At 46.4% G+C, this 69,883-nt stretch overlaps 6 pseudogenes; 2 read left to right on the top strand and 4 right to left on the bottom strand.

Annotated features, from left to right (window-relative positions):
* Positions 1 to 14,995: 14,995 nt before the first annotated feature.
* Positions 14,996 to 15,856, top strand: LOC136505675 (protein JINGUBANG-like; annotated as a pseudogene).
* Positions 15,857 to 23,425: 7,569 nt separating this feature from the next.
* Positions 23,426 to 24,588, bottom strand: LOC136505672 (uncharacterized; annotated as a pseudogene).
* A 105-nt stretch (positions 24,589 to 24,693) lies between these two features.
* Positions 24,694 to 26,520, bottom strand: LOC136505671 (uncharacterized; annotated as a pseudogene).
* Positions 26,521 to 37,701: 11,181 nt separating this feature from the next.
* Positions 37,702 to 38,562, top strand: LOC136505670 (protein JINGUBANG-like; annotated as a pseudogene).
* Positions 38,563 to 46,131: 7,569 nt separating this feature from the next.
* On the bottom strand, positions 46,132 to 47,294 carry LOC136505669 (uncharacterized; annotated as a pseudogene).
* A 105-nt stretch (positions 47,295 to 47,399) lies between these two features.
* Positions 47,400 to 49,226, bottom strand: LOC136505664 (uncharacterized; annotated as a pseudogene).
* Positions 49,227 to 69,883: the final 20,657 nt, after the last annotated feature.

The raw sequence follows: 69,883 nt of genomic DNA, 5'->3' as shown, positions 1-69,883 counted from the left end.
GTACTACAAATTCTCACCTCATGCAATTCAACAACGGACGTGCCTTAATCGACACAGGCAGAAAGAACCCGCTCACAAGACCTCCATGTCTTGTGGCTCACACACCCCGAGTCCGCCCGGTCTAGATTTATTACTCCACATTCCCATATCACATGCTAACATAATTAACCAATGTTCCATTTAAAACTTGCAGGTGGCAGGTAATCACCCGACTTTCATCGTTCTACGCATAGCTAAGCAAAACTAGGCATATACGAGTTTAAAAACTGGTAATATGGTAAATATGGAATAACAAGGATGGTAATGCACCAATTAGGCTCTTACTTAACTCCTACTCACTTAATGCAGTAACGAAAAGCAAAAGCAAAATTAATTTGTAAAACACAAGGTAGGGTTGTATGCATCCGGGGCTTGCCTTCGTTGATGGAAAAGTCCGATTCCTGCGACGTCACACAAGTATTCGATCCGATCTCAACAGACGGATTAAGCTCCTCAACAGCTTGATTAACTACCGCGTGTTCACCTTCGTTCACTACACGTAATAACAATGCCCTGTTTAACATGATGCGGAATACGAAACATGATGCTTGATGATGGATACAAAAATTAAGAATTGGAATACAACTTTCCTTCGCGGTACAGTTGCAAGTCAAACAAACTAATTTTTTTTTTGTAACACGTACATCAACTGCCAAGGATCATTATCAACAAATGACCCAAGGTCATCACTCAATCCAAAAGTCCAAACAAAAACCTAAATCATTAAAGGTTACTATTTGTTTTTATGAATTAATTATTTAATTAAAATTATGAAATAAATCAACTTATTCTAATTGAGCTCAAACTTTTAGTAAATGTTCATTACATGATAACTAAGTGGCAAAACAAATTTCATAATTTTTGGACAAGTAAATAAGCCTAGAAAAATCATGGAAAGTCATTTATTAATTAATTGAGCAATTTTTATCATACCCCAAAAATACTTAAAATCAATATTTCAAATTTTTGTCATATAATATACATCATAGAGAATTCACACAAAAATTTTCATAATTTTTGGAGCTCTAAATAATTCTACACAAAAATAACAAATTACAGCACTATTCATTCAAATCTGAAAATAGAAAAATCCATTTGAACGCTGAGTCACTGACAACCGACCCCACCTGTCATCTCCTACCTCCCACGCGTTGACTACGACGACGACGGCGCTGACCGGCGCAAACTCGCCGACGGCGAGTTCACCGGCGATGGCGATTGTACCAACATGCTCCCCACGACTAGGCGCACCTACTGACCTACTTAGCTACACCGATTACGACTCAATACAAGCTCAACGTCGGCCATGGCGGACACGGTGCCTCGGCGGTACTACGCCGGCGACTACAGACCAGTAGCGGTTAAACAAAGGACACAGGAAGCATCAAGAGCTTACCCTGAACACAACTGAGCAGATAACAAGGCCGGAGAAGCAACGGTGAAGCGGGACGGCGTCCACGGTGATCACGGCGGAACAAAGTTCGTCGGTGATGGTGTACCGGCGACTGCAGTGGACAAAACGGCCAAGAAACAATGAAATGAGCACTACAGCATCGAGACGAAGCCAAAGGTACACCAATCAAGGGCAATGGCTCACCGACGGGCTCTGGCCACGGAGAAACGGAATCTCGGGTGAGTTCACCGGCCGCGAGGAAGAAGGCAATGAAACTCGAGTTTCCAGTGAAGACAAACGGAATTGGTGGGTCGACCGAACGCGCAAGAAGTAGGCGGAGCTGGAGCTAGCTTATCAGCGATGGTGGAGCACTACAACAACGGCACGGGCTCACCGGAGATGAAGCAGTGGCGACGGAAAAACAGAGCAAGGGGACGGGGTCAAACGGCGACGGTTCAGGCTATAAAGGATGGCCAGGAAGCTCAAGGAAGCTGCGCCGTGTCCTTCACCGCGCCAGCGCGACGCCAAAACGGCCACGACCGCGCCTGGAACGCCGAAGAAGGAAACGCCGGCAATGTAGCTTCGGCGGTGGACACTGTTCACTCAATTTACAGAAATGCCATTCGCCAAAATTCACAAATTACTCTCAAATTTTTATAACAACTCAAAAATCTCCAAAAACAAAAGTTGTTCAAAATCAAAAGTTCTACAACTTTGCTTTTATAACCATCTTCTAATTCGGTCTAGATTTTGAAATGATCTTTTAAATTCAAATAGGGGATATTTAACGAATTACGCCTTTTTGAATTACTCAAAATTTTTCTAAACAACTTGAAAAACTCCAAAAATAAACTTTGCTTAACTTGCCAAGCTCTACACTTTTGCTTTTGGGATCAACCCCAAAATATGCTTAGATTTTGAAATGGATTTTCAGGGTAGGATTTAAATGCTGAAAATCGGGGTTTTCTCGAAAAATTCAAAATCCAAACAAACTTTGAACTTGAGCCAAACAATACAATTCAACACATACCACATGAATATAAACTTGTTTTAGTGTATGCATCTCAAAGTTTTTACCAAATGCCAAATGCCTTGCAATGCATATGATGATATGACAGTTTTAGTATTTTAAACACCCGGGGTGTTACACCAGTACTATCCGAAGATATTGGGCATGCTCTTCCTTGTTCTTGGAATATATCAGGATATCATCAATGAATACCACTACAAACTTGTCCAGCTCTGGCATAAAAACTAAAATCATCAGGTACATGAAGAATGCAAGAGCGTTGGTGAGATCAAAAGACATGACTAGGTATTCATACAGCCCATACCTAGTAGAAAAAGTTGGTATATCTTGTGGTCTAATTTTGATATGATGATAGCCTGAACGAAGGTCAATCTTGGAGAACACCTTGGCACCAGCTAGCTGGTCGAACAAAGTATCTATACGAGGTAAATGATACTTGTTCTTAATGGTTACCGCATTGAGAGGGTAGTAATCCACACACATCTGAAGAGTGCCATCCTTCTTCTTCACAAAAATGGCTGGACAACCCCATGGTGAAGAGCTAGGACGGATGAAGCCTTTTTCCAACAACTCCTCAAACTACTTCTTCATTTTAGCCAATTCCTTTAGGGCCATGCGGTACGGGCATCGGGAGGTAGGAGCAGTACCAGGCTCTAACTCAATAGAGAATTCCACATCTCCGTCTGGTGGCAAGCCAGGCAAATCTTCAGGAAAAACATCTAGGAACTCACATAACACAAGAATAGAGGTAAGATCAGGAGAGGCTTCAGCATGAGCAGCAACAGGTAAGACTGGATCTGAGGGTACAAGAAGAGGCATCCTATCCTCAGAAGCAGGAAGCCGTAACTCAACAACTCTCTACTTCAGATCCAAGACTACCCCATATACCCGTAACCGGTTCATTCCTAGAATTGCATCAATGCCTTGCCCAGGCAGTACCATGAACTGGAGACGGTAAGTGTGAGTATCTAATACCAAGCTCACTATGTCCGTCCGAGTATTAACGCACATCTGTGCACCCGGAGTACTGATTCTATAGGCAAAAGGTATAGCCATAAGAGGTATATTGTGCCGGTGTGCAAATCCCATGCTCATGAACAAATGTGATGCACTAGAATCAAACAACACATAAGCTGGATGGAAATTAATGGTGAACATACCAGCCATCACTGGTTCATTTTGCAATATTTCCTTAGCCTCCGCAAAATTAACCTGTCCAAATCAGCTGACTGGCACTTTCTTCTTGATCATTGTCCACTTTATTAGCCTAGAGTTAGCTAATGGCTGAGCAGATTGGGTTGGCTGGTTTTGTGAACACTTTCGAGCATAGTGGCCTTCCTTGCCAGATTTGAAACAAGAACCCGACTTGTTTCCCTGTCCCAGATGAGGTGGGACCTAATGTCCCTAGGGCTGCTGATGTTGCACCTGCTGAGTGGGTGCACGATGCTGAGTGGAAGGAGCCTAGAAAGTCTGCTGAGACTATCAAAATGAATGCCCACCCGAAGATTAATAGGGCACCCATCTGACAACCTGTACTTTCTAGGCATGGGGGTGACTAGATGACCCAGTAGCCACCCGCTTGCGCTTCCATTCTGCCTGAGAGTCCTGCTGCAAGCCCTCCATGGCGATAGCAACATTCATCATTGCCCCAAAGGTCTAATAGTTCCCAGTATATAGCTCCTTTTGTAGGTTGCAAGAGAGGCCACAATAGAAGCGATCCCTCTTCTTCTCATCTGTATCAACATGAGTCTCAGCATACTATGATAAGTGGTTGAACTTATTGATGTAGTTGATCACGGACATACTCCCTTGCCGAAGGTCCAGAAACTCTGTCAACTTTCTGTTGAGAACACCAGCAGGAATATAATACTCTCTGAAGACTACCGTGAACTTCTGCCAGGTCACCCGATGATCTGCCTACTGCATGGCATTGAATGTATCCCACCATGCACTCGTGAACCCCAACAACTGTGGCGCTGTAAAGCACACCTTCTGCTCATCGGTCATAGTGAGCAATAGAAACTTTTGCTCCAGAATGCGAAGCCAATGCTCCGCATCCAGGGGCTTAGTCGTTAGTGTGAACGTGGGTGGGTGTGTCTTTAAGAAATCCTGATAAGAGCAGGGTCCCTTAGGACAATGGGCACCACCCCCGTTCCCTCCATTGCCCCCGTGGCCTCCACGGGCAAAGCCACCGATAGCCTATGCCAGCAGTTCCATGGCATGGGCTGACTCATGATGAGCAGCCAACATCTCCGCCATCATCTCCGCATGAGTCATCGGAGGCGGCGGTGGCAGAGGAGGAGCAGCCAAAAGTGGAGCCTCATGGCTCTCCCCATTGCCGTGCTCATTGCCCCGGCCACTTTCACCTTGGCCTTCACCAAGACCGTGGCCCGCCCTGGCACTGGTGCTCCCGCGACCGGACCTCAGGTTCATCTGTAACAGATAGGAACCATCCATTTAGAACAACTCTCCAGATAAAAAACAAGGGATTAGAGAAATGACAAGACATTTATTAAAGCATTCTTTTAGTTTATCCTATCAATTTACTAATCTAATTTATACGTGTAGGGGAAATTTAGTTTTAGCAAGATTCTCTTAACATGATGCATGCATTGGCCTATATGCTCACTCAAGCCGGAATATAGCGGCATTCGCAAAATTTTGGCACATCGCACACTCACTTTCCGTATGCTAAGTGATTTCTTACGCAACGTAAGTTAGGGTACCAGTAGAAAACTTATTAGATAAAACCAGTGCCGCTATCCGAGATAGACCATATTGCTAGGGCTTATACTTATTTACATAATTTTAACGCATCATGCTTTTTGCAAAACTTTTGTTGGTCAAATTTTAAGTTTTGGAAAAGAGTGATGAAACTCGTAGACTCATTATTGGCTCTAGTACCAACCGTGGCAGAACCGTCCAAAATAATGCACTTACAGAGGCGCTTGTCTTCCACCAGACACTAAGCACCCCGAAAGCAAGCCACAGTGGGCGGGTTCCATCGGGCACACCCTAAGGGAGAGCCCAAAAAGTCTACATTTTTCCCAAGGATCCAATAATAAGAACGAGTTACAATACTTAATCCATTTCATACATCCAGAGTTCTTAGAAATATATTATTACAGTACCAAATTCAGAGTGCGGAATATTAAACAGCGGAATGATAATAAACATCTATCGATAATGAACAAGGATATGTCTGTGCCCACCAGAAGAATCCTTCACACAGCGGGTACTCCTCAAGTTGAACCTACAATAGGGGTAAATAAACCCTGAGTACACAATGTACTCGCAAGACTTATCCGACTAGTGGGAATAATTTTCCGACTCTAAGAAATATGATAAGCTTTATGTTTTGCTAGGTTTCTTTTTGCAGAAAGCAATACTAATAGTGAATCCTTATTTATGTTATTATTAGCAGTCATGATTTATTTATTATCTAGCCTTTCTATGTAAGCACCTGTTCTACTTTCAAGCAAGGGTTGAGCAATCAGTTCCATTTCATCACCTTTTATCTTTTAGTTCTTACTACGGTGCTAGACTATAGACAAGTCGTACTGGATTGCCTGGCAATTCGCAAATCAATGCCCCTAGCTGGGTACCCCAAAAACACATGCCTCACTTGTACCCCAGGCATAAGCTGGACCAACCCATCACTCTCCTGTCACGGGGTCCAGGTACCCATCCAAACTTAAACTCCAAGTCCTCGCTCCTAAGTCCCGGACTCAGTGCAATGCTTAGACCTCCACCATTCCCGCCTCCAATCAGTCGGTCCAGAAAGAGCCAGAACCCACGACAAGAGAGCAACAAGTCTTCCCTACGTCCATACCCAAGTATGTGCTCAGGATAATAAGTCTGTGACTTGCCTAGAACCCAATGCAACGGTTGGTCCTTAACCGACACAGATAGGGAAAAAAGTGTAACCAAGCTATGCCCTATTGGCCGCAGGATATAACCTCTTATACCCACCAATACCCAAACCATATCCCTTCCCGGTCTCCATTTTTCCTTTCCACCACTTTATCATGAGTGATCATAATTATCACCTATTGTGAGTAACGACAGGTTACTCACGCTACCGAAACCCTAAGCATAGCAGCTACTCGACCTATACTAGTAGGACTCATAGGTAAGTATATCTATGCATGTAGTTTCCATAAAATGCCTATAACGTAAATGCATATCACATATATATATATTCCATGATGATTCAAAAATAGGGGTTATGCACCGGGGCTTGCCTTGGACAGGCGGTGTGTCAACAAAGTCAACAACAAATGGCTCTGAGGCTCCCTCCTGTATGAGAACCTCCTCCTCGTACTCCTCAATAATCTCCTCGTAGTCCTATTCGTCCACAGGCACGAACTCTACCCACTCGTGATCTACATGCATGAAATGATGATGCAACACTTAGTAATAGGGCAACAACAACTTTTAAAATATGAATACACCTATCTAGCTACTAAGCTAGTTCAACTGGCTAAGGTGCTAAGTTACCTATTGTTATCACTAACAAGTATGAAACATGACATGTACTATCTTAGCAACTAAAGGTATTCTTACTCTTAATACCGATTTACTTTATATATGATAAAACATGGAGTACAAGTGACTCTATTTATCAATCTACTCTAGGGCAACAAAAATTATAGTGAGTACATAATAATCCAATGAACCTACTATAAAAATTTCATGGCTAAAGCTATCACCAATTTACAACAAAAATTACTATAAATATTAAGCTAAATAATACTAAGCTCTCCTAAATGAATTAATGAGTCTATCATTATCATAGATAACTGTAAACTAACTACACCAACAGATAGATAGCATTTTTGTGAACCTAGCAAATTTTGTTTCACTATTTTTGGACATCTATAGAATTTACTATAATTTTTCAAAGTTTAGCTCAAAACTAAATTGAATAATCCTTTATTAATTCTCTAGAAAAAGGAAACTAGAATCCATCGCGTGGCCCACTACACGCAGCGCAGCCCACGTCCACTCGGCGCACGCGCGCGCTCGGGCGCCACCGGTGCGGCCCACGCGGGGGGTGGCCCTATCGAGCGACGACGGCCCATGACGGGAAGGCCCGCGCGTGCCGGTATATTTGCTGAAATGCCCTTTCTCTAATACTGAATCCAACCAAGGTCCACATCACTATTCTATCAGTCAGCTATCTTACAATTCCACCCCTCCCCCTTTCCTTCTTTACCACGGCCATACCCTTGAGCCCCCCACGCGCGCACCGGTGCGGCGGCGTAGGCACCAGGCGAATACGCTAGCCAGACCAACCCTTCCCCGCCCTATCTAAGGAGCCGATACCTACCTAGGCGCAAATGCGAAGCACTGGGTGAAGAAAGGGTGAGCCGGGACGCTGTAGTAAAGCTGATCCATGGCGGCGGAGCTCCTGCAACAAGGAGGTGGCGTTCCAGTGAGTTACAACAATGTCGGGACAGTAGGGGTAGCGCACGAGCTCAAGGTACTCACCATGGACCCAGACGAGGTGGTGGTTCGATAGGAGGCGACTCGAGCCAAGCTAGCCACGTGCGCACGAACGCTACGGTGGTACACCATGGTGGCAAGGCTGTGTTTGGGGTGCCTAGAGGGTTGTAGGGACTTGGCAAGGGTGCGCCAGGTGATGGGTAGGTGGAGGCAAAGCTAGCGGTGCAACCAAACGAACACGAGCAGCTCTGGATTGGGGGTCTTGCCGTCGACGCGTGTCGAGATGGACTTAATGACCCGGTGAGAGGAAAGCTCCAAATTGGAGCATGGCTCAGCGAGGATCACTGCACAATGGGGTCGGGTGGCTAGCTGACTACACCGTGAAGCCGTGGACAAAGCTAATTGGACCGAGGTGGCTCCACCAAGCTGAATTGAAAGGCACGGGTCTGGCGACCACAGCGACAGAGGAACAGGGGAAGAGCCAACATGGCTTGGCTCGTCGCTGCCGTGGCAGAACATGGTGGAACTCGGGGCACAATCACGCACGTGCTATAGGCCATTGGGGAAACGTTCAAATGCAGTCAGGGACGGTTGGCCACATTGCCATAACTCGCAAGCCGACGGCGGCTCGGCCCTATGCGTCGTAGTGGACGGCGCTAGCCAGGGGAGAGGCAGCAGTGTAGCGTCGCATCGAGCGTGGATGTGATGACAAGGCAGGTGGGGCAAGCCCACGCGCGACAAGGCGATGGTGCGGGCAAGGCCATGTGCCAGCCGCAACAGGCCAAGTGCGGCCACATGCACACGGTCCCGTGCAGGCGAGCACGAGGCGGCAGAGCAACTAGGCGGAGGCAACTGCAGTGGCAGATCGAGCGCACGCGGTGACTCAGCACACACAGGTGCGGCTAGTAGCAGCGTGGTGACGCGATGCACACAGGCAGCAACACGACGAAGCGGGCGGCAGCAGACTGGCCAGGGTAGCAGGCCCACGACGACGGTGGTGGTGGCAGAGCGGCCAGGCCCGCTAGGCGCGGTGTGCATGAATCACGTACCCGGGGAGCGGCAACGATGGTGCGGCCTGTGCGGCGGTGTGCGTGTGCGCGCTTGGGCAAGCCAGTGCTACGGTGCTGAGCCGACCCGAGGTCTGGTGACCATGTCCAAATGCTGAAGCCGGCCGAGAACGTGCCTTGCATGCTTTTTAAAGCGTCCCAAAAATACATCTCAATGATCCAGTTGCTAAACCACATATTTTACACTCGAGATGGCATGTCAAGCTACTAAAACAAACCCTAAGACCCTACCACTACTTAACCCGATTCTTCTACAAAAATTACTGAACTTAGCTTCGTCAAAATACTTTCCGACTTAGGAAATTCGACTAAGTCTCGATCGGTTTCATGTCAAATTTGATTTCCAAGCTATTAAGCATGCTAGCTAGTGAATTCCATTCTCGACCGCAAGTATTTCACCGTCACCTATGAAGCTTATGCTACAAACTTTATTAAAGTGTCGTATATGCATTCTATAGTATTTTCATTCAATAAAAATTCGTTTAAACTCTAAGTGATACCATTAGTTTCATGTTTTTGATGAATGTTTCAAGTTACATACATTGCTTTGCACCCTATATTACACACATTTACACATAAATATGATGCTCATGCAGTGTTTTAGCAAAAGACTGTACAGTGTAACACCGAGGGTGTTATAGTAACACGCCACACAGGACATAGGGTATTACGCTATTCAACGGTCTGAACATGTATAAATCGTTGTCTTTGCGTTAACCATCGAGTTAAGTTTACGCCGAAGCCCAACCAATCCTCGCTCTGGGTAACCCTGTAGCAAGGTTGCCGGTCATCAGGCACCAACAGAAACCAAGATCAAAACCTCCTCCCTTGAAAAATAGATTTTCATGAGAAATAGATTTGTTTACCCCGTCCAAATAAATGGGTGAGCTCATGGGAGAAAGATGGGGTGGTTGGGCTGGTTTTATAGCTTTTCATCCACAAAGGCAAGCATCCTAAGGGGACGAACTCTATTAATAGTTAATGGAGGCGAAATACCTAAAGGGACTATCTTTGTTAATTCTATCTTAACGAAGGTGGCTAGCTTAAGGCAGTCGTCTCAGTTAATGGAGTATATTAACGGAGTTGGCCGCCTTAAGATACCTACCTCCGTTAATACTTAGACGGAGACAAGACGTCCGCCTCCGTTTATATCATTAATGGAGGTGGTTATCTTAAGATGCCTGCCTCCGTTAAGGATTAACAGAGGAAGGCGTTTCTTGGTGGACGCCCCCTCCATTAACAAAGAACCCTTTTGTGTCCACCTCTATTAATGGGGGTGCATGTCATGTCTATCAAAACCTTTTTTGTGGTAGTGCTATCGTCTATTACATATCTTTACCATCCATCAGTGTTTTGGTACTTTTACCGATCCACGTCCGATGCTATTTTTGGGTCGTGGTATATATAGCGACGCTGAATTGTTTGGGTCCTTGATAGTTTTGTCATCGGCCAGCTTCTCGCTGATATTAGTGTGAAGAGCGCCATTCTTGCTGGTCACACAGCCTCCTATGCGTGCACTACAAATGGTCGTGATGACCTCTTAGGCCATCTTTTTAGAAACTTGGATCCCTAAGAGAATTCTACATACCTGAGTTAGAGCGGTTGCAATCTAATAATGGGAAGAGGTAGCTCTAATTCCATGTGAGAAATCAGAGGTGGAAGCCTTCTCACTCCAAGATATGCGCGAGCAGCAGTGGCTACAGGGTGGAGCGGTGCCGGCTTGTAGCAGCAAGGCATGAACAACGGCAACCTGCTCCGGCTCTACTCCCACTATCGCTTCCTCTAGAGGTGTGACGTGTTGTCAGTGCCGCTGAACGGGCGAGGAATGGAGAAGATCTGGAGGACACAGCTGTCTCGCCATTAGTGTACGACGGCGTGGTTAATTAGGAACATGGGGGGATAGTACAAAACGCCTGACATGCTGGTGTGCCACATCAATAAAAAATCATTGACCAAGCGGCGTATAGATCTGCGATGCTGCACCAGTCAACGAGTTAAGTGACCTGCACGTAGCAATGGCATTGGAGCAGCCTACAGTGGCGTGCTCGGGTTCTAACACAGTAACCGTCTCTACAAATAGCACAGTAAGGATGGCTGACAATACGAGCCAGCCCTACAAATATGTTGATTTGTAGGGGCAGCTGGTATATAGAGGCCCAGCCCAGCTCCCCGATGATGGTTAATGCAGAAGCAATGTGAGCCATTGGATTGGACTGAAGGGCCAGGATTTCTCCAAAGCTTGTATAAAATATGGTCCAAACCCTAAACCCCGTCTACACTGCCTCACTCTCTCTTCCACCGGTCGGCCACCACTCCCCTTGCGTGCGAAAAAAAGACAACATGGCGGCGGCCGGCGGCGGTTATGCGCGGAGGCGCAAGCGGTGGGCGGCCTTCATGCGCACATGGCGCAGCCGGCAAGGCGCCCGCCCTTTTGCGCACCGTGGCGGCGGACGCTCTGGCGCACGCGCCCCAAGCCGCCCCTCTGCGAGATTAGCCTGTCGGTCCGACCTGCGACAGGACGCCGCCGGTCCGGTCCTCGGCGGCTTGCTGCCACCTTTCCTGCCGTTGGATCCGACAGCGCCCGCTCTGAGCCCTGCCCCGGACGTCGGCACCGGAGCGGCCGGAGGTGAGGGCGGGAGGAGGAGCCCCACCCACGCCCACTAAGCCCTGCCCCCACGCAGACTCGGCCAATGAGGACGAGGACGAGGAGGACGATGATTGGGGCCGGCTGAGAAAGAAGGCCGGCGGCGGGGTGCGAGGATTCTTCGACGAGGAGGCCAAGGTCGCCCTATTTTACTGTGTCGTGATGCTCTGTCTAGGATTTGTGTGGTATTTTTGTTGTTTGTTGAGATCTGGACCAAATTTAGTCGATTTCCAGAACTGATTTAGGGATATAGTGAGAAATTAAAAATTTCTATGACACTTTATGCTCTCGATCTAGATGGAATGCACCTCTTCCTTTTTGTTTTCATGACTAGGTAGCTGGTGTAGGTTGCAAGAAATTTAGCTTCATAGCAGTTGTGTAGCTAAAGCAACTAATTTTGATATTTGCCTTTGCTCCAGATCTTAAAATGGACCTTAGTCATGCTGTTTTTTTCTTTGCATAATGTTCAATAGATGAATAGAAAGAAATATGGCGGGCTGAATTAAAGTCCCTAGTATTTCTTCCATGTGTGTCAAGTACAGATTGTTCTGAAAGCTGATTTACTTCGATTTGAACTTATCTTCTCGGCACGCCTTTAACTATTGATATGAATGCTTTTGTGCAGGTCTCTGCTAATGTGCACGTCAAAGGCACCTACCATGATCGAGATTCTGACTTAGGTAGAAATCCTCAGTACCAATATCTTCGTGAGACTGAAAGGCTAGCTCAAGACCGTTGATAACAATGTGTATGGAATTTGACATTGGTTTTACCTTGTGGGACGGTTTAGACTTGTGGAACAAATTAGACTTGTGAATTATGTCTATTTAACAATGGATTATATATATTCCTGTGAATTGGACTTGTAATGGTAGTTTATATAATGCTTTTGTGCTTGTGGTCATATTTGAATTATATATGTTCTGGTTAGATTTGAATTTTATATATATTCAAATTTACAATTCAAATTCGACAAAAACACAATATATATATATGTTCTGGTCGAATTTGAATTGTAAATTTAAATTTTTTTGGCGGAAAAATGTACTGTAGGGGCGGTTCAGAGGACGGTTCTAGACTGAACCGCCCCTACAAACAAGTATTATAGGGGCGGCTGGTACTACGGCCGCCCCTACAAATCGATTTGTAGGAACGGCTGATAACAACAGCCGCCTCTACAAATCGATTTGTAAGGGCAGTCGGGGAACCACCTCTACAGATACATGATTTATAGAGACGATATGGTAGGGATGGTTGGCCGAGCCGTCTCTACAAAGCCTCACCAGCCGCCCCTACTAATCCTGTCTGTGGGAGTGCTGCAAAATATTATTATAGTTTATTTATCTAAATATATTAGCTAGCATATACTGACAAATTCAGTGTTTAACTTTTACAAATATATTTAACTGCATCCGCCGTGGATCCATCGCATCTATGCTAGCTTAACCAACATGCTATGGCAGGTGTTAGCCATCCACTAGGAAAATCGTGCTATATATAATCAACTATATGCCTTCGTATGTGCACTCTTCTATTAAAAATGAGCCGGCCAGTTCATTGACAGGTACTCGGGCAGTAACATGGCACCATGTGGAGTAACATGGCACCATGTGGAGTATAAGCAGGCAGTAACAAGCATGGGCACAGGGCAACGTGTAGAATCTAAAGTCAAATCAAGGATCCCCGCTACTTGATTCATAACATATTATTATTTTTACACCAATAGTCATGTTTGGGACATGGCGCAAAGTGTTCAAAATGGTGGACCGGAAAGGAGAAGTACAAGAAGCAACACTACTGCATTAATTAAGAGTTTTATAGAAGCAGTCAAATAAGTTTGTTAGAGCAAGGCTAATAATAATATAGTACAACCGTTTGGTGGCTGTAAGGTTTCTCTCAGCACACCCATATAATAACACCCATATAATAGTTAGCTTTTCACTATTAATACATGGTTCACCACACAACTTACTTAGATAAGATATGCTTTCCTTTTAAATTTACTCTGTAGGCACCTTTAGTCCGGAATTGAGGTACAAACCAGGACTAAAGGTACCTTTAGTTCGCGTTCATGTGTCAAGCTGAGACTAAAAGTTACACATTTAGTCCGGTTAGTGTCTCAAACCAGGACTAAAGCTTCTCCCACTGACACACGTCTTGGTAACCATTACAATCGGAACTAAAGGGTGGAATAAGTCCCAATTTGTATTACAAACCGAGACTAAAGGTTCAGTCCTCCCTTCAGTTATGATTGTAATTTTTAAACCGGGACTAAATACTTTTTGGCCATCGATGAAAGATTGTTTCTCTACTAGTGATTTGTCTCTGTCACATAGTCTCTAGGTTCTTGTGCCTAAGCTGGCTGTAAGCTTATAACCCGATTCTCCTCTCTCTCCTCTCCTCTTTCCTCCACTTCAGTATTTAGCCAGCTTACAGCCTCTTATTATACTTGCTCTTAGAGGCGGGTGGCTCACCCGCCTCTAGGAAGTCGTCTATGTTATTGGAGAACAGTATAGGTGGGGCATTTGCCAACCACAGAAAACTAAATAAAGAACCAAAAAAAAAATCCTACCAAGCCCACTGAGATGCAGTAGATCCCACCACGCCACTGTCGATGCCACCATGCCGCCTTCGTACGTCGCCGGAGCAACCCCTCCCCTATCATACGCCACAGGAGCAGCCGCTCCACTGGATTTGCAACTAAGGGAGAGGGAGATGATAGTAGAGCGTGGAGACGAATTGGAATGTCTAGGTCAAGAGAAGTATCAAAAACCACCTAGATCTATTGGAGTACGTCCGTTGTGGTCACCATCCTCCTCGGCGGATCCGGCAATGGCCCTTGTCCTCCTCAACAGATTCAGCCATGGTTGCCTGATGCTGCACACTCCTCGATGGATCCAATCGTGGGTGCCACTAGAGTAACACCCAGCCATGGGCTACCACTGGGGCTTTTACATTTTTACCATTATTAAGATTGACGCTCATTCGATTATCACTCTTAGAATGACACTTACAACTTTACCAGATGAGAGAAGTTTGAGTTTTTAATTTACCACATTTGCGCATGTGGCAGGCCACGCCAGCCCGACATGCTAGAGCCCAGTCAGCATAGACACGTGAAATGTCCTTGCTGCCCCTACCTGGCTCCTCTCTCCCCCTCTCCGACAACCATGTCCCGCAACTCCTATCACTGTCAGGTGGGCCCCACTCATCGGCTTCATCTTCCAACCACCGTGAGCTGAGGCAGCTAGCTGCGCGATCCAGCTAGCACGCCATTAAAGAGACCTCTTTCCCCCTCGACCGGCCGCGACAAGCGTAGAGAGCAGCACACACAAGTACCACACGTCTCCACGAACCGACCCACCATTCCATCCATGGGCAAGCGCAGGAAGCTCATGCGCTTCCTCCGCGTCTCCTCCCCTCGGTCTTTCTCGTCCAACTCCTCCTTCTCCGACGACGATGGCTACAGCTCCTCCTCCTTCCAAGGCTCCGTGTCGTCCTCGCCGTCGCGGTCGTACAACCCGCCCAAGTCGCCGTGGGCGCGTCTCCCGGGCCTCGGCGGCGCCGGCGCCGATGACGCTAGCTCCGACGATGCGACCGCGACCGGGCTCATCGCGTCGCTCGTCAAGGAGGACGGCACGGACTCGAAGACCGTGTGGGTGTGGCGGGACCGGCGCGAGCTCGCGGGGTTCTGGACCGAGAGCGGGCTCATCAAGGCCATCGTCGTGGCCGCCTACGGCCACATCTTCATGGGCCACCAGGACAGCAAGGTCCGGGTGTGGCGCGCCGACGGCGACGCCGGTGGCTACCCCGCCATCGTGCACCGCCGCGTGGGGTCGCTCCCGCCGCTCGGGGACCTCCTGATCAGCTCCGTGAACCCCTCCAGCTACGTCCTCTCGCCGCGCGGCGAGGGTGAGAGGGGCCGGGGCTGCTAGCGCCGCGTGGTGTGGCTCTACCACTCGGACACCGTGTCGTCGTTGCTCAGCCTCGACGAGGGCGCCGGCATGCTCTACTCGGCCTCCTGGGACCACACCTTCAAGGTGTGGCGCGTCTCCTACTACCGGTGCCTCAAGTTCGTGCCCGCGCACGACGACGTCGTCAACACCGTCATCGCGGCTGGGTTCGGCGGCCTCGTGCTCACCGGCTCCGGGTCCATCCCGCCGCAGCTCGGCAAGCTCAGCAACCTCAAGAACCTGCTCATGTGCAATGTCCGGACACCGTTGCTGGAGGTGTAAGACGAAGCTGACGAGTGGGGCCCACCTGGCAGCGATAGGAGCTGCGGGACCTGGTTGTCGGAGAGGGGGAGAGAGGAGCAAGGCAGGGGCAACAAGGACATTTCATGTGTCTATGCTGACTGGGCGCCAGCATGTCGGGCTGTCGTGGCTTGCCACATGCGTAAATGTGGTAAATTAGAAACTCAAACTTCTCTCATCTGGTAAAGTTGTAAGTGATATTCTAAGAGTGATAATCGAATGAGCATCAATCTTAATAATGGTAAAAATGTAAAAGCCCCGCTGCCACCAGAGGAGTTCCCAAGCCGTGTGTCACCACCAAAGGAGAGCCTAGGCCATGTGTCACATTTAGAGCGGCGGCCAGGTTGGGGTGGGTAGGGAGTATAGCAGGGTTTGGAATGAATGGGGCGACGGGACCGAGGGAGCGTGAGAGAGAAGAGAAGAGGAGGTAGCGGCTGATGATGGAAGAAATGAGATAGGCCGAATGTTAGGGTTATCAGAGGGCATTTTATATGTAGGTAGGTGTTGAGTTGGGCAGATTTTTGGAGATGCCGGACCTTTGGTTTCTAGAAGCGGGCTGTTTGGGTGCCCTATCTGTAAACGCTGATAGGCTAGGCTAAACTCTGGAAATGTTGAACCTTCATTTTTCAGAGGTGGGCTGGTTAGCCGCCCGCGTCTGAAAAGTTTAAGAGCATTTATAGAGGTGATGGTCTGTATGCCCACCTTTGAAAATAAATTTGGTTATTTCCTAAATAATTTTTTGTAGTAGTGCAAAAATAAGAATATTCACAAAGAATTAAACCCTGTATTTCAAAATTTTCCAATACAACTATATATGTTGTTGCAAGGGTTGCCAGTTGGGTCCGTGAACTTTGAAAATGCATTTTGGAGTCACTAAACTTGTTAAGTGGTGCACTGAAAGGATCAAGATGCTCAAGAAATGATGAGGAGTTGAATTGGGCTAATCTAAAATTTCTCGCAACAATTAAATTCTATCGCTTAGCCCATTTGACCCCTTGTGCCTAGATTGTGTTTCTATCATACGCATAAATTTTTGTGTTCTAGGTTCCAACCCTATTATAGCATAGCAACTCTAGTAATGTAAAAACATGAAAATAAATTGCACAAATGTAAATGAGAAGGGTTAGGAATACAACAATGTTTTCTCGAGGTATCGGAGAGTCAACACTCCCCAATAGTCGTCGTTGGAGCACCCGCACATATCTTCGCCCCGATCCGCGCAAGTACCGAGCGCTCTCTACAGATTGATTCTTCGCCACTCCGGCACAGTGAATCACCTATAACCGTTTACACCATGAGTTGGGCCACCCACAAGCTCCATCGTGTGATCATCAAACCCTCGATCGTCACCAAGCCGTCTAGGTGATGCCAATCACTAAGAGTAACAAGCACAAACTCTCACCTTGACCTAAACAATCCTAATGAGGAAGGTGGATGCACACTTGCTGCTCCTATACACTAATGAGGTCCTTAATCTTGTGATTATCATATCTCAATTACCCCACTGTGAACTCCCTCTTGCCCTCCAACGGCTACTTCCCATTTGACCGATAATACGGTCGTCCAATCCTATGCGAGGCGAATGCAGAACTGCCCCGGCCGAGGTAGCCACCTATGGTGGGCCTATAAAAGGAAACCACAAACTCCACTTTCCATTATGACCGCAAGGGCGCAATAATCACCCGATTTCCGTAGCGCGCTACATCTATCCTCCTGTCTTCTCCTCCGGCGAAGCACCGTCACGCATAGGCACACAGACACGCTCAGGTAAGCTGTCTCCCCAGCCTCTCTGTGTCGCCATGTGCGCCTCACCTCCACAAAATTAAGCTAAGTAGCTAACCATGGCATCGTTTTGACCTACTTGCAGGGAAGCCAGCCGGAAAGCCTAGCTGGGATCGATCTGGGGGCAAACCATACCGACGGCCGCAAGCTTCTGTGCTGTGTCCTTCCAGAACTGGTGAGAAATTGAGCATCGTTGGGGTCCTACCATGCTGCATGCTTCAGTTCATAGTAGACTGTAGACAGTACCACACCATGGGAACTTGCCGCCGCCATACGTCTCGCCTTCGGCGGTTTGGCCGACCTCCGGTGGCCAGAGCTTCAAGCGCGGAAACTCCATGGCCGTCCGCTTGTCTTCCTCCGCGTCGGGTAGCTCGTTCGTTAGGCTCACCACAAGTACGCGAAGCTAAGACGTAGCCACGGCGGCACGCACCTCGGCGCGTCCTACCCCTTCGTCGGTTCGTCCCTTCCGCTTTAATTTCCCACTGGCAGTCTACCTTGTCTGTCTTATACGGTCTCCAACAACCACGATCCAAAATAAAAGATTCATTCGTCTTTTATATAGTGTTACAGACAAAGGGTTCAATAACTATTTTTGGTCTTCTCCAACAACAAGACCTAAAAGGTCTTCAGGAGAAAGGATACTCAGATTTAGGTTATGTCTCTCCCGACACCTAAAATGGATCTTTCATATAGATACTCTGTTAGAAACTATAAGTATTATGTTAAAAATCCATTTTAAGTTTAGGTTCAGCGATGGGTCTTCCGTTGGATCCCGATCGGCTGCGATCGTCATTCTCATGGAGCCCACAACCACAACCTCGGCCATCGCACTACTGGAAACCGGCGCTTTGCCGAGTGCCTGCGGCACTCGGCAAAGCCCGAAACACACTCGGCAAAGGCTTTACCGAGTGCCGCACTCGGCAAAGAATTAATCGGCAAAAAAGCCTTTGCCGAGTGCCGAAAAAGCACTCGGCAAAGATTTACACTCGGCAAAATGAAAATGCGAAAAAAACCTAAAAATAATAGCAAAAATTTTTTTTGGGGGGGAGGCCGCCACCCGCCAGTGCCCTTCCATCCAGCGCCACCGGCCATCGAAGTCGCTGTATTTTTTGCGCAAAATTCGCGGCTAACGTAGCCGGCAGGATTCGAACTCACGACCTCTACCTCGTGTGTCTACTACTCTACCACTGCACTACACCGTCACTTGTGTCTAGATTCCGTTATCTATCCTCATATATTATACTAAACCGAGAGTAAATTGCTTGTTTGAGGCCCTAAACGAATTCAAATCAAAAAGTGGTCAACTACAAAGTTTCATAACTTTTGGAGATCTACAATTTTCATTTAAGAAGTTTTTCCATCCGAGGTCGTTTGAAAAATTCGAATTTTAAATTTGAGAGATTCAAACGTAGTTTTGCAAGACAAGATGATTTCAAATCAAAAAGTTGTCAACTACATAGTTTCATAACTTTTGGAGATCTACAATTTTCATTTAGGAAGTTTTTCCATCCGAGGTCGTTTGAAAAATTCGAATTTTAAATTTGAGAGATTCAAACGTAGTTTTGCATGATAAGATGATTTCAAATCAAAAGGTTGTCAACTACATAGTTTCATAACTTTTGGAGATCTACAATTTTCATTTAGGAAGTTTTTCCATCCGAGGTCTTTTGAAAAATTCAAATTTTAAAATTTTCAAATTCAAACGTCATTTTTTGCGTGACAAGATGATTTCAAATCAAAATGTTGTCAACTACAAAATTTCATAACTTCTCAAGATCTACAAAGTTTATTTTGGTCATTTGTTCATCCGACATAGTGGTAGTAACATTATTCACAAATCTTATATATCTCTCTTCTACTTTCATGAAACTAATATGAGAGATATGGAGAGATGTAGATTTTATGAACAACGTTATTGTCGCTTTGTCAAATGAAGAAATAATTAAAATAAACTTTGTAGATCTTGAGAAGTTATACAACTTTGTAGTTGAAAAGTTTTTCATTTGAATTCATTTACGGCCTCAAAAATTGCTTTGAAAAAATAATTTGTCGAGGGCAAAAAAAATGCACACGGCAAAATGCCTCTTTGCCGAGTGCAAAAAAAAAGGCACTCGACAAAGACGCATTTTGCCGAGTGCCGAAAAATGGCACTCGGCAAAATACATCTTTGCCGAGGGCAAAAAAAAAAGGCACTCGGCAAAGATGCATTTTGCCGAGTGCCGAAAAATGGCACTCGGCAAAATACATCTTTGCCGAGTGCCAAAAAAAGGCACTCGGCAAAATACATCTTTGCCGAGTGCCGAAAAAAAACACTCGGCAAAGCCATCTTTGCCGAGTGCCGAAAAAAACACTCGGCAAACCTGTCTTTGCCTAGTGCCCGATAAAATACACTCGGCAAAGCTTCCGGCACTCGGCAAAGTGCCGGTTTCCGGTAGTGTCGTGGCCAATGCAGAACTGCCTCGTCATTCCATCTCTCCTCTTTTCTCTTTCCTCCAGTAGAATTTGCATGTATTATACTTGCTCTAATAAAATCTTATCTATAAACCAAGTCAAGTCATCAATAGATAAATTTAGAGCCCACACGTATAATAACTAGTCTTTTTTCAGTCTAAATACTTTTTTTATTCAATACTCTCTATAATTAAAATTCAAGTTGCTTTGCAATTAGAGTGCCTTTTCCTATCACTAGCTAGTGGCTATTTTTTTTCGCGGTGCGTGAATATATAGATCTATGCCATGGGATTGAGCCACGAGGCATGCGTGTTCAATGACCTCTGACCTCCTCGGCAATATTTTAAATAGGGGGCTAAGCCTCGTAGCGGTAGGCTTTCTTAAAGGTTAAGAAAGGCTATAGGCGGCTAAGCCATTTAGCGGCTAAGAAAAAAATATGTCAAGCAAGTATATTAGGTAATTTTACACATATATTAATATTAAACATTGAAGATGAAGACATTAACACATCAGAGCTTCATAGTTCGTACATGTCCAGCCGTCCAGGCATTACAATTTGCAAGTACTGCTGCATGTTGCAAAAAAAAAAAGGTAAAGAATAGAGAACTATGACAAGAAGGGGAGGGAAACTTGTTACTTGTCTGTATGTTTCGTTGTTTCCACGTCGGTCACAGCAGCTGGACTGGATCCTTGCGATTTTGTGCCAAGGGAGTTCGCACGTGCTGATTTGGCCCAATAGGGGCGCTAAACAGAGGCCAGTTTAGCAGATTTAACGCGCTATTAGCCGCTATTAGCGGCTGCAAGATTATAGCCCTAGAAGCGCGAAAGCCTAGCGCCTGCCCTGCTCAAACGCTAAATTCCGTTAAATCGGGCGCTAAATCCCGCTATTTAGAACTATCCTCGGGACTGAGGTACTTTTTTGGTTCCCTTTTATCGCAGTGCATGAATTTTATATAGACCTATGCCCATGGTGCGTGCATCTTTAATAATGGCCTCCTCGGGACTGAGGCACGGGAGACGATAGATCAGGGACATCTCCGTCGAAAACGTTGTTAAATATGTAAAGCGACTTCTGTGAACAACATACTCATACTCTAAAACGACTTTATGGAGGGAGTACTTAATCTGATGAAGTTTCTCTTACATGCTTCTTTTGTTTCCAAATATATGATATAGTTCTTTTCATTAGTTTAAAGTATTTTTCATTACAAGTCTAGGGTTACACATTCAAGTTAATTAACTAAGTACTACCTCCGGATCATATCCACCCTAGAAATAATGTAATTTTAAGCTTGGCAAATGCAATTCTAGGTTTGGTCTAAATTAAGCTATCTTAAATTTGGGTAAGTTAGAAAATATTATCCATGTCTGTGACTCCAAATAAGTATACTATGACAGTATACTCCATACCGATTGAATCTAATAATAATTATTTGATAAGATAAATATTAGTATATTTTTGTATGAATTCGATGAAATTCAAGATGCTTTGAATTAAAACAAATGTAAAATTGTATTTTTTTTTTACCTTTGAGGTTGTGGCAGCATTTTAATAAATAATATCGGCCATAAAGCCTAAGAGAAAAGGCAATGGTACTTCATTTGTCCTCAAATAAATCAATTCCTAAAATCCGTGCAAGTCAAACTATCTTAAGTTTTACTAACTTTGTAGGAAAAAGGAATAGCATCTGCGATACAAGATGAGCATATTATGAAAATATTTCAATGGTATATCTGATAATAATAATTTGTTGTTATAAATCTTGAAGGTTTTTTTTACAAATTTAGTCAAAGTTTAAAAGGTTTGACTTAAGACAGTTCTAGGAATCTATGTATTCAGGGTAAGCAAGAACTGTATTATATTTGCCTTTATTTAGGAAAGAAACTAATTAATCTTAATCAATGTCTGTCCTAAAATATACTCCCTCCGGTTCTCTAAAACAAGTCGTTTTGGACATCGACACAGTCTTTAAGAAATGACTTTGACTGCAACTTTTTGCTATAAAATATTTATAAAATATAGTCAATATATACTTTTATGAAACTACATTTCGAGATGAATCTACTTACATCACTTTTATATTTTCAAACTAAACCTAAAAGAAGTTATTTGTAGTCAAAGTTTAAAATGTTTGACTTAAGACAACCTCAAAACGACTTGCTTTAGAGAACCAGAGGGAGTACTACACAGCACAGGTCAGCGATACATTATCCATAATGCCGTTTCATTAGCTTTTTCATTGGTACTGATCGAATTTGGCTGCAGGACATTGAAGAGACCGAGCTGCGTGACTATTCAGCATGTCTGGTGCGCAACCACCTGTTGGAGCTAGCAGCGGTTCGTCGGCAGCTGTCCCGTCGCAGCAGCAGCAGCACCAGCAGCAGCAAGAGATCACCGCTGGCCAATTGTCTGAAGGAATCCGCGAAATTATAAGACAGCAGCAGCAGCAGCAAGAGATCACCGCTGCCCAATTGTCTGATGCAATCCGCGAAATTATAAGACAGCAGCAGCAGCAGCAAGAGATCACCGCTGCCCAATTGTCTGATGCAATCAGCGAAATTATAAGACAGCAGCAGCAGCAGCAACAAGAGATCACAGCAGCGGCTCGTTCACAGAGCGATGAGCTTCGCGGTTGGCTGATGTTTGTTGTAACTCTAACGGCGTCCATAACCTACAGTACGGCGCTCAACCCTCCTGGAGGCGTCTGGCATGCCGATGATGCTGCCAAAGGTTATATCGCGGGCACACCAGTCCTCCTTGACAAATTCCGCTCTCAGTACCTCCTATTCTTCGTCTGCAACTTCGCGTCCTTCCTGATGTCCTTGTGCATCATCTTACTGCTTTCCACCCCCTCGTTCTACAACAGAATTCGAAGGTCAACTTTCAGCATCCTTGTAGCCTTAGACATAGCTGCCTGGGCCGGGGCGTTCATTGCAGGCTCACCGACAATGTTTTAAATCGCCGGCTATGCCTCTTAGCTGCTGGCCTTCTGAGCAGCTAAGCGCAGCTATAGCGGGAGATAGCTGCAGCTATACCATTTAGCTGTTTTTACAAAAAAAATAGAAAAAAAGACATGACCATGACATAACTTCATAATCATTACTGATTAATACGTAACCAGTTCAAAGGAGTACATTACAGGTTTATAGGAGTACATTACATCACAGGCTAAGTGGAACAGAATACTGAAACATCAGTTTCACAAAAGTACAGCATTTTGGAATAAAGACAACAAGAGTTCTGGTCTTCTGGATAGTGGATACTAAATTACTAATATGACTATGAGGCAATATTGCAATCTCCATTTCTTCTAGTCATCACTCATCAGACTCAGAGATATAGGGTGAGGGAGAGGGAGACTTATCAGAGTCAGTAGTCTGCATTGGAATACCATCATCACAATCTTCTGAGTCGGATGATGAAGCTTCAGGCTGCACTGGACCATTTCTCATCAAAGACTGCAGGCTCCTGACTTTCCTCTTCTTAGGGCGCACATGCCTTTTCCTTTTAGCTTGTGTTTGTGCTTCTGCTTCTGCTTCTGCTTGTTGTGGTGTGTGTTGCTGTGATTCTTGTGCACATTGTTGTTCTATTTCACTTGGCAAAAGCATAATATCAGTAATGAATTCGTTATCACCATCTGCCACAACATCATCTACTTCCTTCTCTAAGGGATCTCTATCCTTCTTCTGTCTCTTATTCCTTAACTTAGAGTTAAATTTAACAAACACAAGATCTCTCATCCTTTCAAGAAGTAGCCTATTGCGCTTTTTTGTATCAACCTATGAGTCAAGTAGTGAACACAAGGCTACAGGTCAGATTTAAATTCCATGAAGAAACATTATAATTAAAAAAAAGATAGCATGCACACAAGGCTGCATGTCACAAATTTCTTTTTACCTGTTCAAATACTGACCAGTTCCTCTCACAAGCTGAGGAGCTGCAGGTCAGACTCAGAATCCTTGCTGCCAATTTCCTAAGATTTGGTGTGCTTGTGCCATGGTTCAGCCACCATTTTGCTGCATAAACATTAAACAAGTTACAACAAAAATATGATATTCAACAATCAAATTAAGTTCACATGTTCAGTTGTTCACCTGGATTGAAATTCCTGTTCTTTCGCTGCCTTGTGGCAATTTCAGATCCAAAATTATCTTGCTAAATTTGATACATGTCGAGTTCTTCAAATATCTTGTCTTGGGTTTCTTCATCATCAACCATCTTTAAAATACAGGAAATCACACCTATTCTAAATGATACATTTTTCTCGATCTCTGACTTATTTGGGTAATAGTAGTGGGGGTTCAAATAGTAACCAGCCAGGTGTAGTGGAGTTTTGAGCTTGTTGTCCCCATCTTTTATCAATGATTTCCCAAACCTCTTTGAAGCAGCTATTATCATTGTCAAACCTCCCAGAAATTTCTTTCTTTGCCCCAAGCATTAATCCATGGAAGAATCACATTGATGGTACATCGCTGTCCATTCTTCTCAACACGTTAGCCAATGGCTCAAAGAAATTAACTGTAGTGTCAACATTTTTCCAAAAGGTTTGAGACCTGACCACTTTGTTGGCTTTGTTTCCCTTGGCCTACTTCAAGTAACCCAATTCTTTCATCTCATCTGATTTAAACAGTTGCATCAACTCTTTTTTGCTGTCTAGCAAGCTTTTGAGATTCAAATAAGTAGTGGCAAATCGTGTAACCCCAGAGCGAACCAAGTCTTTCTTAAGAAATTTTCTCATCAAATCCAATACCCTAGTATGAGCATACAAGAACACAGTCACTTGTCTTGCACAAGCAATTGTTTCCTCAACTGGTCTAAGCTTCCCAATATGTTCCAGCATGAGATCCAAGCAATGAGCAGCACATCCATTCCAAAATATTGAAGGTCTTTTTCCTGTCAATAGACTTGCTGCAGTTGTATTGACACTAGCATTATTAGTCACCACTTGGACAACATGTTGTTCCCCTATCTCTTCTATGTATCTGTCCACAAGGTCAAAGATATATTTGCCATCTTTCCTATCACCTGAGCAGTCCACGGAATCTAAGAAGAGTACCCCATGAGCACTATGCACAATTAAATTCATCACTCCCCTACCCTTCCTATCTGTTCATGCATCTATCATGATTGAACAACCTGTGAGCTCCCATGCCTCCTTATGCTCCTTGAATCCGTCCAACACCTTTTCCTTCCTTTTCTGCAAGAATGGTCCACTCATCTCATAGGGACTGTGTAACACCTCGGTGTTAAGCATGCATTACCATTTCATCCCATGAGCATAATCATCATCACCTCATGCATAAGCATCATTCATGCATTTCATTTCGAAAGAAATGAAGTATCATTTCATGTGGTGCTTAAAGAGATTGAAATTCATTTATGTTCAAACAATGTGAAATGTCAGGCTCATGGATGCCATGATTTCTTGTTTTAATAACTAAGATAGCTTATAAATATTTAGGATACAATTTGGAGCAAAGTTCATATTTAAATTTTTACCAAATTTTGCCTTTAAAAATAATTCTTCAAAATTAGGGTTTTGAATTAATATTGATTTTTATTTTGTAATTCAAAATCTATTTGGAATTTGACTTTGGTTATAAAAGCAAAGTTGTAGATCTTGAAAAATGGAACAACTTTCATTTTTACACCAACTTTTGAAACTGCTTTGAAATAGTTCAAAATTTCATTTGAATGAAAAAGGAATTGAAAAGAATTTGAAAAAGATCAATTCACCTAAGTTGGGCCTCGCGCCTCACTTACGGCCCAGCCACGCAGACCGGCCTGGCCTACCCCGCGCCTCGCCCGCTCGCCAGTGCGCCGCGCCCGACCAGCATCAGGCCGCAGCCGCCACGTGGCCGCCGAACGTCGGCGACGGCGTACGGGTATCACCCCGGTGGGCCCAGCCACTCCACGCGCTCGCCTTCACCTGCCCGACCGCACCACGCTCCTCCCCACTCCTCCACTTCGCTCTCTCATCCGCCAGCGCAAGCAGCAGCCACAGTGCTCGCCTCCACCACCGCCCACACCAGCAGCTCGCCGGAGTTGGCCATTCCGGCTGCTCCAGTTCGCCTGAGCTATCTCCATCTTGCCATGAGCATCGCCTCCTCCTCACGCACCTCGTGCTCACCTCGGTAAGCCATGGGAAGCTCCCCTTCCCTAGGAATCCCTCGCCGGAGTCATGGCCGAGCTCGCCGAAGTGCTCCGCTCCGTGGACCTCGCCCCTCCGTCCTCCTTCTCACTCTCCCTTCACGCGCACGAGCTCGGTGAAGCTCCCACGCCACATCTCATGCCCCTTCTCGGCCGGAGATGGCCGGCCGACGGTGAGCCGCACCACCACGCCGCCATGGCCGCTGGCCAGCTCGCTCTCGAGCTCCTCCAGCCCTGCCGCTTGCACTAACGTGTCCGCCATGTCAAGGTGGTCACGTTGGTGGTGACCTCGTCGCCGGCCACCTCGTCGACGGCGAGCTCACGCCGGTCAGCACAGCCTCCTCTGCCTCAGGGGCTGGCAGGTGGGGCCGGCTGACCCGCGGGGGCCACTGTCAGCCGTAGGGGTGCACGCCTGGGTAGAAAGCTGGGTGGATCTAGTAGTTTTGAACATGGATTTTCAGAAAGAATTTAAGAAATGATTTCAGATTTCTATTTAAATGCTTTGGGAATTTATAACTTGCTCAAAATGGCTCCAAATTTGTTGAAACAAATTTTGTTGTGTTCCTTGTCACTAGATCTACATGATAAAAATATTGCATGTCATTTTTGAGATACTTTAATGTAGAGCTTTATTTAATTCTTGATATTGCTGATATCTTGTGAAATGTGTAGTAAATTCTATATGTATCAGAAAAATATGATCCCAAATTGGTTAGCCTATTCTTGAGATGTACTTTCTGTGAAAAATATATGTCATGCAGGTTATGTGGAAAAATATGGCTAGGTAGGTTATGTGTATTAATTGCTGATTTCTTGTAAAATTGCTAGGGCTAAAAATATGAATAGTACATATAGGTGAAACTTTTTGTACAGTAATTGTATGCTCTGTATATCATAGGAAAAATATCAAATCTGTTGTTTGACACTTTTCGTAGTACAAAGTATTTTCATGCTCAATTATCTACCATAGCTTGTCATTTTTGTGTAGGCTGTTATACTTATCTAAATGCAATGAAAATTTTATGGTAGTCTACTTAGAGTAGTACTATGCTACTGTAATTTTCTCAGATTTTTATGAGCACCAGAAATATATGTTGCTATTGTAGCCCTAGTTTAACATGAAATAAACAAATATTCTTTAAACACATGATTAGTTACTAATGGTTGCTTTGGTGTATCTTTGAAGCATCTTAGATTGCTGTGTGACTTGGCATGTTAGTACCATGGTTGTAGTAGTAATATAGTAGTACATGTTCTTGGATGATGTTGGCTACCTTATAGAAGTGCTTTACTTCTGCTATGCCCAGTACAGTTGAACATATTCATCTACATTTCATGTATCATGATCATTACATGTCATCTCTTCGATGCACCTATGCATTAGCACTCATACATCTACATCATACAGGATCGCAGGAGGAGTTGCTAGCAGTAGTTTAGGAAGAGCAGACCGAGACAAATCCACAAGAAGTCCAGGCACAGGAGGTGCCAGAGGAAGAGGAGTCGGGAGAGGACTTGCCCGAGTGCGTGGATCATCAACCTAGTTCGTTCGAACGAGGCAAGCCCCAGAGCATTCTAAGTCTCCTACTTTATAAAAGCAATTCTTTCTATATATATGAGTTTATATATTGTTGCATTAAGTGGTAGGAGTTGATTGAAACCGTTGATGCATTTATTACTATCCTTGCCTACCTTACTACCTTGTTACCCTGTTAGGTCAGGATTGTCGACGAAATACGATCGGCAGTCTACCTAGGGGTATGCCCAAGGTAGTAGATTGTCGGCAGACAGATGCGCAAGTCACAAACAAGATGGTGATGCAAGACAGACACGAGGTTTTATCTAGGTTCGGCCGCCAAGAAGGCGTAATACCTACGTCCTGCGTCTGATTGGTATTGCTGTATGTCAATGAGAGATGTTTTTTAGAGGGATCCCCTACCCGCCTTATATAGTCCGGGGGGCAGGGTTACAGATCTGGAAACTAATCCTAGTCAGTTACAATTGCCATATGTGGCCGGACAAGGATTCCTATTCTAACCGACCAGGATCCTGCTTGATCGCCAAATCCGCCTTGACTCCCTACGCGGGACTCCAACCAGGTTGGCTAGGCCGCACGTCGTCTTTCGGATGGACAGGACCCATCGATCCGGGCCAGTCCAAGCTTAGCCGTAAGGGTATAGGGGTTAATACCCCCACAGCTAGTCCCCGAGCACCATGTATTATGCTGCGACACGCCATTTCGACCTTCTCCGACGAGTTATGCCCGAGTCCTTGACATCTTTCGACCACCGTCGTCGCCGGAGAAATAGGTTGTCCGAAGAATGTATGGTGCTCTTAAGAAAAAAGAAAAAGATTTCCGTCCCGGGAAGTGTGCCCACTTGTATTTCTAAAAAAAATGTAAGTGCGTCTTGGAGCGTAGCATCTTTGATCATCAAAGGCGTAGTGGTCGAAAAACAAACACATTCACCGCAAGGTGAAGTGTGCCCACTTAGTCCCCGAGCCTGGTAGTAGGTGAAGTAGGCACGTGGTGCCAGGGTCTAAAAAGAATTCCCAGTTAAGTTGAGAACCCAATTGTCGAACAAGCAATACGAGATGCACCGGCAGGTGCATCGTACCGATGTAGTCCCCGAGCTTGCTGGAAGGCGAAGTATGAGCCTTGTAGCAAGGTCTAAATAAATATCTCTCCACTGTATGTGAGTACAAATCACATGTAGCCGAGAAGAACGATTCTCCGATCAGTGGTCGGGATAGCCCCCGAGCACATCAGTTGTCGGAACAGTCCCCAAGCATGATAGTGGTCGGAGTAGTCTCCGAGCACGTTAGTGGTCTGGGCAGTCCCCGAGCACAGCAGTGGTCTGGACAGTCCCCGAGCACGTTAGTGGTCTGGGCAGTCCCCGAGCACAGCAGTGGTCTGGACAGTCCCCGAGCACTTCAGTGGTCTAGGCGGTCCCCGAGCACTTCAGTGGTCTGGGCGGTCCACGAGCAGGGTAGTGGTCTGGGCAGTCCCCGAGCACTTCAGTGGTCTGGGTGGTCCCAGAGCATTGTAAGAGTCTGATCCATCCTTGAGCGCGAAACAGGCATCAAAAACTCGAACGCCATAAATGTATTTATTTGTTGTATTTATTTATCTCTATTCTCTGCCAAGTCCAGTCTAACACGCCTGGTCAAAAAAGCAAATGGGTATAGTACGTCATTCTGTCTTCTTACTCTTTTCTGGCAAACACTCGCTTGGCACCTGTATGGAGGTGCGTCAGTGTGGGCCCTCTTATACTACCAACGAAGAGGCGTGTACACTAGTAATGAAGGAGTGCATTTACTGGCGTAGATTTCGAGGTTGTGTGAACAACCGTCTACGGCGCGTGCGCACGGCTCCCAATAATCTCAGGCGAACGAAACGACAGAGCTCTTTGTTTTATATAATGTAGATTTGGTAAGTTACTCACACCGTTCCCCATTGTCATCCGCCGCCGCAACCTTCTTCTTCCTCCTGCCGAACCCTATTCCTCCGAAAATCATCGCCAATCCCCTCACCACCGCATCCACCCCCTTAGTAAGGATAGACTAATGGCGAAGAGAGACGCCCAGAAGAAAGGCGGGGTCATGGCGAAGGAATGGTGGAAGTCGCAGAGCAATGAGCAGACCATCGAGGACCTCGTCGCCATGGGAGTGCTCCACAACTAGGCACTCTCGGGATGGCGTGCGCCGGAAGGAGAAAGCTTTCCCAATCCACAACTAGGTGAGATTGTGGTTTTTGAAGACTTCTTCAAACGGGGTTTCGGGATTCCAGTGCACCCTTTCCTTTAGGGTCTCTGCTTGTACTATGAGATTGGGATTTGCAATCTGCATCCCAACTCGATTCTCCTTATCTCCACCTTCATCCATCTCTGCGAGTCTTATGGTGGCTTCCAGCCCCATTTCGACCTCTTTCGCCACCTGTTCTGTCTTCGGAAGAAAGGGAGCGGTGGCTCAAAGATAGCCGGAGGCGTCTACCTGAATCTTCGCGACAGCATGAAAGCACAATATTTGCACTGCCCCTGGAACACCTCGCTGGATGAGTGGTACAAGAAGTGGTTCTACATCCGTGAAGAACCGAACACCATCACCCTGTGCGACGTGGGGTTGATTCCAGAGAAGAAGAATAGCTGGACAGAGAAGCCCGAGAGCCTGGAGCAGATCACCGAACTGCTTGGGATGATCCCGTGGGGAAAGCTAGATGGACCAAGTGTGGTCGAGAACTTCATCAGCCGAAGGATCCAGCCTTGCCAGAAGAGGGTTCATCCAGGCTTCGAGTACCAGGGGAGCGCCGATCCAACAAGGACCAGGAAGGAGCCGCTCGACAAGATGTAAATCAAGGCCAGGATTGGGGAGCTCTTCAACTTGGCCGATCCCAATTACGTCAGGCTGAACGACATCGAGCACGCCTTCAAGCTGGCTCGACCTCCCCCAAAGGTAAATGATGCCTCCTTTTAATTGTAGAGTCATATTGTAACCATAAATTGACTGTTGTCCCTGCTTTGTGCCTTAGTGTAATGGTTGTGACCGGGCAGCAGTATTCGTGTCGCCTCCCCCCGGTGTAGATTGGCCTCAAGCTGCTGGCCCAGCCACCCAGACCAGCACTAGGACCGACGACGTCCACTGGGCGGCACTCGAGACTGTGGAGGACGCATCGACCAGAGCCGCTGGCAAGCGTCCGGTGGCCAGCAAATGACGCCAAGCCATCTTCCCCCTATCGGACGACGAAGCAGAGGATACGGACATCTTCTGGCTCGTCCCTCAAAAGAGGAGAAGACAGATGGGATCGTCGAAGCAAGGTGGCTCCTCTGTGCCAGCAGTGGTTGCATCACCGACCACTGCAACACAGAGGACAAACGAGGGAAATGTCGAGCATCAAACCCCAACGCCTGTACCGGAGGTGGAAAGAGACCTGGTGGAACCTGTCGAGCACGTGGAGCAGGGGCGGTCGAGGAGACGCTCCTTCGCAACATCATTCCGCAAATCGAAGCTGTAAGTATCTATATCTTTGATGTAAGCTTGTAATTTGCATTGGATACTATTATCCTCTAAACTTGTCTCTGATATATTAGGTCGGTGTCCACTGAGAACCCCGACCAGCTAGCCAGGTGCGGCACAACTTCACCAGCAACGGCGGGACAAACTGCCCAGCAGCCAGCCGTGGAGGAGCCTGCAGTAGGAACTCCGCCTGGACCTCAGCAGGCGGACGACCAGACGCTAGTCCCCGAGCGGCTGGTCAAGAAGATAGCCGAGTAGAGTATAAGTGCTCCGAGCACAAACCCTGCTGAGGCGGATACCATGGCGCCAAGGGAGCCGGATCTAGCCGAGGAGCAGCAGCTAGAAGTGGCCCAGAGCATTCTTGCCGACGCGACGGCTTGTGGAAAAGCCCTGGTGGTTGTGGAGTCTGCAGACTCCAGACCAGCGCCGCCTCCCGAACAGGAGGCTGAAGAGGAAGAAGTAGAAGAGGTCCTGGGCCATCCCCAAGATAGGCAACATGTATATGTGTCACGCTATCAGAACGGCAAATGGGTTATGCATGAAGAAATCCCAGAGGTCGAAGAGACCCTAAGAGTCGAACGGGTGGCTAGGCATCTGGTGACAGAAGTCCAGGTACATTTGGCTTGAATCCTTGACCCTGTTATGTAGTCTAACTGTCTGACTTAGCTTGTCTGTATGCAGGACCTGATGAAAACCGCAAAATACCGAAAGAGGTGCTTCGACCAGATTGAAGGAATCACGGCGACCAATAAAGAACTGGCGGCCGAAGTGGAACGCTTACGGCGCCAACTCGAAGCCGCCGACCAGGAGAGGATAGATCAAGAAACACAGAACCAAACCCTGGTCGGCCAGCTCAATAACAAAGAGCTAGAGAAAACAAGTAAAGTTTCATCTTATCATAGCAAGTGCAGGACTTGTGTTGTTGTATTCTTGGTAGTAACAGCTGTAATGCAGGTTTAGAAGCTGAAGTGGCCCACCTCCAAGGGGAAAATAGTCGTGTGACCATAGAATGTGGTCGCCTAAAGGAGGACAACGTGAAGCTAGCACACAGCCAGTCTCAACTCCAAGACCACACCAACAAAATGAAGGAGGAACTAAAAAGTAAGTATTCCAGAGCACCTTTCTCATTCTGTTGCCCACCTTGCCTTGTCGTGTTTTCACATTTGATGTCTTGTACTGTGTTCAGTTTTGAAAGTCAATGCCAAGAAGCACCTAGAGGCCATGATCAGAGAACGTGATGACTGGAAAGCACGATGCCTCAAGGCCACCGAGGAGCGGGACACGTGGAAGAACCGGTGCCAAGAAGTGGCAACTGGCATTGTGCCCGTCCTCGACCTTATCGACCCGGTGCTCACAGAGGAAGAGCCGGGGACGCCCTAGCTCGGGCTGGTCGAGAGATGCAGACAAGCGTGGGGATGGTTCCAGGAGTTCGTGAAGGAGGCTGGTGACTACACGGGTGCCCATGTACTAAGCATGGTGCGTGCCCACTACCCCTTGATCGATCTCAAGCGCCTAGAGGCTGGGTACCCGAAGGAGGTAGACCCAGACAAGGCAGAGGAGCTTCGGATGGCCTAGCTGGACTTGTCGTCAAAGATAATTGGCGATATTAACCTGTGTGGAGGTGGGACAGCACCTGTACAGGGTACGCCATCGACGAGTCAGCTGGAAATGCCATCAGCTGCAAGCCAACCAATGAAGCCTACGGTCTCGACTAGCCAGGCACCGGTGGGGCCATCCCCTTCAGCTCAACTAGCACAAGAGTCCCCGAGACTCGAGTAGGGTATCGGAAGCGGCGAGCAGAAAGTGCCATGCGCCCCGACCAGCCAATGTAATAGGCTTAGAGCTGTAGAAAGAGGACATAGTTGTGTTATTGTGAACTTGAGCCTCTTCAGGCAAGCTTGTAATAACGTAACTGTATATTATTATAAGCTTGTTTGCTTTGTATAAAGCGTATTTAAGCTTGATACTTTATGTTGGTGTAACTAAGTAAGAACATATTAACATTCTGTTTAGTTGTACCATCGTGCTCGACACATCATCCCGAAAAGTTTGTGCGGCCCTAGTTTTCCATGTGGTCGGAGTGTGAGGTCCAGTGACCTGTACACACATAGACGCAGAAAAGTTAAACCAAGGGGGACCTACCGATCACCCGTAACGTAGAGAGCGGATCCCATGCACGTATTGGGAGGAACCGGAGACAGGGCCTGCTCCGAAAACCGTAGAAGGAGTGGTGGTCGGTTTTAACTAGCTAAGTTAGAATAACCATAAAATTCGAAATGACACAATAGAGTGGTCGGAGAAATCATAATTGCTTTATTGAAGGAAATCGAAAGTACAAAAGGAGTACATATCTCAGTAGTTAAGCATAGAAACGTCTAAGCTTGTTGATGTGCCACGAGTTTGGTACGTCCATACCGTCCAGGCGAGCCAACCTGTAAGACGTTGGTCGTGTGACTTCCTTGATCATGAATGGTCCCTCCCATGGGGTTGCAAGTTTGTGGACACCAGCCTGGTTCGTCTTCCACTTCAGGACCAAATCCCGGACCACGAAGAACCGCTCTTTAACATTTTTGTTGTAGTACCTGCGCAAAACAGCAAGGTATTTGGCCGTACGTACACAAGAATCGAGCCTTTTCTCTTCTGCGCTGTTTACTTCTAGCTCTCGTACTTCATTGACCTTGCCCTCATCGAAGTTCTCTACCCTTGCTGGTCTGAAAGCTATATCTGGTGGGAGAACTGCCTCAGCGCCGTAAACCATAAAGTATGGTGAAACGCCGGTGTTCCGACTGGGCTGAGTTCGGAGGCCCCAGACCACGGCTGGTAACTCCTTGAGCCATCTTCCGGGAGCTTTGTTGTTGTCTCTATACATCCTCTTCTTCAATGCGTCCAAGATCATGCCATTTGCCCGCTCGACTTGTCCATTAGCTCTAGGGTGTGCCACCGAGACGTATTTTACTACTATGCTCCTTTCATCGTAGAAGTCCCAAAAAATATTCCCGGTGAACTGAGTACCCAGATCGGTGATGATGCTGTTGGGTATGCTGAAATGGTGGATGACCTGGTCGAGGAACATGACAACCTTTTCCGAAGATGCCTGTACCAAAGGCATGTATTCTATCCACTTAGAAAATTTGTCAATCAGCACAAAAACACATGTAAATTTCCCAGGAGCCGGTTTGAAGGGCCCGATCATATCCAGTCCCCTATTTTACTGTGTCGTGATGCTCTGTCTAGGATTTGTGTGGTATTTTTGTTGTTTGTTGAGATCTGGACCAAATTTAGTCGATTTCCAGAACTGATTTAGGGATATAGTGAGAAATTAAAAATTTCTATGACACTTTATGCTCTCGATCTAGATGGAATGCACCTCTTCCTTTTTGTTTTCATGACTAGGTAGCTGGTGTAGGTTGCAAGAAATTTAGCTTCATAGCAGTTGTGTAGCTAAAGCAACTAATTTTGATATTTGCCTTTGCTCCAGATCTTAAAATGGACCTTAGTCATGCTGTTTTTTTCTTTGCATAATGTTCAATAGATGAATAGAAAGAAATATGGCGGGCTGAATTAAAGTCCCTAGTATTTCTTCCATGTGTGTCAAGTACAGATTGTTCTGAAAGCTGATTTACTTCGATTTGAACTTATCTTCTCGGCACGCCTTTAACTATTGATATGAATGCTTTTGTGCAGGTCTCTGCTAATGTGCACGTCAAAGGCACCTACCATGATCGAGATTCTGACTTAGGTAGAAATCCTCAGTACCAATATCTTCGTGAGACTGAAAGGCTAGCTCAAGACCGTTGATAACAATGTGTATGGAATTTGACATTGGTTTTACCTTGTGGGACGGTTTAGACTTGTGGAACAAATTAGACTTGTGAATTATGTCTATTTAACAATGGATTATATATATTCCTGTGAATTGGACTTGTAATGGTAGTTTATATAATGCTTTTGTGCTTGTGGTCATATTTGAATTATATATGTTCTGGTTAGATTTGAATTTTATATATATTCAAATTTACAATTCAAATTCGACAAAAACACAATATATATATATGTTCTGGTCGAATTTGAATTGTAAATTTAAATTTTTTTGGCGGAAAAATGTACTGTAGGGGCGGTTCAGAGGACGGTTCTAGACTGAACCGCCCCTACAAACAAGTATTATAGGGGCGGCTGGTACTACGGCCGCCCCTACAAATCGATTTGTAGGAACGGCTGATAACAACAGCCGCCTCTACAAATCGATTTGTAAGGGCAGTCGGGGAACCACCTCTACAGATACATGATTTATAGAGACGATATGGTAGGGATGGTTGGCCGAGCCGTCTCTACAAAGCCTCACCAGCCGCCCCTACTAATCCTGTCTGTGGGAGTGCTGCAAAATATTATTATAGTTTATTTATCTAAATATATTAGCTAGCATATACTGACAAATTCAGTGTTTAACTTTTACAAATATATTTAACTGCATCCGCCGTGGATCCATCGCATCTATGCTAGCTTAACCAACATGCTATGGCAGGTGTTAGCCATCCACTAGGAAAATCGTGCTATATATAATCAACTATATGCCTTCGTATGTGCACTCTTCTATTAAAAATGAGCCGGCCAGTTCATTGACAGGTACTCGGGCAGTAACATGGCACCATGTGGAGTAACATGGCACCATGTGGAGTATAAGCAGGCAGTAACAAGCATGGGCACAGGGCAACGTGTAGAATCTAAAGTCAAATCAAGGATCCCCGCTACTTGATTCATAACATATTATTATTTTTACACCAATAGTCATGTTTGGGACATGGCGCAAAGTGTTCAAAATGGTGGACCGGAAAGGAGAAGTACAAGAAGCAACACTACTGCATTAATTAAGAGTTTTATAGAAGCAGTCAAATAAGTTTGTTAGAGCAAGGCTAATAATAATATAGTACAACCGTTTGGTGGCTGTAAGGTTTCTCTCAGCACACCCATATAATAACACCCATATAATAGTTAGCTTTTCACTATTAATACATGGTTCACCACACAACTTACTTAGATAAGATATGCTTTCCTTTTAAATTTACTCTGTAGGCACCTTTAGTCCGGAATTGAGGTACAAACCAGGACTAAAGGTACCTTTAGTTCGCGTTCATGTGTCAAGCTGAGACTAAAAGTTACACATTTAGTCCGGTTAGTGTCTCAAACCAGGACTAAAGCTTCTCCCACTGACACACGTCTTGGTAACCATTACAATCGGAACTAAAGGGTGGAATAAGTCCCAATTTGTATTACAAACCGAGACTAAAGGTTCAGTCCTCCCTTCAGTTATGATTGTAATTTTTAAACCGGGACTAAATACTTTTTGGCCATCGATGAAAGATTGTTTCTCTACTAGTGATTTGTCTCTGTCACATAGTCTCTAGGTTCTTGTGCCTAAGCTGGCTGTAAGCTTATAACCCGATTCTCCTCTCTCTCCTCTCCTCTTTCCTCCACTTCAGTATTTAGCCAGCTTACAGCCTCTTATTATACTTGCTCTTAGAGGCGGGTGGCTCACCCGCCTCTAGGAAGTCGTCTATGTTATTGGAGAACAGTATAGGTGGGGCATTTGCCAACCACAGAAAACTAAATAAAGAACCAAAAAAAAAATCCTACCAAGCCCACTGAGATGCAGTAGATCCCACCACGCCACTGTCGATGCCACCATGCCGCCTTCGTACGTCGCCGGAGCAACCCCTCCCCTATCATACGCCACAGGAGCAGCCGCTCCACTGGATTTGCAACTAAGGGAGAGGGAGATGATAGTAGAGCGTGGAGACGAATTGGAATGTCTAGGTCAAGAGAAGTATCAAAAACCACCTAGATCTATTGGAGTACGTCCGTTGTGGTCACCATCCTCCTCGGCGGATCCGGCAATGGCCCTTGTCCTCCTCAACAGATTCAGCCATGGTTGCCTGATGCTGCACACTCCTCGATGGATCCAATCGTGGGTGCCACTAGAGTAACACCCAGCCATGGGCTACCACTGGGGCTTTTACATTTTTACCATTATTAAGATTGACGCTCATTCGATTATCACTCTTAGAATGACACTTACAACTTTACCAGATGAGAGAAGTTTGAGTTTTTAATTTACCACATTTGCGCATGTGGCAGGCCACGCCAGCCCGACATGCTAGAGCCCAGTCAGCATAGACACGTGAAATGTCCTTGCTGCCCCTACCTGGCTCCTCTCTCCCCCTCTCCGACAACCATGTCCCGCAACTCCTATCACTGTCAGGTGGGCCCCACTCATCGGCTTCATCTTCCAACCACCGTGAGCTGAGGCAGCTAGCTGCGCGATCCAGCTAGCACGCCATTAAAGAGACCTCTTTCCCCCTCGACCGGCCGCGACAAGCGTAGAGAGCAGCACACACAAGTACCACACGTCTCCACGAACCGACCCACCATTCCATCCATGGGCAAGCGCAGGAAGCTCATGCGCTTCCTCCGCGTCTCCTCCCCTCGGTCTTTCTCGTCCAACTCCTCCTTCTCCGACGACGATGGCTACAGCTCCTCCTCCTTCCAAGGCTCCGTGTCGTCCTCGCCGTCGCGGTCGTACAACCCGCCCAAGTCGCCGTGGGCGCGTCTCCCGGGCCTCGGCGGCGCCGGCGCCGATGACGCTAGCTCCGACGATGCGACCGCGACCGGGCTCATCGCGTCGCTCGTCAAGGAGGACGGCACGGACTCGAAGACCGTGTGGGTGTGGCGGGACCGGCGCGAGCTCGCGGGGTTCTGGACCGAGAGCGGGCTCATCAAGGCCATCGTCGTGGCCGCCTACGGCCACATCTTCATGGGCCACCAGGACAGCAAGGTCCGGGTGTGGCGCGCCGACGGCGACGCCGGTGGCTACCCCGCCATCGTGCACCGCCGCGTGGGGTCGCTCCCGCCGCTCGGGGACCTCCTGATCAGCTCCGTGAACCCCTCCAGCTACGTCCTCTCGCCGCGCGGCGAGGGTGAGAGGGGCCGGGGCTGCTAGCGCCGCGTGGTGTGGCTCTACCACTCGGACACCGTGTCGTCGTTGCTCAGCCTCGACGAGGGCGCCGGCATGCTCTACTCGGCCTCCTGGGACCACACCTTCAAGGTGTGGCGCGTCTCCTACTACCGGTGCCTCAAGTTCGTGCCCGCGCACGACGACGTCGTCAACACCGTCATCGCGGCTGGGTTCGGCGGCCTCGTGCTCACCGGCTCCGGGTCCATCCCGCCGCAGCTCGGCAAGCTCAGCAACCTCAAGAACCTGCTCATGTGCAATGTCCGGACACCGTTGCTGGAGGTGTAAGACGAAGCTGACGAGTGGGGCCCACCTGGCAGCGATAGGAGCTGCGGGACCTGGTTGTCGGAGAGGGGGAGAGAGGAGCAAGGCAGGGGCAACAAGGACATTTCATGTGTCTATGCTGACTGGGCGCCAGCATGTCGGGCTGTCGTGGCTTGCCACATGCGTAAATGTGGTAAATTAGAAACTCAAACTTCTCTCATCTGGTAAAGTTGTAAGTGATATTCTAAGAGTGATAATCGAATGAGCATCAATCTTAATAATGGTAAAAATGTAAAAGCCCCGCTGCCACCAGAGGAGTTCCCAAGCCGTGTGTCACCACCAAAGGAGAGCCTAGGCCATGTGTCACATTTAGAGCGGCGGCCAGGTTGGGGTGGGTAGGGAGTATAGCAGGGTTTGGAATGAATGGGGCGACGGGACCGAGGGAGCGTGAGAGAGAAGAGAAGAGGAGGTAGCGGCTGATGATGGAAGAAATGAGATAGGCCGAATGTTAGGGTTATCAGAGGGCATTTTATATGTAGGTAGGTGTTGAGTTGGGCAGATTTTTGGAGATGCCGGACCTTTGGTTTCTAGAAGCGGGCTGTTTGGGTGCCCTATCTGTAAACGCTGATAGGCTAGGCTAAACTCTGGAAATGTTGAACCTTCATTTTTCAGAGGTGGGCTGGTTAGCCGCCCGCGTCTGAAAAGTTTAAGAGCATTTATAGAGGTGATGGTCTGTATGCCCACCTTTGAAAATAAATTTGGTTATTTCCTAAATAATTTTTTGTAGTAGTGCAAAAATAAGAATATTCACAAAGAATTAAACCCTGTATTTCAAAATTTTCCAATACAACTATATATGTTGTTGCAAGGGTTGCCAGTTGGGTCCGTGAACTTTGAAAATGCATTTTGGAGTCACTAAACTTGTTAAGTGGTGCACTGAAAGGATCAAGATGCTCAAGAAATGATGAGGAGTTGAATTGGGCTAATCTAAAATTTCTCGCAACAATTAAATTCTATCGCTTAGCCCATTTGACCCCTTGTGCCTAGATTGTGTTTCTATCATACGCATAAATTTTTGTGTTCTAGGTTCCAACCCTATTATAGCATAGCAACTCTAGTAATGTAAAAACATGAAAATAAATTGCACAAATGTAAATGAGAAGGGTTAGGAATACAACAATGTTTTCTCGAGGTATCGGAGAGTCAACACTCCCCAATAGTCGTCGTTGGAGCACCCGCACATATCTTCGCCCCGATCCGCGCAAGTACCGAGCGCTCTCTACAGATTGATTCTTCGCCACTCCGGCACAGTGAATCACCTATAACCGTTTACACCATGAGTTGGGCCACCCACAAGCTCCATCGTGTGATCATCAAACCCTCGATCGTCACCAAGCCGTCTAGGTGATGCCAATCACTAAGAGTAACAAGCACAAACTCTCACCTTGACCTAAACAATCCTAATGAGGAAGGTGGATGCACACTTGCTGCTCCTATACACTAATGAGGTCCTTAATCTTGTGATTATCATATCTCAATTACCCCACTGTGAACTCCCTCTTGCCCTCCAACGGCTACTTCCCATTTGACCGATAATACGGTCGTCCAATCCTATGCGAGGCGAATGCAGAACTGCCCCGGCCGAGGTAGCCACCTATGGTGGGCCTATAAAAGGAAACCACAAACTCCACTTTCCATTATGACCGCAAGGGCGCAATAATCACCCGATTTCCGTAGCGCGCTACATCTATCCTCCTGTCTTCTCCTCCGGCGAAGCACCGTCACGCATAGGCACACAGACACGCTCAGGTAAGCTGTCTCCCCAGCCTCTCTGTGTCGCCATGTGCGCCTCACCTCCACAAAATTAAGCTAAGTAGCTAACCATGGCATCGTTTTGACCTACTTGCAGGGAAGCCAGCCGGAAAGCCTAGCTGGGATCGATCTGGGGGCAAACCATACCGACGGCCGCAAGCTTCTGTGCTGTGTCCTTCCAGAACTGGTGAGAAATTGAGCATCGTTGGGGTCCTACCATGCTGCATGCTTCAGTTCATAGTAGACTGTAGACAGTACCACACCATGGGAACTTGCCGCCGCCATACGTCTCGCCTTCGGCGGTTTGGCCGACCTCCGGTGGCCAGAGCTTCAAGCGCGGAAACTCCATGGCCGTCCGCTTGTCTTCCTCCGCGTCGGGTAGCTCGTTCGTTAGGCTCACCACAAGTACGCGAAGCTAAGACGTAGCCACGGCGGCACGCACCTCGGCGCGTCCTACCCCTTCGTCGGTTCGTCCCTTCCGCTTTAATTTCCCACTGGCAGTCTACCTTGTCTGTCTTATACGGTCTCCAACAACCACGATCCAAAATAAAAGATTCATTCGTCTTTTATATAGTGTTACAGACAAAGGGTTCAATAACTATTTTTGGTCTTCTCCAACAACAAGACCTAAAAGGTCTTCAGGAGAAAGGATACTCAGATTTAGGTTATGTCTCTCCCGACACCTAAAATGGATCTTTCATATAGATACTCTGTTAGAAACTATAAGTATTATGTTAAAAATCCATTTTAAGTTTAGGTTCAGCGATGGGTCTTCCGTTGGATCCCGATCGGCTGCGATCGTCATTCTCATGGAGCCCACAACCACAACCTCGGCCATCGCACTACTGGAAACCGGCGCTTTGCCGAGTGCCTGCGGCACTCGGCAAAGCCCGAAACACACTCGGCAAAGGCTTTACCGAGTGCCGCACTCGGCAAAGAATTAATCGGCAAAAAAGCCTTTGCCGAGTGCCGAAAAAGCACTCGGCAAAGATTTACACTCGGCAAAATGAAAATGCGAAAAAAACCTAAAAATAATAGCAAAAATTTTTTTTGGGGGGGAGGCCGCCACCCGCCAGTGCCCTTCCATCCAGCGCCACCGGCCATCGAAGTCGCTGTATTTTTTGCGCAAAATTCGCGGCTAACGTAGCCGGCAGGATTCGAACTCACGACCTCTACCTCGTGTGTCTACTACTCTACCACTGCACTACACCGTCACTTGTGTCTAGATTCCGTTATCTATCCTCATATATTATACTAAACCGAGAGTAAATTGCTTGTTTGAGGCCCTAAACGAATTCAAATCAAAAAGTGGTCAACTACAAAGTTTCATAACTTTTGGAGATCTACAATTTTCATTTAAGAAGTTTTTCCATCCGAGGTCGTTTGAAAAATTCGAATTTTAAATTTGAGAGATTCAAACGTAGTTTTGCAAGACAAGATGATTTCAAATCAAAAAGTTGTCAACTACATAGTTTCATAACTTTTGGAGATCTACAATTTTCATTTAGGAAGTTTTTCCATCCGAGGTCGTTTGAAAAATTCGAATTTTAAATTTGAGAGATTCAAACGTAGTTTTGCATGATAAGATGATTTCAAATCAAAAGGTTGTCAACTACATAGTTTCATAACTTTTGGAGATCTACAATTTTCATTTAGGAAGTTTTTCCATCCGAGGTCTTTTGAAAAATTCAAATTTTAAAATTTTCAAATTCAAACGTCATTTTTTGCGTGACAAGATGATTTCAAATCAAAATGTTGTCAACTACAAAATTTCATAACTTCTCAAGATCTACAAAGTTTATTTTGGTCATTTGTTCATCCGACATAGTGGTAGTAACATTATTCACAAATCTTATATATCTCTCTTCTACTTTCATGAAACTAATATGAGAGATATGGAGAGATGTAGATTTTATGAACAACGTTATTGTCGCTTTGTCAAATGAAGAAATAATTAAAATAAACTTTGTAGATCTTGAGAAGTTATACAACTTTGTAGTTGAAAAGTTTTTCATTTGAATTCATTTACGGCCTCAAAAATTGCTTTGAAAAAATAATTTGTCGAGGGCAAAAAAAATGCACACGGCAAAATGCCTCTTTGCCGAGTGCAAAAAAAAAGGCACTCGACAAAGACGCATTTTGCCGAGTGCCGAAAAATGGCACTCGGCAAAATACATCTTTGCCGAGGGCAAAAAAAAAAGGCACTCGGCAAAGATGCATTTTGCCGAGTGCCGAAAAATGGCACTCGGCAAAATACATCTTTGCCGAGTGCCAAAAAAAGGCACTCGGCAAAATACATCTTTGCCGAGTGCCGAAAAAAAACACTCGGCAAAGCCATCTTTGCCGAGTGCCGAAAAAAACACTCGGCAAACCTGTCTTTGCCTAGTGCCCGATAAAATACACTCGGCAAAGCTTCCGGCACTCGGCAAAGTGCCGGTTTCCGGTAGTGTCGTGGCCAATGCAGAACTGCCTCGTCATTCCATCTCTCCTCTTTTCTCTTTCCTCCAGTAGAATTTGCATGTATTATACTTGCTCTAATAAAATCTTATCTATAAACCAAGTCAAGTCATCAATAGATAAATTTAGAGCCCACACGTATAATAACTAGTCTTTTTTCAGTCTAAATACTTTTTTTATTCAATACTCTCTATAATTAAAATTCAAGTTGCTTTGCAATTAGAGTGCCTTTTCCTATCACTAGCTAGTGGCTATTTTTTTTCGCGGTGCGTGAATATATAGATCTATGCCATGGGATTGAGCCACGAGGCATGCGTGTTCAATGACCTCTGACCTCCTCGGCAATATTTTAAATAGGGGGCTAAGCCTCGTAGCGGTAGGCTTTCTTAAAGGTTAAGAAAGGCTATAGGCGGCTAAGCCATTTAGCGGCTAAGAAAAAAATATGTCAAGCAAGTATATTAGGTAATTTTACACATATATTAATATTAAACATTGAAGATGAAGACATTAACACATCAGAGCTTCATAGTTCGTACATGTCCAGCCGTCCAGGCATTACAATTTGCAAGTACTGCTGCATGTTGCAAAAAAAAAAAGGTAAAGAATAGAGAACTATGACAAGAAGGGGAGGGAAACTTGTTACTTGTCTGTATGTTTCGTTGTTTCCACGTCGGTCACAGCAGCTGGACTGGATCCTTGCGATTTTGTGCCAAGGGAGTTCGCACGTGCTGATTTGGCCCAATAGGGGCGCTAAACAGAGGCCAGTTTAGCAGATTTAACGCGCTATTAGCCGCTATTAGCGGCTGCAAGATTATAGCCCTAGAAGCGCGAAAGCCTAGCGCCTGCCCTGCTCAAACGCTAAATTCCGTTAAATCGGGCGCTAAATCCCGCTATTTAGAACTATCCTCGGGACTGAGGTACTTTTTTGGTTCCCTTTTATCGCAGTGCATGAATTTTATATAGACCTATGCCCATGGTGCGTGCATCTTTAATAATGGCCTCCTCGGGACTGAGGCACGGGAGACGATAGATCAGGGACATCTCCGTCGAAAACGTTGTTAAATATGTAAAGCGACTTCTGTGAACAACATACTCATACTCTAAAACGACTTTATGGAGGGAGTACTTAATCTGATGAAGTTTCTCTTACATGCTTCTTTTGTTTCCAAATATATGATATAGTTCTTTTCATTAGTTTAAAGTATTTTTCATTACAAGTCTAGGGTTACACATTCAAGTTAATTAACTAAGTACTACCTCCGGATCATATCCACCCTAGAAATAATGTAATTTTAAGCTTGGCAAATGCAATTCTAGGTTTGGTCTAAATTAAGCTATCTTAAATTTGGGTAAGTTAGAAAATATTATCCATGTCTGTGACTCCAAATAAGTATACTATGACAGTATACTCCATACCGATTGAATCTAATAATAATTATTTGATAAGATAAATATTAGTATATTTTTGTATGAATTCGATGAAATTCAAGATGCTTTGAATTAAAACAAATGTAAAATTGTATTTTTTTTTTACCTTTGAGGTTGTGGCAGCATTTTAATAAATAATATCGGCCATAAAGCCTAAGAGAAAAGGCAATGGTACTTCATTTGTCCTCAAATAAATCAATTCCTAAAATCCGTGCAAGTCAAACTATCTTAAGTTTTACTAACTTTGTAGGAAAAAGGAATAGCATCTGCGATACAAGATGAGCATATTATGAAAATATTTCAATGGTATATCTGATAATAATAATTTGTTGTTATAAATCTTGAAGGTTTTTTTTACAAATTTAGTCAAAGTTTAAAAGGTTTGACTTAAGACAGTTCTAGGAATCTATGTATTCAGGGTAAGCAAGAACTGTATTATATTTGCCTTTATTTAGGAAAGAAACTAATTAATCTTAATCAATGTCTGTCCTAAAATATACTCCCTCCGGTTCTCTAAAACAAGTCGTTTTGGACATCGACACAGTCTTTAAGAAATGACTTTGACTGCAACTTTTTGCTATAAAATATTTATAAAATATAGTCAATATATACTTTTATGAAACTACATTTCGAGATGAATCTACTTACATCACTTTTATATTTTCAAACTAAACCTAAAAGAAGTTATTTGTAGTCAAAGTTTAAAATGTTTGACTTAAGACAACCTCAAAACGACTTGCTTTAGAGAACCAGAGGGAGTACTACACAGCACAGGTCAGCGATACATTATCCATAATGCCGTTTCATTAGCTTTTTCATTGGTACTGATCGAATTTGGCTGCAGGACATTGAAGAGACCGAGCTGCGTGACTATTCAGCATGTCTGGTGCGCAACCACCTGTTGGAGCTAGCAGCGGTTCGTCGGCAGCTGTCCCGTCGCAGCAGCAGCAGCACCAGCAGCAGCAAGAGATCACCGCTGGCCAATTGTCTGAAGGAATCCGCGAAATTATAAGACAGCAGCAGCAGCAGCAAGAGATCACCGCTGCCCAATTGTCTGATGCAATCCGCGAAATTATAAGACAGCAGCAGCAGCAGCAAGAGATCACCGCTGCCCAATTGTCTGATGCAATCAGCGAAATTATAAGACAGCAGCAGCAGCAGCAACAAGAGATCACAGCAGCGGCTCGTTCACAGAGCGATGAGCTTCGCGGTTGGCTGATGTTTGTTGTAACTCTAACGGCGTCCATAACCTACAGTACGGCGCTCAACCCTCCTGGAGGCGTCTGGCATGCCGATGATGCTGCCAAAGGTTATATCGCGGGCACACCAGTCCTCCTTGACAAATTCCGCTCTCAGTACCTCCTATTCTTCGTCTGCAACTTCGCGTCCTTCCTGATGTCCTTGTGCATCATCTTACTGCTTTCCACCCCCTCGTTCTACAACAGAATTCGAAGGTCAACTTTCAGCATCCTTGTAGCCTTAGACATAGCTGCCTGGGCCGGGGCGTTCATTGCAGGCTCACCGACAATGTTTTAAATCGCCGGCTATGCCTCTTAGCTGCTGGCCTTCTGAGCAGCTAAGCGCAGCTATAGCGGGAGATAGCTGCAGCTATACCATTTAGCTGTTTTTACAAAAAAAATAGAAAAAAAGACATGACCATGACATAACTTCATAATCATTACTGATTAATACGTAACCAGTTCAAAGGAGTACATTACAGGTTTATAGGAGTACATTACATCACAGGCTAAGTGGAACAGAATACTGAAACATCAGTTTCACAAAAGTACAGCATTTTGGAATAAAGACAACAAGAGTTCTGGTCTTCTGGATAGTGGATACTAAATTACTAATATGACTATGAGGCAATATTGCAATCTCCATTTCTTCTAGTCATCACTCATCAGACTCAGAGATATAGGGTGAGGGAGAGGGAGACTTATCAGAGTCAGTAGTCTGCATTGGAATACCATCATCACAATCTTCTGAGTCGGATGATGAAGCTTCAGGCTGCACTGGACCATTTCTCATCAAAGACTGCAGGCTCCTGACTTTCCTCTTCTTAGGGCGCACATGCCTTTTCCTTTTAGCTTGTGTTTGTGCTTCTGCTTCTGCTTCTGCTTGTTGTGGTGTGTGTTGCTGTGATTCTTGTGCACATTGTTGTTCTATTTCACTTGGCAAAAGCATAATATCAGTAATGAATTCGTTATCACCATCTGCCACAACATCATCTACTTCCTTCTCTAAGGGATCTCTATCCTTCTTCTGTCTCTTATTCCTTAACTTAGAGTTAAATTTAACAAACACAAGATCTCTCATCCTTTCAAGAAGTAGCCTATTGCGCTTTTTTGTATCAACCTATGAGTCAAGTAGTGAACACAAGGCTACAGGTCAGATTTAAATTCCATGAAGAAACATTATAATTAAAAAAAAGATAGCATGCACACAAGGCTGCATGTCACAAATTTCTTTTTACCTGTTCAAATACTGACCAGTTCCTCTCACAAGCTGAGGAGCTGCAGGTCAGACTCAGAATCCTTGCTGCCAATTTCCTAAGATTTGGTGTGCTTGTGCCATGGTTCAGCCACCATTTTGCTGCATAAACATTAAACAAGTTACAACAAAAATATGATATTCAACAATCAAATTAAGTTCACATGTTCAGTTGTTCACCTGGATTGAAATTCCTGTTCTTTCGCTGCCTTGTGGCAATTTCAGATCCAAAATTATCTTGCTAAATTTGATACATGTCGAGTTCTTCAAATATCTTGTCTTGGGTTTCTTCATCATCAACCATCTTTAAAATACAGGAAATCACACCTATTCTAAATGATACATTTTTCTCGATCTCTGACTTATTTGGGTAATAGTAGTGGGGGTTCAAATAGTAACCAGCCAGGTGTAGTGGAGTTTTGAGCTTGTTGTCCCCATCTTTTATCAATGATTTCCCAAACCTCTTTGAAGCAGCTATTATCATTGTCAAACCTCCCAGAAATTTCTTTCTTTGCCCCAAGCATTAATCCATGGAAGAATCACATTGATGGTACATCGCTGTCCATTCTTCTCAACACGTTAGCCAATGGCTCAAAGAAATTAACTGTAGTGTCAACATTTTTCCAAAAGGTTTGAGACCTGACCACTTTGTTGGCTTTGTTTCCCTTGGCCTACTTCAAGTAACCCAATTCTTTCATCTCATCTGATTTAAACAGTTGCATCAACTCTTTTTTGCTGTCTAGCAAGCTTTTGAGATTCAAATAAGTAGTGGCAAATCGTGTAACCCCAGAGCGAACCAAGTCTTTCTTAAGAAATTTTCTCATCAAATCCAATACCCTAGTATGAGCATACAAGAACACAGTCACTTGTCTTGCACAAGCAATTGTTTCCTCAACTGGTCTAAGCTTCCCAATATGTTCCAGCATGAGATCCAAGCAATGAGCAGCACATCCATTCCAAAATATTGAAGGTCTTTTTCCTGTCAATAGACTTGCTGCAGTTGTATTGACACTAGCATTATTAGTCACCACTTGGACAACATGTTGTTCCCCTATCTCTTCTATGTATCTGTCCACAAGGTCAAAGATATATTTGCCATCTTTCCTATCACCTGAGCAGTCCACGGAATCTAAGAAGAGTACCCCATGAGCACTATGCACAATTAAATTCATCACTCCCCTACCCTTCCTATCTGTTCATGCATCTATCATGATTGAACAACCTGTGAGCTCCCATGCCTCCTTATGCTCCTTGAATCCGTCCAACACCTTTTCCTTCCTTTTCTGCAAGAATGGTCCACTCATCTCATAGGGACTGTGTAACACCTCGGTGTTAAGCATGCATTACCATTTCATCCCATGAGCATAATCATCATCACCTCATGCATAAGCATCATTCATGCATTTCATTTCGAAAGAAATGAAGTATCATTTCATGTGGTGCTTAAAGAGATTGAAATTCATTTATGTTCAAACAATGTGAAATGTCAGGCTCATGGATGCCATGATTTCTTGTTTTAATAACTAAGATAGCTTATAAATATTTAGGATACAATTTGGAGCAAAGTTCATATTTAAATTTTTACCAAATTTTGCCTTTAAAAATAATTCTTCAAAATTAGGGTTTTGAATTAATATTGATTTTTATTTTGTAATTCAAAATCTATTTGGAATTTGACTTTGGTTATAAAAGCAAAGTTGTAGATCTTGAAAAATGGAACAACTTTCATTTTTACACCAACTTTTGAAACTGCTTTGAAATAGTTCAAAATTTCATTTGAATGAAAAAGGAATTGAAAAGAATTTGAAAAAGATCAATTCACCTAAGTTGGGCCTCGCGCCTCACTTACGGCCCAGCCACGCAGACCGGCCTGGCCTACCCCGCGCCTCGCCCGCTCGCCAGTGCGCCGCGCCCGACCAGCATCAGGCCGCAGCCGCCACGTGGCCGCCGAACGTCGGCGACGGCGTACGGGTATCACCCCGGTGGGCCCAGCCACTCCACGCGCTCGCCTTCACCTGCCCGACCGCACCACGCTCCTCCCCACTCCTCCACTTCGCTCTCTCATCCGCCAGCGCAAGCAGCAGCCACAGTGCTCGCCTCCACCACCGCCCACACCAGCAGCTCGCCGGAGTTGGCCATTCCGGCTGCTCCAGTTCGCCTGAGCTATCTCCATCTTGCCATGAGCATCGCCTCCTCCTCACGCACCTCGTGCTCACCTCGGTAAGCCATGGGAAGCTCCCCTTCCCTAGGAATCCCTCGCCGGAGTCATGGCCGAGCTCGCCGAAGTGCTCCGCTCCGTGGACCTCGCCCCTCCGTCCTCCTTCTCACTCTCCCTTCACGCGCACGAGCTCGGTGAAGCTCCCACGCCACATCTCATGCCCCTTCTCGGCCGGAGATGGCCGGCCGACGGTGAGCCGCACCACCACGCCGCCATGGCCGCTGGCCAGCTCGCTCTCGAGCTCCTCCAGCCCTGCCGCTTGCACTAACGTGTCCGCCATGTCAAGGTGGTCACGTTGGTGGTGACCTCGTCGCCGGCCACCTCGTCGACGGCGAGCTCACGCCGGTCAGCACAGCCTCCTCTGCCTCAGGGGCTGGCAGGTGGGGCCGGCTGACCCGCGGGGGCCACTGTCAGCCGTAGGGGTGCACGCCTGGGTAGAAAGCTGGGTGGATCTAGTAGTTTTGAACATGGATTTTCAGAAAGAATTTAAGAAATGATTTCAGATTTCTATTTAAATGCTTTGGGAATTTATAACTTGCTCAAAATGGCTCCAAATTTGTTGAAACAAATTTTGTTGTGTTCCTTGTCACTAGATCTACATGATAAAAATATTGCATGTCATTTTTGAGATACTTTAATGTAGAGCTTTATTTAATTCTTGATATTGCTGATATCTTGTGAAATGTGTAGTAAATTCTATATGTATCAGAAAAATATGATCCCAAATTGGTTAGCCTATTCTTGAGATGTACTTTCTGTGAAAAATATATGTCATGCAGGTTATGTGGAAAAATATGGCTAGGTAGGTTATGTGTATTAATTGCTGATTTCTTGTAAAATTGCTAGGGCTAAAAATATGAATAGTACATATAGGTGAAACTTTTTGTACAGTAATTGTATGCTCTGTATATCATAGGAAAAATATCAAATCTGTTGTTTGACACTTTTCGTAGTACAAAGTATTTTCATGCTCAATTATCTACCATAGCTTGTCATTTTTGTGTAGGCTGTTATACTTATCTAAATGCAATGAAAATTTTATGGTAGTCTACTTAGAGTAGTACTATGCTACTGTAATTTTCTCAGATTTTTATGAGCACCAGAAATATATGTTGCTATTGTAGCCCTAGTTTAACATGAAATAAACAAATATTCTTTAAACACATGATTAGTTACTAATGGTTGCTTTGGTGTATCTTTGAAGCATCTTAGATTGCTGTGTGACTTGGCATGTTAGTACCATGGTTGTAGTAGTAATATAGTAGTACATGTTCTTGGATGATGTTGGCTACCTTATAGAAGTGCTTTACTTCTGCTATGCCCAGTACAGTTGAACATATTCATCTACATTTCATGTATCATGATCATTACATGTCATCTCTTCGATGCACCTATGCATTAGCACTCATACATCTACATCATACAGGATCGCAGGAGGAGTTGCTAGCAGTAGTTTAGGAAGAGCAGACCGAGACAAATCCACAAGAAGTCCAGGCACAGGAGGTGCCAGAGGAAGAGGAGTCGGGAGAGGACTTGCCCGAGTGCGTGGATCATCAACCTAGTTCGTTCGAACGAGGCAAGCCCCAGAGCATTCTAAGTCTCCTACTTTATAAAAGCAATTCTTTCTATATATATGAGTTTATATATTGTTGCATTAAGTGGTAGGAGTTGATTGAAACCGTTGATGCATTTATTACTATCCTTGCCTACCTTACTACCTTGTTACCCTGTTAGGTCAGGATTGTCGACGAAATACGATCGGCAGTCTACCTAGGGGTATGCCCAAGGTAGTAGATTGTCGGCAGACAGATGCGCAAGTCACAAACAAGATGGTGATGCAAGACAGACACGAGGTTTTATCTAGGTTCGGCCGCCAAGAAGGCGTAATACCTACGTCCTGCGTCTGATTGGTATTGCTGTATGTCAATGAGAGATGTTTTTTAGAGGGATCCCCTACCCGCCTTATATAGTCCGGGGGGCAGGGTTACAGATCTGGAAACTAATCCTAGTCAGTTACAATTGCCATATGTGGCCGGACAAGGATTCCTATTCTAACCGACCAGGATCCTGCTTGATCGCCAAATCCGCCTTGACTCCCTACGCGGGACTCCAACCAGGTTGGCTAGGCCGCACGTCGTCTTTCGGATGGACAGGACCCATCGATCCGGGCCAGTCCAAGCTTAGCCGTAAGGGTATAGGGGTTAATACCCCCACAGCTAGTCCCCGAGCACCATGTATTATGCTGCGACACGCCATTTCGACCTTCTCCGACGAGTTATGCCCGAGTCCTTGACATCTTTCGACCACCGTCGTCGCCGGAGAAATAGGTTGTCCGAAGAATGTATGGTGCTCTTAAGAAAAAAGAAAAAGATTTCCGTCCCGGGAAGTGTGCCCACTTGTATTTCTAAAAAAAATGTAAGTGCGTCTTGGAGCGTAGCATCTTTGATCATCAAAGGCGTAGTGGTCGAAAAACAAACACATTCACCGCAAGGTGAAGTGTGCCCACTTAGTCCCCGAGCCTGGTAGTAGGTGAAGTAGGCACGTGGTGCCAGGGTCTAAAAAGAATTCCCAGTTAAGTTGAGAACCCAATTGTCGAACAAGCAATACGAGATGCACCGGCAGGTGCATCGTACCGATGTAGTCCCCGAGCTTGCTGGAAGGCGAAGTATGAGCCTTGTAGCAAGGTCTAAATAAATATCTCTCCACTGTATGTGAGTACAAATCACATGTAGCCGAGAAGAACGATTCTCCGATCAGTGGTCGGGATAGCCCCCGAGCACATCAGTTGTCGGAACAGTCCCCAAGCATGATAGTGGTCGGAGTAGTCTCCGAGCACGTTAGTGGTCTGGGCAGTCCCCGAGCACAGCAGTGGTCTGGACAGTCCCCGAGCACGTTAGTGGTCTGGGCAGTCCCCGAGCACAGCAGTGGTCTGGACAGTCCCCGAGCACTTCAGTGGTCTAGGCGGTCCCCGAGCACTTCAGTGGTCTGGGCGGTCCACGAGCAGGGTAGTGGTCTGGGCAGTCCCCGAGCACTTCAGTGGTCTGGGTGGTCCCAGAGCATTGTAAGAGTCTGATCCATCCTTGAGCGCGAAACAGGCATCAAAAACTCGAACGCCATAAATGTATTTATTTGTTGTATTTATTTATCTCTATTCTCTGCCAAGTCCAGTCTAACACGCCTGGTCAAAAAAGCAAATGGGTATAGTACGTCATTCTGTCTTCTTACTCTTTTCTGGCAAACACTCGCTTGGCACCTGTATGGAGGTGCGTCAGTGTGGGCCCTCTTATACTACCAACGAAGAGGCGTGTACACTAGTAATGAAGGAGTGCATTTACTGGCGTAGATTTCGAGGTTGTGTGAACAACCGTCTACGGCGCGTGCGCACGGCTCCCAATAATCTCAGGCGAACGAAACGACAGAGCTCTTTGTTTTATATAATGTAGATTTGGTAAGTTACTCACACCGTTCCCCATTGTCATCCGCCGCCGCAACCTTCTTCTTCCTCCTGCCGAACCCTATTCCTCCGAAAATCATCGCCAATCCCCTCACCACCGCATCCACCCCCTTAGTAAGGATAGACTAATGGCGAAGAGAGACGCCCAGAAGAAAGGCGGGGTCATGGCGAAGGAATGGTGGAAGTCGCAGAGCAATGAGCAGACCATCGAGGACCTCGTCGCCATGGGAGTGCTCCACAACTAGGCACTCTCGGGATGGCGTGCGCCGGAAGGAGAAAGCTTTCCCAATCCACAACTAGGTGAGATTGTGGTTTTTGAAGACTTCTTCAAACGGGGTTTCGGGATTCCAGTGCACCCTTTCCTTTAGGGTCTCTGCTTGTACTATGAGATTGGGATTTGCAATCTGCATCCCAACTCGATTCTCCTTATCTCCACCTTCATCCATCTCTGCGAGTCTTATGGTGGCTTCCAGCCCCATTTCGACCTCTTTCGCCACCTGTTCTGTCTTCGGAAGAAAGGGAGCGGTGGCTCAAAGATAGCCGGAGGCGTCTACCTGAATCTTCGCGACAGCATGAAAGCACAATATTTGCACTGCCCCTGGAACACCTCGCTGGATGAGTGGTACAAGAAGTGGTTCTACATCCGTGAAGAACCGAACACCATCACCCTGTGCGACGTGGGGTTGATTCCAGAGAAGAAGAATAGCTGGACAGAGAAGCCCGAGAGCCTGGAGCAGATCACCGAACTGCTTGGGATGATCCCGTGGGGAAAGCTAGATGGACCAAGTGTGGTCGAGAACTTCATCAGCCGAAGGATCCAGCCTTGCCAGAAGAGGGTTCATCCAGGCTTCGAGTACCAGGGGAGCGCCGATCCAACAAGGACCAGGAAGGAGCCGCTCGACAAGATGTAAATCAAGGCCAGGATTGGGGAGCTCTTCAACTTGGCCGATCCCAATTACGTCAGGCTGAACGACATCGAGCACGCCTTCAAGCTGGCTCGACCTCCCCCAAAGGTAAATGATGCCTCCTTTTAATTGTAGAGTCATATTGTAACCATAAATTGACTGTTGTCCCTGCTTTGTGCCTTAGTGTAATGGTTGTGACCGGGCAGCAGTATTCGTGTCGCCTCCCCCCGGTGTAGATTGGCCTCAAGCTGCTGGCCCAGCCACCCAGACCAGCACTAGGACCGACGACGTCCACTGGGCGGCACTCGAGACTGTGGAGGACGCATCGACCAGAGCCGCTGGCAAGCGTCCGGTGGCCAGCAAATGACGCCAAGCCATCTTCCCCCTATCGGACGACGAAGCAGAGGATACGGACATCTTCTGGCTCGTCCCTCAAAAGAGGAGAAGACAGATGGGATCGTCGAAGCAAGGTGGCTCCTCTGTGCCAGCAGTGGTTGCATCACCGACCACTGCAACACAGAGGACAAACGAGGGAAATGTCGAGCATCAAACCCCAACGCCTGTACCGGAGGTGGAAAGAGACCTGGTGGAACCTGTCGAGCACGTGGAGCAGGGGCGGTCGAGGAGACGCTCCTTCGCAACATCATTCCGCAAATCGAAGCTGTAAGTATCTATATCTTTGATGTAAGCTTGTAATTTGCATTGGATACTATTATCCTCTAAACTTGTCTCTGATATATTAGGTCGGTGTCCACTGAGAACCCCGACCAGCTAGCCAGGTGCGGCACAACTTCACCAGCAACGGCGGGACAAACTGCCCAGCAGCCAGCCGTGGAGGAGCCTGCAGTAGGAACTCCGCCTGGACCTCAGCAGGCGGACGACCAGACGCTAGTCCCCGAGCGGCTGGTCAAGAAGATAGCCGAGTAGAGTATAAGTGCTCCGAGCACAAACCCTGCTGAGGCGGATACCATGGCGCCAAGGGAGCCGGATCTAGCCGAGGAGCAGCAGCTAGAAGTGGCCCAGAGCATTCTTGCCGACGCGACGGCTTGTGGAAAAGCCCTGGTGGTTGTGGAGTCTGCAGACTCCAGACCAGCGCCGCCTCCCGAACAGGAGGCTGAAGAGGAAGAAGTAGAAGAGGTCCTGGGCCATCCCCAAGATAGGCAACATGTATATGTGTCACGCTATCAGAACGGCAAATGGGTTATGCATGAAGAAATCCCAGAGGTCGAAGAGACCCTAAGAGTCGAACGGGTGGCTAGGCATCTGGTGACAGAAGTCCAGGTACATTTGGCTTGAATCCTTGACCCTGTTATGTAGTCTAACTGTCTGACTTAGCTTGTCTGTATGCAGGACCTGATGAAAACCGCAAAATACCGAAAGAGGTGCTTCGACCAGATTGAAGGAATCACGGCGACCAATAAAGAACTGGCGGCCGAAGTGGAACGCTTACGGCGCCAACTCGAAGCCGCCGACCAGGAGAGGATAGATCAAGAAACACAGAACCAAACCCTGGTCGGCCAGCTCAATAACAAAGAGCTAGAGAAAACAAGTAAAGTTTCATCTTATCATAGCAAGTGCAGGACTTGTGTTGTTGTATTCTTGGTAGTAACAGCTGTAATGCAGGTTTAGAAGCTGAAGTGGCCCACCTCCAAGGGGAAAATAGTCGTGTGACCATAGAATGTGGTCGCCTAAAGGAGGACAACGTGAAGCTAGCACACAGCCAGTCTCAACTCCAAGACCACACCAACAAAATGAAGGAGGAACTAAAAAGTAAGTATTCCAGAGCACCTTTCTCATTCTGTTGCCCACCTTGCCTTGTCGTGTTTTCACATTTGATGTCTTGTACTGTGTTCAGTTTTGAAAGTCAATGCCAAGAAGCACCTAGAGGCCATGATCAGAGAACGTGATGACTGGAAAGCACGATGCCTCAAGGCCACCGAGGAGCGGGACACGTGGAAGAACCGGTGCCAAGAAGTGGCAACTGGCATTGTGCCCGTCCTCGACCTTATCGACCCGGTGCTCACAGAGGAAGAGCCGGGGACGCCCTAGCTCGGGCTGGTCGAGAGATGCAGACAAGCGTGGGGATGGTTCCAGGAGTTCGTGAAGGAGGCTGGTGACTACACGGGTGCCCATGTACTAAGCATGGTGCGTGCCCACTACCCCTTGATCGATCTCAAGCGCCTAGAGGCTGGGTACCCGAAGGAGGTAGACCCAGACAAGGCAGAGGAGCTTCGGATGGCCTAGCTGGACTTGTCGTCAAAGATAATTGGCGATATTAACCTGTGTGGAGGTGGGACAGCACCTGTACAGGGTACGCCATCGACGAGTCAGCTGGAAATGCCATCAGCTGCAAGCCAACCAATGAAGCCTACGGTCTCGACTAGCCAGGCACCGGTGGGGCCATCCCCTTCAGCTCAACTAGCACAAGAGTCCCCGAGACTCGAGTAGGGTATCGGAAGCGGCGAGCAGAAAGTGCCATGCGCCCCGACCAGCCAATGTAATAGGCTTAGAGCTGTAGAAAGAGGACATAGTTGTGTTATTGTGAACTTGAGCCTCTTCAGGCAAGCTTGTAATAACGTAACTGTATATTATTATAAGCTTGTTTGCTTTGTATAAAGCGTATTTAAGCTTGATACTTTATGTTGGTGTAACTAAGTAAGAACATATTAACATTCTGTTTAGTTGTACCATCGTGCTCGACACATCATCCCGAAAAGTTTGTGCGGCCCTAGTTTTCCATGTGGTCGGAGTGTGAGGTCCAGTGACCTGTACACACATAGACGCAGAAAAGTTAAACCAAGGGGGACCTACCGATCACCCGTAACGTAGAGAGCGGATCCCATGCACGTATTGGGAGGAACCGGAGACAGGGCCTGCTCCGAAAACCGTAGAAGGAGTGGTGGTCGGTTTTAACTAGCTAAGTTAGAATAACCATAAAATTCGAAATGACACAATAGAGTGGTCGGAGAAATCATAATTGCTTTATTGAAGGAAATCGAAAGTACAAAAGGAGTACATATCTCAGTAGTTAAGCATAGAAACGTCTAAGCTTGTTGATGTGCCACGAGTTTGGTACGTCCATACCGTCCAGGCGAGCCAACCTGTAAGACGTTGGTCGTGTGACTTCCTTGATCATGAATGGTCCCTCCCATGGGGTTGCAAGTTTGTGGACACCAGCCTGGTTCGTCTTCCACTTCAGGACCAAATCCCGGACCACGAAGAACCGCTCTTTAACATTTTTGTTGTAGTACCTGCGCAAAACAGCAAGGTATTTGGCCGTACGTACACAAGAATCGAGCCTTTTCTCTTCTGCGCTGTTTACTTCTAGCTCTCGTACTTCATTGACCTTGCCCTCATCGAAGTTCTCTACCCTTGCTGGTCTGAAAGCTATATCTGGTGGGAGAACTGCCTCAGCGCCGTAAACCATAAAGTATGGTGAAACGCCGGTGTTCCGACTGGGCTGAGTTCGGAGGCCCCAGACCACGGCTGGTAACTCCTTGAGCCATCTTCCGGGAGCTTTGTTGTTGTCTCTATACATCCTCTTCTTCAATGCGTCCAAGATCATGCCATTTGCCCGCTCGACTTGTCCATTAGCTCTAGGGTGTGCCACCGAGACGTATTTTACTACTATGCTCCTTTCATCGTAGAAGTCCCAAAAAATATTCCCGGTGAACTGAGTACCCAGATCGGTGATGATGCTGTTGGGTATGCTGAAATGGTGGATGACCTGGTCGAGGAACATGACAACCTTTTCCGAAGATGCCTGTACCAAAGGCATGTATTCTATCCACTTAGAAAATTTGTCAATCAGCACAAAAACACATGTAAATTTCCCAGGAGCCGGTTTGAAGGGCCCGATCATATCCAGTCCCCAGCATGCAAAGGGCCAAGAGGCTGGTATCATCTGGATCTCGTGTGCTGGTACGTGGATTTTTTTGGCAAAGAACTGACAACCCTCACAGTGGCGGACTAGCTTCTCTGCGTCGGCTACTGCTGACGGCCAATAAAACCCTGCTCGGAAAGCCTTACCGACCAGTGTTCTTGAGGCCGCGTGGTTGCCGCAGGAGCCAGAGTGGATTTGGTCCAGGAGATGTTCACCTTCTTCCTGGGTTATACACTTCATCAGGATTTCTTCCTTTGCGTTTTTGCGCCATAACTTGCCATCGACGAGCAGATACTGCTTGCTGCGACGCATTAGGCGCTCGTTTTCTGTCCGATCAGTATAACCACTGCCATCCGTTAAGTACTTGATGAAAGGTACTCTCCAGTCTAGCTCATGAGTGGTCGGAGGTGGCTCGGTTGTGCTTGGCGCCAGAACCGTAGCCACCAATTGCTGGTCCGGAGCTTTGTCGACCGTGGAATCTTCCTCTTCGATGGAAGGCGTGAGCAGGTCTTGGACGAATACGCCATGTGGGATTTTGGCTCGGGATGATCCTAACTTTGACAGCGCGTCCGCTGCTTGGTTCTTGTCCCGGACCACGTGTATGTACTCGATGCCATAGAACCTGCCTTCCAGCTTTCTTATCGATTTGCAGTATGCGTCCATCTTTTTGCTGGTTGTGTCCCAGTCCTTGTTGAGTTGGTTGATGACCAGAGCCGAGTCTCCGTAGACATAGAGACGTTTAACACCAAGCTCAACCGCAATGCGTAAACCATGTAGGCATGCTTCATACTCTGCGGCGTTATTAGATGCTGGGAAATAAATCCTGAGCACATACCGGAGCTGCTCCTTGGATGGTGACACGAAAAGAACCCCTGCTCCCGCACTGTCAATGTTGAGAGAGCCGTCGAAGTACATCGTCCAATATTCGTCAGATCCCGGAGAGGCAGGGGTGCTTAAGTCTGTCCACTCGACGATGAAATCGACGAGTGCCTGAGACTTGATTGTAGTACGGCTTGCAAATTCCAAGGAGAAGGGGCATAGCTCCATTGCCCATTTGACGATGCGCCCGTTCGCATCCTTATTGCGAATGATGTCCCCCAAAGGGTACTCGGTCATGACCACCACACGATATCCATCGAAGTAATGTCTCAACTTTCGGGATGTTATCAGTATGGCGTAGAGCAGTTTCTGAATCTGTGGGTATCTGGTCTTAGATTCGTTGAGTACCTCGCTGACAAAATAAATTGGCCGCTGTACCTTATAGGCGTGGCCCGGCTCATCGCGCTCGACCACCATGGTAGTGGAGACCACTCAATTGGTTGCTGCAAAGTAAAGTAGGAGGGTTTCGTCTTCCCTAGGAGCAGTGAGGACTGGAGGTGATGTAAGGTAATGTTTTAGCTGCGTAAAGGCAGCGTCTGCTTCTTTCGACCACTCAAACTTCTCGAATGCTTTGAGCAGTTTGAAAAACGGTAGCCCTTTTTCTCCTAATCTTGATATGAAACGGCTTAGGGTGGCTATGCATCCGGTAAGCTTCTGGACATCCTTCACCTTCTTGGGGGGCTTCATGTCTAAGACAGCTTTGACTTTCTCTGGATTAGGGCGTATGCCGTCGTAACTGACGACATTGCCTAGCAATATGCCAGAAGGAACACCAAAGATGCACTTCTTTGGGTTTAACTTCCATTGGAATGTATTGAGGGCCACAAAGGTACGTTTTAGGTTGTCAACAAGGGTATGTGCTTCCTTGGTTTTGACAACTACATCATCCACATAGGCCTCTACTAGGTCATCTTTTATCTCGTCTGCGAGGTAGGCCTGAATGGCGCGTTGGTATGTAGCCCCAGCGTTCTTGAGCCCGAACGACATAGTCGTGTAGCAGTAGGTGCCGAAAGGCGTGATGAAAGATGTCTTGATCTGATCATCCTTTTTGAGAGCGATCTGGTGATAACCAGAGTAGCAATCGAGAAAGGAAAGCAGCTCGCAATCGGCGGTTGAATCTACGACCTCGTCTATGCGAGGTAAGCCGAAGGGGTCCTTAGGGCAGTGTTTGTTGAGATCAGTATAATCAATGCACATTCTTCGTTCATTATTCTTTTTGCGTACAAGAACCGGGTTGGCTAACCACTCTGGATGATACACTTCTTTAATAAATCCGGCTGCCAAAAGCCGTATGACTTCTACCCTAATCGCCTCCTTTTTGTCGCGAGCGAACCGTCGTAGCTTCTGCTTGATTGGTTTGGCCTTGCTGTTGACATTTAAGGAGTGCTCGATCAAGTTCCGAGGTACACCGGGCATGTCGACAGGTTTCCATGCGAACACATCCACGTTGCTCCTCAAGAACCCGACGAGCGAGTCTTCCTATTTAGGATCCAGGTTGGCCCCGATAAGGGCCGTTTTGCTGGAGTCGCCATCGACCAGCTGGATCACCTTATGCTCCTTTGACTTGATGTTCTTGCGTGGAGTCTCGAGGTCTGGGATCTTCAGGTGGTCGGCTGAGGTCTCCTTAGCATCGAGCACGGTCTCGGCCATGCGAATAGAGAGGTCGTGGGCCTCTGCTATTTTGAAGCTGTCGTCCTCGCAGGTATAAGCTGCGTATACATTGCCCCTGAGGGTTAGAACTCCTTTCTCAGTAGGCATCTTGAGCACCAGATACCTGTAATGAGGTATGGCCATGAACTTGGTGAGCGATGGTCGACCAAGAATAGCATGGTAGGTGCCGTCGAAGTCAACGACCACGAAGTTGACGTAGTCGGTGCGGAAGTGGTCCGGAGTCCCAAATTGCACAGGTAGCGTGATTTGCCCGAGAGGTGTAGAGCTCTGTCCGGGGAGAACGCCCCAGAACTGTGCTTCGTACGGCTTCAAGTCCGCCTAGGCTATTTTCAGGGCGGGCAGACTATTCTTGAACAGTATATCAATGGAGCTGCCGCCGTCGATCAGTACCCTATCGAACTGAACCTTGTTGATACAAGGGTCGAGGACCAGGGGAAAATGCCCTGGCTCAGGTATGGCGGCCCATTGGTCCTTTCTGCTGAAGTAGATTTCATGGTGAGACCACGGTGGGAGCCGCGGATCGGTGAGAAGGTTGTCGGTGTTTGCCACGTTCAAGCAAGCGCGGGCGAGCAGCTTGCGTTCTCGTTTGGTCTCAATGGACACCTTGCCGCCGATGATGGTGTGCACGCGATCGGTTGGCTTGACGTATTTGTGACGAGGGTCTACATCGTCGTCGTCATTATCCTCGTTGCGCTGTTCCCCTGTGTCGTTAGACTTGTCGGATGTTTCCGGAGCCTGTTGACGCGTGTAGATAGTCTTGAGGACGTCGTAATTCTCCATGGTATGGTTCAACTTAGGATGGAGCTGGCAGGGCCCCTTCAATGCTTTGGCGTAGTCGTCTTCATAGTTACGACGTCCGCCCCCTTTTTAACGGTATTGACCTTGCCGTCGTCTTCTCGAGCACGCTTGCTCCTGTAATCGTCACGGCGGTTGCGCCGCTGATTACGTTGGTCGCGGTGGTCGCGGGAGTCATTGCGCCGGTTGCGGCGGTCAAAATTGTCGTTCCAACCACGGCTACCGTGGTAATCGTCGTGGCGTGGAGGGTGGTCGGAGCGTGGAACCCTTGCTGCTTCTTCAACAATTATCTTTTTAGCATCGTCGGCGTCCGCATATTTCTTAGCAGTGGCCAAGAGCGCTGTGACTGATTCGGGTCTCTTCCGGAGGAGCTTGTCTCTTAGGGCGTCGTGGAAGCGGAGACCAGTGACGAAAGCCTCGATTGCCTCATTGTCGGAGATTGATGGGACCTTGATGCGCATCTCCGAGAAACGCCGAACGTACTCGCACAGTGGTTCATCTTTCTGATCTCGGATCCGTTGCAGATCGTACTTGTTGCCGGGTTGTTCACAAGTAGCGATGAAATTGTCGATGAAGGCCTGCTTGAGCTCCTGCCAAGAATCAAAATAGTTCGCCGGTAAGCTAACTAGCCATTGGTGACCTGCATGACCAACAGCGACTGGGAAGTAGTTAGACATGACGTGCTCATCAGCCATGGCTGATCGGCACGCAGTTTCGTAGAGCATGACCCATAATTTGGGGTTTTCCTTGCCGTCGTATTTCTGAAGTTTCTCGAGCTTGAAATTCTTGGGCCATATGACTTGGCGAAGGTGCGGAGTAAACTGCTTCAGACCCGGTGGACCGTGGGTAGTGTCATACTCCATACGGCGGTGGCTTTCATAGGATGCTCGATCGTCGGCTCTCTGGTTGATGCGAGCGCGCAGATCCCGTCCACCGAGGTAATGGCGGAGATCGTTATTGCCATCGCGGCGATCCCGATTGCCATCTTGATTAGCTCTGCGACCATGGTTATCACGGCGATTGTCGCGGTTGTCCCGACGGTCATTGTCCCGACGACGGTTGTCATTCTGGCCACCATCATGGCCATCGTTGTTGCGCGAGCCACGTTGGTTGAGTGGTTGTGAACGACTTGGGTGCTGGCGGCTGTGGCTTGACTCGACTGACACAGATGGAGCCCGAGCTTGGTTTGCAATCTCCACGTTCTGGGCCATAGTAGCCGTCAGATAGGCTTGTATTTCGTCGCGAACTGCTTGGGTTTTCGGGGTGTTCGGTAGCCGTTGCATTGTCGCCATGGCGATGGCTACGTTAGCACTTGGAGTCCTGAAGACTTGTTTGTCTCCCACCCTGTCGAAAGCGTCGTTGAGGTCACGTGGCTGGACCCTTATGCGCCGTGCCTCCTGGTCTGCTTCGGCTTCAATTTGCCGGTGATTAAACTGGTCAATGTTGCGTGCTTCGCGTGTAGTCCTTTCTTGTTCTGTTTCGCCAACTGTCGGTGGTTCGTCATTGCTGACTATGTTGATCAAACCCCCTCGCCTTGGCGGGAAAGACGGGAATTGCGGGAATCCCGGGGCGTGATCCGGGATATTCAGATCGTACTCGACGCCTTCATCCTCGTGATGCTAGAGCTTGGTGTGGATGGAGGCATCAGATGCGGTGCCAGACGAGAAGCTAGAGTCACCCTCTTGGATCGTGTGGATGGATCCTTCACGATGATCTTCAATCCGGACCATGTTGACGAAGTTGCGTGGCTTCTGCCGAGGTCGGCGCATAGAACACAGATGTGGGCGGCGTTGTAGGTTGTACGCGTAGCTGGAAGCAGCGTTTTGCAGGCCGTAGGGTTGGACCTGGTGGTTCTCCGTCGAGGCTTCGTACTCGGAGAGTCGGAGACCTGTTGCAAAGGTCGGCTGGCGACGAGCGGAGCGCCCCTCAGGAGTAGATATGACCACGAGATCTGTTCCAAGTCGCATAGAACGACTGGTCCGAGCTGGTCGGATAGATCTGTTGTGGGGAGCGGTTACCTACTCATTAGGTTGACTTTGAATCATACTTACTAGAGCTAGGGTTTCAGCGAGTTTGGTGCCGACCCGATCGATGGAGTCGAGCAGGTCGGTGTTGTCAATCTGCTTCCCTTTGTAGCGGGGAAGCGGATGACGGGTCATCGGCGTGGCTGAAGGTGACGTAGGCATGGTCGGAGCCAGATGTACCATGGTCGGATCAGATCCATCGTGGTCGGAGCCGTATCCGTAGTGGTCGGAGCCGTAGCCGACGCAAGTGAAGTAGTGGTCGGCGCAGAATGAATCCACGCCTCCCCCGTGGTCATGGCGATGGCGTCATTGGAGCCGGTGGTCCAGGTGATCTGACCGACGGTGAACGTGAGGCCGTTGAGAGTAGCCATGGAGCCGGAGGTGATGACCGTCTTGTTTGCTTGGAGAGCAATACGCACACCCCCTACCTGGCGCGCCACTGTCGATGAAATACGATCGGCAGTCTACCTAGGGATATGCCCAAGGTAGTAGATTGTCGGCAGACAGATGCGCAAGTCACAAACAAGATGGTGACGCAAGACAGACACGAGGTTTTATCCAGGTTCGGCCGCCAAGAAGGCGTAATACCTACGTCCTGCGTCTGATTGGTATTGCTGTATGTCAATGAGAGATGTTTTTTAGAGGGATCCCCTGCCCGCCTTATATAGTCCGGGGGCAGGGTTACAGATCTGGAAACTAATCCTAGTCAGTTACAATTGCCATATGTGGCCGGACAAGGATTCCTATTCTAACCGACTAGGATCCTGCTTGATCGCCAAATCCGCCTTGACTCCCTGCGCGGGACTCCAACCAGGTTGGCTGGACCGCACGTCGTCTTTTGGATGGACCGGACCCATCGATCCGGGCCGGTCCAAGCTTAGCCGTAAGGGTATAGGGGTTAATACCCCCACAAGGATCGAATAACTGCTTAGCCTTGCTTAGACCGGTAGCGATTGGTGATAATCCGATCACCTACATTATAGGTGGTTACTGGAAGAATTTAGCTATGGAAAGAATGATATCCTGGAATTAACCATGTGTGATGGATAATTGGTTACCGGACGGAAAAAGTTGGAGGCAACCAAACAGGATTCTGGGGTGCTATTAGTTTCCGTCTGTGTCGATTAAGGACCGATCGTTGCTCGTCCCTCTTGTCATGTTGAACGCATGCCTCATATTTAGCTGGCCGAATAAAGTACCTTTCGACCACGAAGCTAGTGACACTATTCGAGCCTAGATAAACCCGGATTTGCAGACTAGTGCTGAAGGGGTATGACGGGGACGCGAAGAGTGAGCCCAAGGTGCGTCCTGGCAGTCGGGCGGTCCCTGGGTAGTGCGGTCCCGGCAGTTATCCCACGGCTACTTGGAAAGTGTCATTGGTGATCTAAGCGACCCTGACGGGGAAGCGTGGTTTGTGTGAGGAATAAATCACCAGCTGGTTAGGAATCGATTCGAATCGTCATCGCTCCTGGATAGTGAGCACTTGACTCGAGCTACGGCATCATAGTAATTATTATGGAACAATGATGGTTATCTGGATGGTATGGGAAATGCTAAATCTAAATTGGTAACTAGATGTTATTGGTTAATCAAGTGTTTGCTATAGTACAGGTGCTTACCTAGATGGATAGGTGATAATAAAGATGATGCAAAGTACTTAAAATGGTTTCTTCATGATAGCTTATGCTTTTCGCAAACCAGTCAGCTAGCCCACTAAAGAAAGCCTTGCATAATCCTTGGTGTCGTCTTATTTTGGTTTAAGACGGGTAAGTCTAGCTGAGTACCTTCTCGTACTCAGGGCGTTGTTCCCATTGTTGTTGCAGATGGTCAAATGTACTACGGTTATTGCATTAACTGCCTGTACCCGGCGATGGGTGACAACTAGGACCAAGGGCAATGGTCACTCCATATCTCTCATCTGATGCTTTTGTTGGAGATGACTACCTACTGGCACTGTATTGAAACTAAAAGTGTGTGTGTGACTTGAAAACTATTTGCTTCCGCTATTTCAGATGGAACCTGGTTTGTAATAACTTTATATTCTAAACTCTGATGTATCCTACTATCATTGTGAACTTTATGTAACATGTGATGGTACTTGCTAAACTTGTACGATCTTGGCTTGTATGTCGATTGGTTTGAAATCCTTCGTGGTTTCACGGACTACCGGGTTATACGGGCTTAAGTTTGTTAAATTATCTGCTTCGGCGGAAGATTTCCTTACTTAATCTCGTATAATTGGTCGGTTCTGTTACAGACTGGGCCCTCTTAGACCTCTACCAAATTGTCCAATGGCCTCTAACATATTAGCAAAGCTAGGAAGGCTGACTGTGTTGTGTGGAATGCTAGCTTCATAGAACCACTGACATATGTACTCACATGTTCTATCCCTCCTCTCTTCTCTTTTCTAGGTTGTCAATGTTGTTTGAACCTTGTTGCTTAGCTTGGTCTTAGCAGACTCCTCTATAGTAGGCGGCTTGTAGTACTTCTGAATAGAACCACTATGTACTACAGATCTAGAGCTACTAGATCCTTTTGTTTCCTTTGGCTTCACCACAAGAACAACATTGCCATGTTCAGAATCGTCACTGCCACTTCCACAGTCTGAGTGATCTATGTCAACTTCAGCTCTTTCCCTTTCCTTTTCTTTGGCTTTCTCTTCCTTTTCACTAGTCTTCTTTGTAATCAAAGCAAACATCTCTTGCTGCACTTGAGGTGGAACTTTCAAGCACTTAGTAGTATTGAATCCTTTAATCCTAGCAAGATGGTACTTTATCCTGGTAATTCCACCACTGCAGAGCTTGTCACAGTATTTGCACTTCGGATTTTACTTCTTGGTTATGTCTGGGCAGTAACAATGAGACCATGCAGGGTCGTCTGAGTTAATAGCACGTTGTGCACCTGCTACTGGGGCAAAGGCGGTACTAGATGGATGACCTATGCAAAAAGCAGACACAAAAGGCAACAAAATTAATATAGTTGCTTGAGTTAAGTACAAAGGTTGAGTTAATATGGCAAACTATGCAAGATTGAACTATGATGAGCACTTGCTTTGTCAGATTTATGAGCAGCAACACATTGAACTATGATTCCAGCACTAAATGGATTTATGACAATGATAACAGCCGCTACAACACATTGCTCATAGAAGACTGCTCTAAATGGATTTGTCAGGAACTGAATTCAGAGAGTCCAGCACTTTGTTGATCTACCATGGTGAAGCCGAAGATGAAGCCGCTGCCGCTTGCAGCCCCCTCGCCGCCGCCACTGCAGAAGCGCCGAAGCCGCCGCCGCCGCTTGGATCTGGAGGAACAGATGGCTCTCTGAAAGTCTAAATCACTCTACCGGAGTCGATTGATGCAGGCCTGGTGGATGAACGACTTACCAAGCCGCGAGGAGAAGAGATGGCTTCGAGTCTGAGTGGAGACGGTCGCACGAGACTCCGGCCGCCGCGCCGCTTGGGGAACCCTCGCCGCCGCCGCCGCTGAAGCCCAGAAGAAGCAGCCGTCGCCACCGCCGCCTCCTTTTGCACGGTAGAGAGACCGAGAGGGATAGGACTTGGAGCTAGGGTTGCTGCTTGCTGCTTGCTGGGTCCTTACGGTGGGGGTGGGGGTGGGGGCTGCTGCTGGGCCGCTGCTGGGCCGGCGAAAATCTTGGGCTCTCGCGCGGTAGAAGCTGTTGGGCTGCCGCTAAAATGTGCCCAGCTATAGCGGCTATCTCCGGATATCTTCGGCTATTAGCTGATTTGGTTTCATAGCGCTAAAAATTGCATATCTTAGCTTTTATCTTGTCCAGCAGCCATCTCCGCCTATAGCTTCAGCTATAGCCGGCTATTTAAAACTTTGCTCACCGACCAGCACGGAGAGACAGACTTACGAAGTTACTTTGATATCAGCTGTTCTGGCATATATCGCGTGTCACGTATTTATTATAGGGCGCCTTCGCACCACTTGACATATAGACCAGAGCATGTAGCGGCCATGAAGCACACTAAAATTGACGAAGCCTCTTCACAATATTTATTATATTAGCAAATGTGCCCGCGCAATGTAACTAGATGTATCATGCATCCAAACTATCTATGTTTCAAAGATTTAATTATTTAATGATCATATGCCTTCTATTTCATTATGTCTTAAAAGTGAACTTCGTACCATTGTTGCACATGTCTTGAAATCAGGCTTCTCATTGTCAATGGACGTGTGTTGTGCTCGAGGTTTTAAATCTCCGGCTATAGCCTCCGCTATCTTCGGCTATAGCTGTTTGAGAAAAATTTAGCTAAGTTTTTCCATGTATAAGTTTTTGATTTGAAATCATCTTGTCAAGAAAAAACTACGCTTAAATTTCTAAAATTTGAAATTCAAATTTTGTAAACAACCTCGGATCGACAAAATACCAAAATAAAAGTTGCTTGGATGGTGGTTGCTTTGTCATGTAAAAATACAGTAGAAAGTTCGCTATAGGTGAATTTTTTATCTTAGGATCCGCCACTGGCCTTGGCTCTGTTTGACTGATGATTTCTGCGACTGATAAGCCCTGTTTGTACCATGACTAGCTGATAAATTCAAACCAATAGGGCGTATATCTCGTCCAGGCTCTGTAATGGAAATATTCTGCAAACCGGGACCTCGTCGGCCCGTGGTCCCCTTCTCGTGTTCCTGAGCGTAGCGTGAACCCGGATCGGTGAGGGTTGCTAACATGGCGTCGCCGTGGGTGGTGGCCGCGGCGCTGCTGGTGGCGGCGTTCTGCGGCACGGACCCGCTGCGGACAGGCAGCATGGTGGACTTCCCGTGTTACAATCTATTATATCTATACACAACAGTGTTAAAGGAGTTATACTTTTGCCGAATCCTAAACAGTTACAGAATAATAAAAAGACAAGAAAACGAAATCTACACAATAATGTTAAACAGTGTTTAAAGGAGCCCCACGTTCGTTAAGAGAGCCTAGAATTGATGAGACTAAATAAAAAGAATATGCACCAATAATCTATTAGATTAGTTTAAATCGAAGAATATGTCCTAACACTATTAATAAATTGTAATTTAGAATAATAATTAAGAAAAATAGATTTGATTTTTCTATGAGTTTGGAGAGAACAATACCTAGTAAAGACAAAATTTGAATACAAAGAGACTAAAAAAATTAAAACATCGGTCTCCAAATGAATTGACAAAAAAAATACCAAAATAAATACTCCCTCCGTTATAAGATGTTTTGATATTTCTAGATATATATCAATGGATCTAGAAAAATCAAAACATCTTATAATTTGGAGTGCAAGGAGTAGTTAATATAAATTATAATTAGAAAAGATATAAATAACCTTGAAAATTTAAAAGGTAATAGTATGGTTTCTATAAGTTGAAGAAAATGCTATAAGGGCCTATTTGATCAGTGAGGCTAGTTATTAATTAGGGATAAGTCCAAATTAGCTAGGATTCAGGCGCGGAACCAAGGCCCGGCCACCCTGGGCCGCTGGCCGGGCTCCCCTGCCAACCTGCCACTGATATTTGAGGGCGCGAGTCTTCGATGGATGCCAACCTGCCAACCTACATCCCTGCTCCTACCTCAAATTATCGCATCTCATTTGCTACAGCAGCTGGCAGGTGAGCAGCATGTGGCAGTGCGCAGGAGCAATGTTAACCACGGTGCCAAGAATACTAGCCTGATTTGATTATTCTATATATCTATGTTTGATTTTAGCTTATCTTGTTATTATGCAATAGACATGTTCAGAAAAATCTTTTCCATTCAACACTAGCTCGTGCTCTTCTTTTTATCTTTATGTATTCGTGTCCGTATGTTGACGGCTTCAATTAATTTTGTTGTTATGCTTGATCATCAACAGTGTTTCATGTAGATCTATAGTGCTAGAAATCTTTTTTTTTTCTTGGTTACTTGTTACAAATCAGTTTTTATTTGCTCGTAGTTACCTAAATTAACCCATACTCTACCTTCACGCTAAGAAAAATTTAGAACGCAATCTTTATTTGATTTTGCATGCCAAAAAAATGGTAGCTTGATCTAATATGTTATAAAGTTATGTGTGGCTTATCACTGTTAAGCATATGGTGTATTGTCCCACCCAGGCTCTCTAAAACTCCTGGCTCCGCCACTGCTCCTCGGCGACCCGGAACACGACGTGGAAGAACCACTCGGCGGATCCAGATTCAGTGATTTTTTTTTTGTGCATCTCATCTGGGTACAGCTGTAGTATTGCTCAAGCAAGTCGCGATGTAACTTTACTCTCTCCATCTACCATCCGACTAAGATCCAAGGGCTACCATCGGTTGCAGGCCAAAAAGAGCCCAGACTAGAACTTTTTCTATGTGCGTGTGCATAGATTGAGGATTTTGAGGTGTGGCTGGTGCATCTGAGAGGGTGTTGGTAGTGCCAGCAGCAGCGTCGGCGGTGTCCCTAGCTGCAGGGGCTGATTAGTACCTATTGGGTGCGCTTCTGCAAAACGCGGAGGCGGTGGCTTCATCAGCATGTGGACTGAGTTCGCAGCGCTCAATGCCACAGTCGCGGGAGACGCGGCCGCCGTCGAGGACCCGCGCCACGCCTTCCGCTTCTTTGACGCAGACAGCAACGGCACCATATCCAGTTATCCACTGCCAAGCTGCACTACGTCAGATTCTTACACCAAGAATGGAAGCATTTTTACTGTAGGGGCGGCTAGGGTTAGGGCGCCCCTACAGTGGACGTCCTCGGGCCTCAACAGCCCAGCCGCCCCTACAGATGGCAATGTAGGGGTGGCTGGTAACCTGAGCCGCCCCTACAGTTGGAGCTGATCTGTAGGGGCGGCTCAATCACCAGCCGTCCCTGCAGTGTTTACTTGTCTTTTTTCAAATTTTAAAATTTGAAAGATTCAAATTTAGTTAAATGATAAGATAACCAAAATAAAAGTTGTAGATCTTGATGAGTTGAACAACTTTTGTATTCATCACTTTTATATATGAAATCATTTAGGGTTTGAAAATTTGGTTTGAACTTGTTAAATTTTAAATTTTAAATTTTAAAATGTGTAAAACATTGTCACATCCAAGTTTGATCAAACTTAAATGCTGAAGCATGATTTTATAAATTTTAAAAAAAAACCATCACATTTGGAGTTAGTATGAGGAAAAACAACTAGTTATAAAGTTTACCTACAGATTAAAAAGAGAAATCACACGGTTCTAGATGATTCTTACATGATCATAGTGAACAGTGTGATTTCTTTTTTTAATCTGTGGGTCAACTTTGTAACTAGTTTTTCTTCCTCGTACTAACTCCAAATCTGATAATTTTTTCCTAAAATTTTCTAAAATCATTCTCAATCAA

This window comes from Miscanthus floridulus, chromosome 14 (genome assembly GCF_019320115.1).
Source record: "Miscanthus floridulus cultivar M001 chromosome 14, ASM1932011v1, whole genome shotgun sequence".
In the NCBI taxonomy this organism is placed as follows: domain Eukaryota; kingdom Viridiplantae; phylum Streptophyta; class Magnoliopsida; order Poales; family Poaceae; genus Miscanthus; species Miscanthus floridulus.
Note: the sequence above shows the minus strand (reverse complement) of the source record. Positions and strands in the feature narration are given on the sequence as shown.